The 70,731-nt window shown below is 44.7% G+C and overlaps 1 protein-coding gene across 2 annotated transcripts; it reads left to right on the top strand.

Annotated features, from left to right (window-relative positions):
- Positions 1-22,877: 22,877 nt before the first annotated feature.
- Positions 22,878-66,921, top strand: POC1A (POC1 centriolar protein A). 2 transcript variants are annotated; one of them, XM_030956945.1, is made up of 11 exons: positions 22,878-22,958; positions 24,134-24,218; positions 24,889-25,060; positions 25,941-26,120; positions 27,209-27,316; positions 28,572-28,687; positions 32,928-33,061; positions 41,254-41,322; positions 41,904-41,999; positions 54,777-54,914; positions 66,657-66,921. In XM_030956945.1, the coding sequence occupies exons 1-11, from the start codon at positions 22,941-22,943 to the stop codon at positions 66,753-66,755; spliced, it is 1,215 nt and encodes a 404-aa protein (XP_030812805.1). In that variant the 5' UTR covers positions 22,878-22,940; the 3' UTR covers positions 66,756-66,921. The 2 variants fall into 2 exon arrangements, with proteins under 2 accessions (XP_030812805.1, XP_030812804.1); XM_030956944.1 differs by having other exon boundaries at positions 54,774-54,914.
- Positions 66,922-70,731: the final 3,810 nt, after the last annotated feature.

The following is a 70,731-nucleotide window of genomic DNA, read 5'->3' as shown; positions in this document are numbered from 1 at the left end:
TGGAAGAGGTAGAGAGGAGGCTGCTGCTTATCACAGCAAACAGCTCTGCTGTTCTTTGTGGGGTGTGATGGGGGCAAGCTCTGAGTTCACTTGTGAGCCTTTGAGGCCATGGATTGCTCTGTGGGAGCTGTGCTCTCTGTACTTCTGTCTTGGAAAAGTGCTAATCTTTCCTGTGTTTATTTCAGCTTCGTTCCCAAAACTGCCTGCCTCCTCCACAGTAAAAACTCTGTCAGGATTATTTACCATGAAGAACACTGTGATTTTGAGCAAGTAATTGAAATTTAAAGCTCTAATTACAAGAGCAAATAAACTAGAGATCCTTCCTAAGCCCATATTTTAATTAGAAGAAGTGATTTCAGTGCATCCTTCCCAAAGTCCTGGCACTGTCTCTTGGGTTTGATAGCCAGTGACCCAGTTTTCATGAGATGATCTCACTGTAGTACAGTCCCTCACCCAGCTGCACTTGGATCAGGGAGAACAGTGCATGTCTATAGTGATGGTGCATATACTGTGAATTTGATTGCTCTGCTTTTCAAAGTTTCCTTGTGTAAAAATACTGTTTTATGTTGGCAGCTTTTCTCCTTTCTACTTGTCCTGGTTTAATTGTGTCTGTTCCCTGGCGTGCTGTCAGTTGTTCATGTTGGGAAATACAATGCCTTTGGGGGTGGTGGTGAGCACAAGTGACACCTTAATAAGGGTCCCCTGAGACATGGCTTTAGTACTAAGCTGCCCCCCTCTCCCAACAGTTGTCAGTGTAGAGCTTATTAGTCATCCATCTCTCCTCTGAAACACTATTTTTAATGCTTCTGCTCTGTGCTGAGTCCTCAAAAGCTCTGTTAGGTGTTGCTGTTTTTGCTGACAGTGGCTGCTTTTTAATTGCTCAGGTAGCAAAAGCAGGGCTGGAAAACTCAATCAACATTATCCTGTCTTATCTCCCTGTCACCAGTGGATTTAAACAGATCAAGATATTTGTATGGATCATGTGTAGAGCCAAAACACAACCAGCTGTAGAGGCCAGGGCAGGTGACATTTACCTAGACTGCTCTCCCAGTGCCAGCCATCCATGGCCTTGCCCTCAGTCAGTCTCTGCTCCCTGTTGGCAGATGTACTCTCCACTGTCATGGGCAGGACCATCTCTTTCTGCCAAGTGAACAGCCTGGCTTTGCCAGCATGTGACCTCTCCTAGTGTCAGCTGCAGTGTCAGGCCCTTTTCTCCACTGGCCTTGAGGCCCCTTTGCAGCACCCAGGGCTGTGACTGCCTCTGTGCAAGCTGAGGCAGCCCAAGCAGAGCAGCTGGTATCTCTTAGCTTCTCCCAGAGGAGTTGTGGGAAGAAGTGACTTGGGATAGCACACCCCACCCAGCACAGGGATGTGCAGATGAGAAGAGCAGGGCTGCAGGTGAAGCACAGCCCAGGGATCCAGAGTTCAACTGTCCATCAGGATTTGGTACATCTCCTCTGCTGGAGCCTCATGTCTGCCTGCCCTGGTCTGTTTTCAATCTCATCACTCTCCTGTGTCATGGATTATGTCAGTGTGGTTTGGGCAGGGGCTTGTGAACAGGCTCTGGGTTGCTGTCACTTCCTTGGGGGACATGGCGGGAGCCTGATGTGTCTGCTGGCTAAAAGCTTGGCAGGCAGCAGGCTTGGCAAAGCAGCTGCTGCTTGGCTTGGGTCTGGCATAACCCCTGGCCTGCTTTTTTGCTTAATGAGCCACCTTATTTGTCATGTTCCTCATGGCAGATGGGGAATCTTCAGGATTAATTAAGGATCATAACTGTGACCTAGTTACCAGACTTGCACTATTGTCACTGGAGCTCTCTGAGGCATCAGGCTGTTTGAGAGAGCTTCTTACCCTTTCCTTCTCTGGTTACTCGCTCTGTGTGTCCTTCTGGGACTGACTCTGAGCCCCAGGCAGGATCACATTACATTCATTTCTCTAATAGATCCCTGTTTTACCCGTGGGTAGGTAATTCTCTGCATCCTGCTTGCAGTGCCTCAGTTGGTGTGGGAATTGGATATGCTGACATAGACCTTTCACAGGGCTGTCTCCTGTTTGGGAGCAGGAGAGGGATTGGCTGCAAGATGAGGGAGGATGGTGCTAGACACAACGTCCTGAGACAGTCCAGTTCCATGCTGCCATACCTTAAACCATATGGATACTGAAAGGTTATCCCAGGGCCTCTCTTGGCTCAAATCTTTCTCATTTCTAGCTTTTGCTTTGTTCTGGCAAACCCTTAGGGATGCTCCCCTTATGAGGAAGCAGCAATGATGACTAGAGCTTGAGAAGTAAACTGAGTTCAAGCTCTTCTAACCCTGCTTTTCACCTGCCAGATTTTCAGGTAGAGCACTGTTCCAGCTGGTAATGTCTCAGCCCTGTGTTCCTGTGCTCTGCAGACCTGCTACAACCCAATCCCTCCTTCTGCTGGGGAGGGGTTTGCACCACAGGGATCCTCTTGTTCTCTCCCCCCTGTTGCTGCTGGTTTGGTGGGAGCTTGCCTTGCCCACAGGACTGAGTCCCACACAGCCAGGCCATTGCATGAGCTCCCAGCCTCGTGCACAGGGACTGCACGTGGCCTCTGTACTGCTCATGTGAGGGAGGTTTGTGTTCCTGAAGCTCCCCTCAGTTCCCCATGGAGCTTTAACCAGCCTGATGTTCTGCTCAGGGTCTGTCCATAGCCCCAGTGGATCGCAGCAGTTCCTGCTGGTTTTGCACGGAGGAGCATGAAGGAAGCTGTGGAGTGGGACCCCAGGGAAGCAGCACTTTGTCCTCAGGAGCCCACCTGGAGGGGGAGCTGCCTGGCTTTTCTCCTCTGCCTCAAAAACATCTCTCGTGTTCCAGTGACCTGCTTATTATGTAGGTCAGCATCAACAGGAAAAGATAAACAATTTCAAAAGTAGGAGAAATCCAGCATGAATCCTGCACACAGCAGTTCCTTCCAGAAAAGCAAGGAAAATTTTCCTGGGGAAGGTGGCAGGCAGCATGGCCTGTTCTTCCACCCACCCAGGGCAGAGCAGTTGGAGAAGGAAAGCTCTGAGCCTGTAGGGATGTGTGATACCCTGAAAGCAAGCACAGGGTGCCATGTGATGGGGAAACAGTGCATTAAGTTAGGCAATAGGAACTTGACTTGGGTGGGTTGTTTGTCCTTTATTGACTTCCTTGGGCTTGGTTTTGGTAAAGAGGAGGCAGTTTCTGCTGGTCTGCTTGGTCATGTGTCTGCACAGCACACACTGGCGCCATGTTGCTGGAAGAGCATGTCCCTGCTGGGACACAGCTGTCCTGCCAGGGTGAAAAGGGGACACAGAACAAGCAAATGCCTTTGGATGCCAAAAGTAAAACTGGGATCTCAACCAAAATTCATCTCAGTGTTGTGCTGGTGCCATTACCCTGGGGCTGCTCCACTATGCTTGTAGCAGAGCTGACACCTTGTGATACCCACCAGGGAAAGAGAAAGTCCTTAGCATGAACTCCTGACTGTAACCTAAGCAAGGGACAAGTTACTCTGTGCACAAGAGGTTTAGTGAAGTCCAGCTCCACTTGTACTTGCCTCTGATGCAGTAAATCTTAGTATCCCTCACTATGCTCACTTCTCTCCCAAATCACCTACTGAGTATCAGCTTGGTGGGAGACACCCTGTGCCCTGGCTAATTCTCACTTGGGAAAGTGTGTGTGTGTGTTCTTGCTGGCCAGCCAGCAGGCAGGTGAGAGCTGCAGCTTTTTCTTGGTGAGAGCAGGAATGCAGCTCCCCTCTCTCCCTGCTCACTATGGAATTTCTCTTTCCCTTCAAACATGCAGAAACACCATGTTTTTGAGACAGCTGGGTTTGACAGGAGAAGCTAAAACACTCAAAGGCTTCACTCATAATCAAGGTGAGGCAACACAATCTCGTAATTGTACAATGAGATTTCAGTATGCTGCATTTTTGCTGATGAAAAGGTGTGTGGGGAGGTGGGTTGTGCAGTGAGCAGACGGCTCTGCCGGCATTTGCCTTGCTGTTTGCTGGGTCCCCTCCCCATTCACACAGCCTAAAACTGAGTGTTTGAGGCCTCTCCAGCTGCAGGAGGCTCCTGGCACCACCTCTTGTGCTTGAAGGTGCACTGACTTTTTCCCAGATCACAGGTTCTTGCAGAGCTGTTCACTCTGTTTCAGATACAGCCTCCTGCAGCCTTTGCTCCTTGCTTTATACCAGCATCTGCTGTGCTGGCTTGATAAAGATTATCTGTCTGTGACTGGACTGTCCTTCCTCTTCAGTGGCTTGGTGGTTTCTATTTAATATTTGAAGAGCTCTCTGCAGATCCCAGCTCTCCCATTGTCTCACCCAAGGGTAGGCAGTCCTTGCCCCATCACACCATGGTAGTCTGGAGAAGTCAATGCAGGAAGCCACACAGCAGTGACATTTTAAAGAGAATGATGTTTTTTCACCTGCAGTAACAGGACCTCTCCCATGCTTTGTGCACTCACAGGGAGCAGAGCATTAAGGCAGCAGGCATGTGTCTTAGCTGGAGGCACTGCCAGTGTACTGCACACAGCTTGGAAGTCTCAGTCAAGATGTAGGATTAGGGTACATTCCTAGCACAAGATTTTCTGACTTAGCAGGGGATTGGTGCCCTGAGGCTGGGATTGTCACACTGGCTTGGTGGGTCCTTGCACAATGAGGCTGCTGTGTGTTGGAGACAGCAGAGTGCTGGAGCTGTCATGTACTTGTGGTGAGAGTGTTGGGGATGGCTTGTAATCTGTGCTTGGAGGAAGGATTTGATTAGAAACTGTCTCATAAATGTGTGGTTATTGAATGAGTTGCGCCTTTAATATGCATGAGCCATCTCCACATACGTGACAAGTGCATCTGTCCTGGGCTGGCAGCTGCTCTGAAGGAAAGCAGATGAGCTTTCCTCATCACAAGCCTTTTCTCATCAAGCTTTTTCTAAATTGCTCCCTGCATGGAGCAATTCTACAACAATATTAAACACAGCAGCAGGGGTGACTCAAGCAGATCTTGTCAAAGCTGCCCTATTTTTTCTCTTTTTGGTTTTATTATAAATTGAATTCACTGTGCCACAGGGAACAGTGCTGTTCTCAGCATGATTGGTAGCAACAAATAGCCACCCAGGAAAAATATGTATTGTGTGGTAACTGGGAAGAACCTCCTGTTCCCAACATCTCCAGCCTATCTGGGGCTTGTTGCCATGAAATTGTGGAGCTTAACTAAAGGATGATTGGGCTGTGAGAAAATCCTTTTAGCCACTGGTTAGCTGAGCTTACTTGTGTGTGTCTCATTGTCTTCAGAAGTTGATGAGACCATAAATTTAGCAAGATGGAGTGTCCAGCTCAGTTCTTAAATGGAAAACAAGGCAACCTGGTGTTGGAATCAACAGTGATGCTTTTGTGAAGGAAACTTGGGTGTTACTGCCCAGATGTAAGCCAGTCCTGAGGTGCTGGAGGCCAGGTATGCAGGAAGTCTGTGGTTCTTGCACCTCTTTGGGAAGTGTCTGGTGTTGGTCTGGATAAGAGATGAGGTGAGGTGGCCTTTGGACTTGGCATGGAGGCCTTGACAGCACTCTGCCTGGCCTGGGGCTCTGCATAGCTTTCTGTTGCGAGAGCACATCTCCCATTTGCTCAACTTTGCTTTGCTAATATCAAGATAAGTCTTGGTATTGTTCAATGTAGGTTTTTGCCCAAACCATGAACAGCAGTTGAACAGTTACTGTAGCCTCAGATGTTATAAACTCTGTGGGCAGTGGGTGAGCTGTACTGGAATATGGAGGGTCTTGAAGCAAACACCAGCCTGAGTCTTGGATAATTACTTGGGCTGCTAGCAAGTAGTTGTCCCACCAGTTACTTGTCTTGGAAGCTTCAGTTGTCCTGTGGATGAAACAACTACTAATTTGAACTAATGTTAAAGTGAAGGGTGCTTGAATAAATAAACCACTGTGGCTGTTTGTGTAGCACTGAGCTCTCTGCAGCCTGGGGTTTTTCTTTCCTGCACATCCCCAACTTTCCAATGCTCAGATCTTGGCCTCCACCTCTGGGGTGGTGCAGTGGCCCCAGCACAGACCTGGCCTGCCCAGGGCAGGAATGAGTGAGGAGCACAGCTGGGCCCTGCTGGGCAAGAGAGGGAGGACTTGGAGATGACTGTGCACCTCTGGATGCAGGTTGAGTGAGGTAAGGAGGCAAGATGAGGCAGCTGTAACCTCAGTGCAATGGTCTCAGCATGCCTCTGCTCTTTCTGGAGCCTGCTCTGTCTGTCCCTGCACAGCCTTGCCCAGACACTGCTGGGTAAAGCAGGCAGGACATCCTCCCTAGGAGGTGATTTAATTGTACCCAGACAAAGCCTCAAGGATCACAGCCTCCAGTAAGCCTCTGCCATCTCTGGTTGCTCAGCCCAGTGGAGTGGGACCGTGCAGGGAACTGGTTTCACAGCTCCCTTGTGCTGGGTGAGATTGTGCTGTGGGGGCAAGAGAACAGCCCAGTGTCCCAGCATGAATGAGCCATCCATTCACAGCCAGCCTCTCCAGCAGTACCAGGCAGTCCTGCACGGAGATGGGCTGCAGGGATAAAGGACTGACTCTCCTCTTGTGACAGGAGGGTTTATGCCAGGCAGTTGTGGCTGGCTGCTGTTGGTGGTAGGAGAAGGAGACTTGGACTGAAGAGCTTCCCTGTGCTCTGGGTGTTCAGGCTGAAGATCCAGTCTCTAGATCATGGCTGTCCAAGTGCTTTGGTTTGGAGGTTCAGGCTACATCTCTAAGAATTGAGGAGACAAGCCTACAAAAAAGAATCTTCTGATTTGGTGCCTTTTCAGATTTGGTTTTGCAATTCTCTTGTGCTTTAAAGGATTTTTGCCAGGCTAGGATATGATTTGCTCTTGGCTTCCTTTTCCATTTGTTTCAAGCTGAGTTCTGTGAGGGCACAGTGTTGTACTGGGGTTGTGCTGACTGCCTGCCAGCGCCTTTGAACGTGGCGGCCATGCTGCAGTTCAGTGAAAAGCTCAAAGAACAGTAAAGCTTTTAAAGGTTCCTAAGAGAGCTCTGACACCACAAAGCCAGTTGATAGAGACCTTGCCATCCACTGACTAAGAAACAGGCTGTAGCAGACTTGAACTGTGGCAGCCACGAGGAAAAAAACCAAACCAGAAACCAATTATCCAAATACTAAATCCATGAGGGACCTGGTTTTCTTAGGTCTGCTCTGATGGAGCTCTTTGCATGGCAGAGGAAACAAAATCGCTCACCAAGTGGAAACTAAATGAGTGGAAAATAATTTCTGGATTGCTTGCAGCTATTTGCCAGTAGTGTAAGGCGGGAAAAGGTTAAACATTAATTTCTATTTATCTTTTCTGTACTTTTTTTCACTTGCCCAGTGCTAATTCAGTGTAGCAGTCTGGAGGGTGGATGGCACACGCAGTGCTGGGGAAAGAGGTGCTTTTGGGTGAGGATATAGTGGGAATGTTCACCTTTGGGGGATATCCTGCCAGGCCAGGGCTGCTGTTGCCAGTTAGGCCAAATGTCACTGAGCTGTTGGGGCGAGGGTTTGGCCTTGGCAGCCAGGGTTGCTGTGCTGTGGAGTTGCCCTGCTGCAGCCAGGCCCATTCTGTGCTGTGTGCCTGGACAGAGGAGAACGTGAGGACTCAGCCGGTGCTATAACCCCTGCCCTGCGTTTCTCCAAGCCTGTCACTTGTGAGTCACTATTTGTTTATTTACAAAGAGCACGCAAATGATATCAATACAGAGTCAGGCTGTTACAGACACTGCTGTTTGGACATCAGGCTGTGTTTGCAGAGCACAGGCAGAGCAGTTGCACAATCAGTGTAAGTAGTCAACCATTCCTAAGAAAACCACTCAGATATCTCAGGTTTTCTACCTGATCAATTGCTTGAGCCCAATGATCTGACTCTCTGCTTGCTTTTACGATGTAGAGGGTTTGATTTTCCTGCTGCAAAGGTGTTTTACCACGTGTGGGCTTTGTGTCATCCTTCCACCTCCCCTACTGCATAAAAGCATTAGGTCAAAAGCTGTAAGAGCACCACATCCATACAGGTGCATTTCACTTGGGAAGGACAGGGGTTGCATAAAAGATATCTTCAACTTAATTTAATGTGGTTTCTCATGATTTTATTTTTTAGTGCTAAAGCTTCCTCTCCACAGTGTAAGCCCAGAACCCCATTGTGAATGCTGGTTTCACCAGCACAGCAGAGACCACAGCTCAGCTCAGGGGCAGAGTTTTGTGCCACACTGAACAAGGTATAAGAGGTTATGGTGGGGTTGGCACCAGGAACCTTTACCTCATAATTATGACATCTGGAGGTGATATGAGGGTACCTCTTTATAGTAGCAAGGAAATGTTTCTACAACTGTGCAAGAAACATATATTCAGCAGTAACAGTAAAATGATGGTTTTGCTGTAAGACCAAGGCAGGCCCCTCCAGATATGTGGCAGAAAATCTGCTCCAGCAGAATCCTCAGCTAAAATAACAGGCCACAGGTAGGTGCTAGTTGTTTGGCCTAGCTTAAGAGAGCTGGGAATCTCTGTTTATAATTAGACTAAATAAGCCCTCATGGAAAATTGTCATCCTCCTCTTCTTTGGGTCATTTTTATCCATGACACCCACGATTGCAACACCAGTGTGATTAATTCCATGCAAGCGATTTATCTAAGATGTCTTTTCATGCGAAGTTAGACCATTTGCTTGCACAGTGTTGTAATACTTTACAAACAAGAAGCAGAGCAACCCTGTGTCTGCCCTCCTCGGGGATGGTGGTCTGTCTTTTCGGGCTCACAAGAGACAGAAGGAGGAACTGAACATTCTGAGAAGACACTTTGAGAAACCCCACACTGCCAAATGAGGCTTTGTTTTGCACAAACAACACTGAGACTTGAATACTTCAGTCTTGGCTGACTGTATGAGTCAAGTGAGTCAGAGCAAATGTCCATCCAGCTAGCAGCAGACTCTAAAGGAAGATGCTGGTGTGCACTGTGCTCCTGGCAATCCCCTGAGCCAGAGGATATGAACCAGGAATTTAAAAAAAAATTGTTAATCATTAAAAGAATAAAATTTCTGGTGAACTCTGCCTTGATGAACTTTTATGAACTTCACAGAATCACTAGGTTGGAAGAGATCTTCAAGACAAACGTGCTTAGTTTCAAGCTGAAACTTGGCAATGAGTTAAACGTTCTGTGTCATTCAGAAATAATCTTCCTTAAAAGAAAATAATATATTTGTGTTCAATGTCAGCTGCACTTTTCTGCCCTCTGAACTCTAGGATAGCATTATCACACTGTCATGAAACTTGCTGGTCTTTAAACTCTCAGTCTGAAAGCCATACGATTTTGCTTTGGCTGAATATCCTGTAATGTCAACAGCCTGCATTTCTGACATCTTTTGTCATGGTGTAAGTATTTATGGCAACCATGTTGTGCTAGAGAGATTTTTCCCTGAAGGTCAGGACAGCTGCAGATGAAATAGCTGATGCCTTCCTCTGCTGGTCCTTTACTGTACCTCTGCAATTTCTAATAAATGTTTGCTAATTAGAATAATTACCTTTGGGGTAATTTGACAGAACTAAATACTGCTTACTCTAACTGTTCAATAAGTTGATTTAGCAAGGGAAGTACTTTCCCTTTGCCTTAGGACCTTTTTGGTGCACCTAGGTTTGCACCACTAGGTTTGGACCACTCTGCTTAAGTAGGAAAACAAAACTGGATGTTCTTAGCATGAACCTCCTGAAACTGGACACCATCTCTCTTCAGGTTCACACAAAATACTGAAAATACTTCAGGTTAACACAAATTACTAAAATAATAAAAATAACAGGAATTAGAAACAACAGGTCTAGCACCTCAGCTCTAATTATAATAGTGTTCAGCCAGTGCCTGCATTTGGCAGAGGTACTTGCTTCTGTGATCAAATCAGCCAGCTTGAACAAGGGCTTGGCCATTCTCCAGCTTTAGTGTGGCACTTTCCTGGGCAGGCAATGCCTGTCTCATGCTGTTCTCTGGGGAAGTCCCTCACACAGAACAAGTTTCAGTAGATCACTTCCTCAATCTGCTCCTCAGCTTCTGCTTGGCACAGGCTAGAAGTTGCCCGGAGCTTGACAAGTGGGCAGTGGCCATAGAGCCCTTGAACTGGAGCCAGCATGAACACAGCTATGGCAGAGCTGTGGGGTCTGCTCCCAGCAGCTGAATTCTGGTCCTTCTGTGCAGTGGTTGTTATTCAAGGGGCCAAGAAAACCCTGAGGATCAGCTGAGTGTGATATTCCCCCTGTTCTCCTCCTGGCTGCTTGGAGCATCCTGAAGCCCAGCAGGTGTTTTCTGTTCAGCTGTGGTAGCAGGCTGTACTAGATAAATATCTACATACTCAGCAGGCTCAGGAGGGTTTGTGGGTGTCTCTGTTTAGGCTGGTCTGGACTTTGTCATGTTTTGCTGCCCTTCCCAGATGCTTTCTTCTGCACTTAATAAAGTGAGGTATGGCGTCACTTTTGGTTTTGTCTTTGGAAGAGTAAACAAAACAGAGACCAAAAGCCAGCTACTTAAAATATATCCCTCTGCTGTAACTGGGGAAAATCTCTCCTTCAGATACAGGCATCCACTGTTTGCATTGCTCATCCTCCTGGCAGGGGTTACAGCTTTGTCTGCCTCACTTGGTTCAAGCCTAACCTTGCTGATCTTTCTATTTTTGAAATGCCTGAAATTCTATTGCTTCCTGTCACGGATTCGGGCTCCAGCTGTTTCCCACATCTCCAGGAAATGATGAAAAAAGAACTCATCAGTGGGTCAAGGTATGGTGCTAGACAAGAATGTGCTTGGTTTTGCCAGGGCTTGGTTTATCTGTCAGACACATTGCAGGCCTGGCATTGAGCTGAAAAGCAGGGGCAGAGGAATGTGCCTGGTCTCCAAGAGGGAGTAAGCCCGACCAAGAAATGCAGAGCTGGGTGACTTGCAGTGGGAAATAAATTCTTCTGAGAAGGCCTGAGGTGTTGCAGGAGACTCCTACACTTACAGGCTTTTCCTATACCTCAGGATATAACTCAAAGCAGCACACCCCAAACTCACTGCAGCTGTAGCACCTCCCTTTTTTTGACTTGTCCATCTTCCTGTGAGAACCAGCATCTTTCTTCACCTTTCTGCTTTCACAGGAAAAACACAACAACTTACTTCCTGAAGGCTGAGCTGGGAGAGGTGGTGCTGTGATCACTGGATGCTGGCTCTTCACCCCAGAGGGTTTGCCCTACTGCCAACAGCTGCATGTTGCTATTCCTTGTCTTCTGTGAATGCTTGGTGAGCTTTGCCCTTGGAGTAAGCCTAAATTGCTGAGGATTTTCTGGAGATAAAGCTGAAGTCAAAAGCTGAATATGGACCCCTTATAAGGGTCAGAACCTGTTAGGAGCTGGCTTGTTGAATCTGTTTTGAATGGAGGATTCACATTCATTTGCAAAAGACTGGAACTAGACAGTGAAATATCCTCTGACCCTCCAATTTTCCAGTCCTTAGTACAGTATTAAAACTCTGTTCCAGCAGTTTGAGGGATTCACAGCTAGATATAAACTGTTCTATAGAGGAAATATAATAATATTTATACTTCTCCCTTGTGCTGCTGGTGACTCTCCCTCTGTTGACAAGCTCTTCATTCATTGGCACGACCATGACAAGCCTGCTTTTAGCACTGTTTCCAAACTTAGCCAATGTTTAGAACAGATTGTCAGAGAACAGCAACCTGGCAGTGCTAACAAGGTGAGCTCAGGGGTTGTTCTGGGCTCTCAGCCGTCTGCTGGGTCTCTGTCACCTCAGAAATAGCCTCTCCTCTCACAGAGATCACAGAATGCTGCAGCCAAACTGCCTCACACTGGGCTGCAAGAGAGACAAGCAGCAGCTCAGAACTGGGTACCAAGACAGGTTGTTTGTATTGATCCTGCTGGCATGAAGAGTGTTTACTCCACACAAAGGCTTGCTGCAATGTGTTTCAACACAGAAAACCCTTTCCCCTTGCTTGGTAGAACTTTTCCTAGCCAATTAAAAGGCTGGTTTGTTACCAAGGAGCTTTGTAAGGTGTTTCTGCAGTGAATCACAAAAGGTGCAGACTGTCAGGGTGTTTCTGAAGGTGTCAGAGGGGTGTAGCTGGACAGGTTTCCAAACAGGGCACTGGGATGTCCCAGGCTGCAGCTGTCCCTGCTGCTCTTTGGGGAACCACTCCTGGGTGCAGCTGAACATGGCCCAGGCCTCTCCTTGCCCACAGCCCCTCAGGACAGCCCTGTGGACTTGCTCAGGTAAAAACCCAGGGCTAGTTATCACTTAATAGAACCATGTTGTAACATCTGAGCCAGCCCAAGCTTGAGGTTTCAAACTCCCCTGTCTTCTTCAATACCCAGGTCTGGATTTTGGCCAAGACTAAAGTCTACTAGTTCTTATGTATTTTTGTTTTTCAGGCTTGAACTGGTTACAACTAACTCTCCTCCTCTGCACTTTCTAGCTTCTATGATTCTGTTACAGCCCAGCTTTAAGATGGACCATCCCAATGTGCTGGAAGGCTACAAGCCAAGAGTGAGCCACAAAAAAAGAACCCCAGCTACATTGTGCCTGGATGAGGAGCTGGAGGAAGGCTGCCCCTCAAGAAGCTGCCAAGATCTTTGGCCTGTCCAGGGAACCACTGCTGGCATGGAGAAGGAGGTGTTCACAGCAGCTCCTGCACAGGACACACAGGTGTCTGCTCACAGAAAGCCAAGGTAACACAGCTAATCCCTAACACATGTCCCTGCATATGCAGACCCTGTACACCTTGACAAGCAGCTGCTCCCCCACTCCCCAGCTGTGCTGGAGAATGTCTGGAATGCCTCATCTCTGTCACCACCACCCAGCAACCAGGCCCTGGCTGGCCTCCACCTTTGGCATCAGGGCTGGGCTTTCCCACATTCCCCCTGTGCAGTCTGGTGCAGTCCCTTGGGCTGGCCTCTCTCCTGATATCCACAAGGGCATTTCTGCAGGTGTCAGAGGGGCCCAGCCAGAAAGCTCCCCAAACAGGGCCCTGGGATGCCCAGGGCTGCAGCCATCCCAGCTCCAGCTGCAGCCACCCCTGGGGATCCATTCCTGGCGCAGCCAGACACGGCCCAAGCCTCTCCTTGCCCACAGCCCCTCAGGACAGCTCTGTGGGCACTGCTGGGCTCTGGACTCCCACCAGACAGAGAAGCAACAAGTTCCCTTCAGCAGTTTCTGCTTGGGCTGCTCCCCCTGCCAGGGCACCACTGAGATCAGTGGTGAGATCAGTGGCAACCATCACTGAGATGTCACCTGCAATGTCCCCACAGCACAGGCACCACAGTGACATGCCAGAACATTTATTGGAACCCACAGTTAGCCATGGCCAGTTGGCTTTTGCCCACTGACTGGGAGAACGAGGTATGGCTGTGCAGGGCGATGGCCAATGAGGGAAGCTTCAGGCCACCTGTGAGAATAGGAAAGTGAGCTGATTCCCCCAGAAACAGCACCCCTTTCTGCTCCAGATGCACCGGGGCAGTGGGCTGACATGGCTGCTCCTGGCCTTCCAGGACAGGGGGGAATTGTGCCCTGTGACACTGCCACACAAGCGATGGAGGACGAGCAGGACATCTGGAATGGCAGTGACACACACAAGACCAAACGAGCTCCTGGTGTTTCCAGTGAGAGCACAGGCAAAGACAATCGATTCTTGCCCCTCTGCTTTCCAGAGAAGCTTTGGAAAATGCTGGAAAGTGACCAGTTTCGGTCCATTTGGTGGAGTGAGGGTGGAAAATGTGTGGCCATCAACAAAGATCTCTTTGAAGAGGAGGTGCTGGGCAGGGCAGTTTGCCAGCGGGTTTTTAACACGCAGCACATCAGGAGTGTTATTCGCCAGCTGAACCTCTATGGATTCACCAAAGTGCAGCGGGATTTCCAAAGATCTGCCTCTCTGCCTGAATTCCTATCAGAGGAAGCAGCAGCTTCTGCTCACAGCCAGGTACAGCAGCAGCTCTGCACAGCTACTAATGCTTGTGATAATCTGGGGGGGGAGAGGGACCTTCACAGCAAATAAGGCCTTGCCATAGAAGAGGTGGGGATGGGAGTGAGTGGTCTGGTTTTCATTCCTTTCTCAGCCTGTGCTCAGGCAGATTTGAGAGAGTCTTTCTGACTAGTAGAAATGCAGATAAGATACATTTCAGTGAGAGCTACTAAGTTTGAACCTGTTTAAGAGACAGACAGACTCAGTGTAATCTGATTTCTCTGAATGTTTGTGCTCTGTGTCTTGCTGTATTAAATCTGAAACCTCCCTGTGGCACCTGCCCAATGCCGAGCAGATGCATCCAAGGATCATGGGATTACCTGCCTACTCACATCTGCACTGAAGCTGCTGAGAAATAGTCATATTTAGCTTTTGAAAGCAGCTGTTTTGCTTTGGCCCCCAGGAGGGCAAAACCTCAGTTGTGATGGCTGAACACAATGGTCACATAATGCTTTAGCCTGAGCTTTAAGTTCCATATTTAAGTTCAAAGTCCTTTTCCTTAGCCATGCTCCTCTTTTGCAATTCTGAGTCCTACTTCTTGTAGCTTGGGTTTTTCCAGTCTTGGAATAGTAGCATCTAACTCTTCTCCTTGTTTTAGATCCTCTACTACTATAACCCCAGCTTCAACAGAGCTCATCCCTGGCTGCTGGGAATGTGCAAAAGGAGAGCTGCCCTCAAACAGAGAGCCCCATGCGCAGCAGGGTTGGATGAAAGGCCCCTCCAAAAGCCCAGATGGTCAGTGTGGAGGGACATGCAGGTGTCACCTGAAGCCCATCCATCTCCACTGGCAGCTGCTCCCATGCTTCTAGAGCCTCCTGGAGCACTGAATGGATATAAAGTCTGATAGCCACAACCTAATAGAGTTGATAATAAACTGTTTGAACAGTAAACTTTTCTGGTTGTCCTGTCCTAGTTGAACAGTGGAAAACTCTCTTATATGGTTATGTGTCTTTAATGTCCCATTTGTCCTTTAGTGGCCTTGGCCAGACAGATGTCCCAGCACAAATGTGGCCATGTCATGCTAGCACAAAGAGGTGCAGCAAAGGCTGAGTTCCTGTTGGCACTGGACAGAACGGAAGCCAGGAGCTTCTTTCTCTCTCTGAGGGTAAGATGTTGGAAGGGTAAATGATCTGTGCAAGGAAGCAATTGGTTTGGGTGGTGGGCAGTGAGCCCACCACTAACTAGCTCTGCCTGCTTCAACTGGTTTGGAAATACAAAGAACCACTGTCCCCTCACACAGCTCAGTTCACAGCAGGAATGTCCAGCTTTAGTAATTATAATCTGTTCAGAGGGGAAAGTGCTGCAGGGGAGATGCTCAGGTGGGTGCAATAGAGTTTATGCTCGTTGGAACAAAGGCTGCTCTGACATTCTGCAAACAGGTGCATCCTTCCCTTCAGCAAGTAAAGGCAGATATTTGGGGTTGTTCTGTGGTCTGCTCTGGTCACATTTACCTGCCATTCCTCCCTGCAATGTACAGGAATGGTGTGTGGGAAGGAGAGAAGCCAGCTCTGGGTCTTCAGGAGGTGCAAGGTTCCTGAGAGTGTAGAGTTTTAGAAGAAGGACTGGGCAGTTCTGTGCTTGCCTGTGGTGACCAAACTGTCCTGTCAGCAGGAGCTTCTCTAGAAAGGTTGATGTCACCCTGCCCACTCTGCTCTCAGCATGGCTGAGTCTTCATCCTTTTAGTTTTTCCCACTTTCCACAGACACTTGATACTCTTCAGCAGGGTCTGACTGATACCCTCCTCTAATCTGCAGAGTGGGGACCCAGATTTGTGAAATTCTGGGACAAAGAACTGTTAGATAAGATTAGAAGCTTAAAAGTCAAGGCCAAATGTGATCCAGCCCAGTGATCAGTGTTGTTTGGAAAGCAGCCCCATGGGGATGGGTGAATTCTGGAACATGCTTCCATGGCACTGGCAATACCAACCTGCTTTGTAGGTGGGTGGTGCTGGACATGCAGTGTTACCTGCCCTGGCCAGGCCAGCCCCAGGGTCTGTGTGGCAATGAACCCTGCTGGGTGTGGGTACTGGACACGTGCCCCATGAATGAGGAATTCCATGTCCCAAAGGTTTCAGCTTCACTCCTGTGAACTCAGCTAGCGTTTTCCTAGCAGTTTTTGTGCACTTTGGGCTCTGGGTTGATGCAATTGTGAGTTCAGCAAAGCCTGAACTCTGCTCACCCATGCAGACACCAGCAGAGAAAGTTCAGGGACTGAAAGCAGCTGCCTGCCCTCAGTCAGCAAGATCAGCACAGCTGAGCCACCTGTGCTGGAGACATTTTAAAGCCAGGTTTGATCTACATTCCTGTAACAGATTTTAAGATCTTATTGTGGCTTAAGACACCAGAACCAATGCAAGTGGTCAGAGACAACTTTGTAGATGCCAAGAGGCTGTTGATGGTATTCTGGCTGGATCCAGCTTGAGGTTTTCTCACTCCTGAATCCTTCTCCTCTCTCTTTAGGCTAGTTCTGGAAACTGCAGGCATGTACGAGCTCCCTTTATTTGCTCTCTCTCAGATGGCTTCAGAACTGTGTAGCTCCACAGAGGGAGCAGCAGTGTATTCCTCTGGTGCTTCTGCATGGATCCCCTTGCCACCCGTCCCCTCAGCTGTTCGGATGAGCAGTGAGTAGTACAAATCCACTGCAAAGACTAGGCAGCAAATAAAACAGGGTATTGCAATTAACAGGGTGCTTTCTGACTCTCTGCCTAGCAGGCACTTCAAATCTGAAGCAGAAATATTTTCTCTTAAGTGTCCTGAGCAACTGCAGAGTGCAGGTTTTGCAGACCCTCTGTGTGCTGAGGGGAGGGCTCCCCCAGCCCTGTCAGCTGTTTCCTGCTCTTGCTGTAATCAGCTCCTGTCACTTTCCTCCCTCTTTTCAAGGCACTGATAACAAGCACCTGGGGCCGCCAGGTGACCTTTGTCTGAGCTTCCTCTTTAAACTCCCCTGGCTTTTGCTTCATTGCCTGGTTGTTAGGCAGCAGTAAAGATCTGTTCTGATAGCAGTAGAGGCTGCTCCCCTTCCCTTTCTCTTCCTTATGGAGCATCAAAACTCTCTGAATTTGCTTGAACAGATTTGCATTTAGGTCAGGACTTACTTGAGTAAAAGGTTGGTATTTTATTTCCTCCTGTCTTTCTCTTAATTCTGTAAGGAAGGGTAATAAGCACAAAGGCAGGTGGGAAAAAGAAATGTGGGCTATAAATAAGCAGGTTTGGCACACAGGGGAGGACAAAGTCATTAGTAAGAGAAAAAATAACTGATGTGGCAGCAAGCTACATCTTCAGCTGATGTAAAGCAGCCCCTCCCCATGGAAGCAATGGGACGTGTCACTGTTATGAGCTGAGCTTCTTGGTGGGTCTGCTCCCTTCTGCAGTCTGACCTGTCTGTAGCTGCCCCCTTCTACAGCAGCAACAAAAGAGGTTGGACAACAACTCTCTGTGCTATGAATCTTCATTTACATTCTTTGGCTCCTTGTAGCTGTGTGCTTGGGCTGCCCAAGTCCCTGCTGTGCTCTCTGGATGCAAAGTGCCGATACCAAGGTGGCTGTCACACCCCAGATGGTCATTTCAACCTACGCCGTTGTATTGCAGGGCTGGTTGCTCAATGCCACTGCTTCCATCTCCAGGATGGATTGGGATGGGACACAAAACAGCAGTGAAGGAGCCATGCTGGGATCATGGGGATCATGGGGACAGGATGACCTTGTGAGAGTGCTGCTAGCAACTGGAGACCTGGGTGTAGGTGCTGGTTTCATTCTAGTGTGTGCACATTGCATTCACCAACTCCATGTCTTTTGGAGCTTCCTTTGCAGATGGCAAAGTACTTCTTCCCATCACCGATCTCGTTGAGAACCTCAGCTTTTTCAGAAAATGTCTCATGGTGGCTTTCTGAAGCTTTGCATGCTGTCCTTTGGAATATTCTTAGAACTGCAAAGGTACAAGTAGAGACTGGTATGCTCAGTAGTTTAAGTATTAACAGGACACGTGAGAACTGGGGTTTGCCATATAGAATTGGTAAACATTAAGTTTAGTTGCTAAACTTAGACCCACACATTCTAGAGAGAAATCCAGGTTTTTATGGATTGGGCTTGAAGTCAAAGGTTAACTGTAATTTCATACAAGAACAACTCGCCTGAATTCTGGGTGTGCCTGATGCTCTGCAATAGCTTTTGCAGCATGCAGAAATCACAGCTTTGACAGGGCTGCCAGCGCAAGACTCTGTCGATGTCACAGAGGGGGCAGATCCTGGGGCTTCTGATCTCTTTCTGATTCACTGTGACGAAAATAAGCCCAGGGAAGGACTTGCTGAGAATTACTAGATAATGCCTAAAGGTGCCAAGCTGGGAAGTGGCATTTAAAAGAGGCACGCTCAGACTGCGAGTTACGGTATTCTTCCCAAAGAAGCTGCCTAGATGGGCCTGATTTATCTCTAATGAGGCCGTGCTGCATTTCATCCCCTTTTCCTGCTGGCTTTTCCCTTTATCCAGGCGAGGCTGCTGCGGCCCCCGCCTGCCCTCCGGTGGCCACCTGAGGGGCGGCAGGAGTTCCTGCGGGGACACCGGGGTGACAGCGCTCGGCCTGAGGGGCGGCAGGAGTCCCTGCGGGGACACCGGGGTGACAGCGCTCGGCCTGAGGGGCGGCAGGAGTCCCGGGGACACCGGGGTGACAGCCCGGCCTGAGGGGCGGCAGGAGTTCCTGCGGGGACACCGGGGTGACAGCGCTCGGCCTGAGGGGCGGCAGGAGTTCCTGCGGGGACACCGGGGTGACAGCGCTCGGCCTGAGGGGCGGCAGGAGTTCCTGCGGGGACACCGGGGTGACAGCGCTCGGCCTGAGGGGCGGCAGGAGTTCCTGCGGGGACACCGGGGTGACAGCGCTCGGCCTGAGCGCCCCCCTGCCCTGGCTGCCTCCAGAGACACCGTTTCTGAGGGACTGGGAAAACCCCATCCTGCCCAAACCTGGGGCAGATAATGCCACAAGGATGTCTGAATGGCTGAACTGGGCTATTCAAGACTATCAACTTCACTGCTGGACCCAATGTGTGCTTGTTGCTCCTTTTCCCCTCTTGACAAGAATTTTCTTTAATTTTCAATGAATTAATGAATTTTCTTTAATTCTCTCTCTTTTGACATTTGCTCTGAACTCCCACAGGTGAGAGTGTCCTGCCAATGATCTGCTGTCACCACTGGCTGGTGGTGTTACACAGTGGCACCCCAGGGCTGAGGTAAGCAAAGTAACCATCCATGGCCACCATGGATGCTGCTTGTGTATTATCTAGAAGGCAGCTTGGGGTGTTTTTTTGAGTGGTGTAATCCTTCAATTAAAGCAGATGTTCCCATTTCCTGCTTTTATAAGTGGGAGTGCAATTACAACATGTTTCCGGTTTTCAATTTCTCTAAAATGGATTCTTCCAGACCTCAGGCATCTTTAGCATCATGTATATCTTCTTTTTTTATTTCAGTACAGAGAAAGAAAAGCTAATACTGAAATGTCAAAGAATTTAATGAGGAACAGGTCAGGCCATGCTAGAAACCACTTCAGACTTCCAGATCCAAAATCCATGGCTGTGTGGGCAGAAGGGCCATGTCTGAGGGAGGAATGCATCTCTTGAGATGCAGTACCTCAAAGTGCAGGGGGGAATGCAGAGCTTTTTAGGCACACAGACACCCCTGAACCAGCAGACTGTCTGCTGCAGGAAGGCACTGCATCAGGGAGAAGGAGGGATGGATTCCCTGAGAAGACCCATTCATGGAATTGTGTTCATGGCTCTGCATTTATGAACAAAGCACAAGTGATTCAGATAAAGTAAACCAGAACAACTCCTGACCTGAGGGCTTAGGCTTTGTTTCCCCAGCCTGATTGCTGGGTCATTCATGGATGGAATGGAAACTACTGCTTTGGGGTCTCGTGCCAGAAATAAAGCATGTCCCCTGGTCCATCTCTCCCAGCTAGTTTTAAACCCACTAGATAAAAAGTGCAATCCTATTCAAGAAGTTTGCAAAGACAATGGGTTGACATCAATGAATCCCTGCTGCTTTGGGGTAGGAGATGTCAAGAAAATGATCCTCCATGCTATCACTGCTCTTTCTGCGTTGCAGGGATCCAGGGAGCCACATTTCTGCAGGTGTCAGAGGGGCCCAGGCAGAAAGCTCCCCAAATAGGGCCCTGGGATGCTCAAGGCTGTAGTGGGATAGGATATAAGAAAATAAAGATAGTGTAGAAAGTAATCTTACCCCTAAGGAGTTGCAGCTGGGCCAATTATCAAAGATTAGGAACAACTGTAAGCAGTGAGAAAAGTGCTATAAAAGAGTGGGGTGGGCTGGGTGAGAAGGGAACTGGAGTCAGTTGGCTGCTTTGTGAAGAAGAAAGAGTCAGAGCTCTGAGGAGATGCCCATGAGAAACACCAAGAAGGTGTGAAACTTTTGTGATAAGGAGACAACAGTATGGAACCCCTGTGATAAGATGACAACACAAGGCTGCAGCTATCCCAGCTGGTGAGGACCCACTCCTGGTGCAGCCAGACACAGCCCAGGCCTCTCCTTGCCCACAGCCCCTCAGGACAGCTCTGTGGGCACTGCTGGGCTCTGGACTCCCAGCACTGGTGGCTGTGGGACAGAGAAGCAACAAGAGCGATCAGCCTTTACAGTTCCCTTCAGCAGTTTCCGCTCGGGCCGCTCCCCTGCCAGGGCAGCACTGCCAGCCATCACTGAGATGTCACCTGCAATGTCGCCAGAGCACAGGCACCACAGTGATACGCCAGAACATTCCATTGGAACCTGCTGTCTGTTGGTGCCAGTTGTTCTTTGCCTGCCAGCTGGTGGGGCACAGCCAAGCTGTCCAGGGTGATGGCCGTGGAGCGAGAATTCTCGTCCCTGCGCTTTCCACAGAAGCTTTGGGAAATGCTGGAAAGTAGCAAGTTTCAGTCAATTTGGTGGACTGAAGGTGGAAAATGTGTGGCCATCAACAAAGATCTCTTTGAAGTGGAGGTGCTGGGCAGGGAAGGACAGCAGGTCTTCCACACACAGAAAATTAAAAGTTTCATGCGACAGCTGAATGCGTATGGATTCACCAAAATGCAGCGGAATTTCCAAAGATCTGCCTCCCTGCCTGAATTCCTGGCAGAGGAAGCAGCAGCTTCTGCTCACAGCCAGGTACAGCAGCAGCTCTGCACAGCTACTAATGGTTGTGATAATCTGGGGGGGGGGAGAGGGACCTTCACAGCAAATAAGGCCTCCTCGTAGAGAGGGCCATTTGCTGGTTGAAAAAAAGTCACTTTTCATAAGGGGGCTCATGAAAATGAGGGAGAGGGACTTTTAATGCAGGCAGAGAGTGACAGGACAAGGAACAGCAGCTGTGTAGTGAAAGAGGCCAGGTTTATATTAGCTCTTAGGAAGAAATCCTTCCCTGTGAGTGTGGTGAGGCCCTGGCACAGGTTGCCCAGAGAGCTTGTGGATGCCCCCTCCCTTGAGGTATTCAAGGCCAGGCTGGATGGGGCTCTAAGAACCTGAGGTAGTGAGCGGCATCCCTGCCAAAGGCAGCGGGGTTGGGACCTGATGACATTTAAGATCCCTTCCTACCCAAGACAGTGTGTGATTCTGTGATGGAAGGGATGGGGATGGGAGTGAGTTGTCTGGTTTTCATTTCCTTCTCAGGCATGTTTGAGTGAGGCTTTCTGACTAGTAGAAATATAGATAAGATACGTTTTGGTGAGATCTACTGAGTTTGAACCCATTAAAGGCACAGACAGGCTCAGCATAACCTGATTTCTCTGAATGTCTTTGCTCCGTGTCTTGCTGTATTAAATCTGAAACCTTCCTGTGGCACTTGCCCAATGCCAAGCATCAAAGGACCAACAAGATTACCTGCCTGCTCACATCTGCACTGAAGCTGCTGAGAAATAGTGGTATTCTCAAAAATACTTGTTCTGCTTTTGAAAATCCTACACTGCTCTGCTCTCAGGAGGCAAAACCCCAGCGGTGGTGATGCCTGAACACAGTCATCACAAGCTTTAGCCTGAGCTTTAGGTTCTACACGGCCCTTGAGGGTACATGATCCTCTGCTGCAATTTGGAGTAACTGGGGAGATGGTGGCAACTAACTCTTCTCCTTTGCCTGTTTTAGATCCTCTACTACTATAACCCCAGCTTCAACAGAGCGCATCCCTGGCTGTCAGAAACGTGCAAGAGGAGAGGTGTCCTTAAAGGAAGGGGCCTATATGCAGAAGAGATGGAGGAAAGGCCCCTTTAGAAGCTCAGATAGTCAGCCCAAGCTTCATGGAGAGGCAGATCTGGGCTCCACACAGGCGCCTGCTAGAGAGCAGTCAGCGCCCAGTCCGTAGTGGCTAATTAATACTGCTGCTCCTAGATAGAGATGAATAGAGTTGGAAGAAATTTGTGTTGGTATTAAACCACTGGAAGAATAAACCCTTTTCGGTTGTCCTGTGCTCTTTGCACAACCCCGGGGTGAGTTCCTATTTGGAACACTCACAGAGCAAGCAGAAGCAACTGATCTCCCAGGAGCTGAACCACTTCTTGGAAGTGACCAGCCCGGCTTCTTAGCCCTAGAGAACACGGCTTTGTGGTGCTCCCCTGGCTGCGATCCGGACACCGCCTCACCAGGCTCGGGAGCCATTCGGCCGCAGGGCAGCAGTGACACAAAGGAGTGGGGTGGTGGGCACTGAACGGGAGCGGCACCAAGCCTGCCAGGATAACGGCTGTAACAGCGCCGGAGGGGGCTTTCCCAACGCCCCTCAACGTCCTGAGCCCCCTGACGGGGCCGGCCCCGCTCATAGCAGCCCGCTCACACACACGGCCCTGAGGGGCTCCCGAGCTCCCGCCCCGGGCCCGCCACGGCGCCCTCAGGCCGGGCCCGCCCCCGCCCGCCCCTCGCTGGGCGGGGCCGTTGCTACGGGGCGCGCGCGGCGCGGGAACCGAACGGCGGCCGCGGGGCGTCATGGCCGCCCTGTGCGAGGTGAGCGCCGGCTGGGCCGGGACGGAGCAGGACGGGACAGCGCAGCCCGTGTGGGGCTGCTGAGGCGGGACCGGGGCATCCCAGCGGGCTGTGGGGACTGCTGCCGATCGAGGGGCGGCGGTGGCAGCCCTTGGGCCGTTGTGTCTCAGCCGGCAGGGATATGACTGCCCGGAAGAGTGAAAGGGGAAGGCCGGGCTGGTGCCGTGTCTGGTGCTGTGGGGGCTCTGAGGCCGCGGTGGCGGTGGGAGGCAGTGCTGGGTTCAGCGCTGCTGTGGGGTGGCATCATGCAGGTGAGGCTGGGGAGAGAGGGGCTCGGGGAGCTTAATGCTCGGGTAGCCCTGGGTGCGGGGTGCTTTGCAGCCGGGGTTGGTCTGTGTTTATGGAGAGCGGCCCCTCCGGGCTGTTGGAGGGGTTCTGGGTCTCCGGGGGCCGGGGCTGAGGGGGGAGCGCTGCCCTGCTCTGGGGCTGCGTGCTGGGCTGGGCTGGGCTCTGGTCAAACCCCAGTGTGGGGATTGCCAGGGAGGCAGTGGCAATGTGTGTGAGAGTAGAGATTGAAGGCTGATCAACCTGTTCTGAACAATTTTGAAGTGTTAAAACCTCTTGTAATAGTTCTCTCGGGTCTTTGTTTTTTTGCCTGACCTTCGGCTTTTGTTGGCCTTTTCAGCAAGGTGCTGTGGGAAGGGTTAGGTGTTAGTCTGTTTTGCTGCAATTCTCATTTGTCCTGCCTGTTTCAACAGGTGTGTTAAATCTTGTGAGTTTGCCTCTTCTGTGCAAATAGTGGCCTCTTGGCTACACCTGAGCTGAGATGAGCAGCTGTCAAAGCAAAGCTGAGCTTGGCTGCTTGCTCAGGTGATCATGGACATGGCTTATCTGTTCTACAGTCAGCTTTAGAGTCTCTGTGCCAGCAGCATGTTGTAAAAGTGCATGAGGGATTTGTGCAGTCACTCAAGAGCCAAGCTAATAACAGCTTGGATAATTTGCTGCTTTTAAAATTTATGGTATATGTGAAATTTGTGTTTTGTGTTGTGCAGTTGCCTGCACAATGGTTCTTGCCTCTACCTCTGTTTTTTGTGGGGTGAATATGTGGCTTGGTTCACTTCTTCTAGAAATAAAATTATTTTATTGTACAAAGATTGTTCTTAAATCTGTAGTGTCTGAACATTCTTGTCTTCTAGGAAGATCCATCCCTGGAGAGGCACTTCAAAGGCCACAGAGATGCTGTCACTAGTGTGGACTTCAGTTGTGCTAAGAAACAATTGGGTAAATTGTCTGTTTTGATGGCCAGAGGATAAAGAAAGAGCTGTTCTGCTTTGGTTAGATGGGGGGAGCAGTGGCGGTAACTGAGCTCTGCAACAGCAAAAGGTCCTGCTCTTGCTTCCTGCTAACAGCAAGTTGAGCACTGCTCCACTCACCTTGCCAAGCTTGTGTTTTTAGTATGTTGTGAAGAACTGCTGAGCTGACTTTGGTCAATGTTTTGCCACAAGGGAGAGGTGTTGGAGGGAGGTGTAGCCAGGATGCTTTTAAGACACCAACTCAGTGGTCTTCTCTGCTTAATCTGAAGTGACATTTAACCTGCTGCAGCTGATGCCTCTGCCCATAAGAAAGTGAAGAGATAACCTTCATTTCCTGAGTGTATGGAAGATTTGCACCCTGTGGCTGTTGCATGGCTGGTGGACTCTTGGAATTAAATTGTCAGTCCAAAGTAATGCATGGCTGGCCTTGTTTTGTTTGAATTACTAATGAAATTATATGCATGACAATAATTAAATACACAGCTTGCAATAGACTGGTGAAGCTTCAAGGGCAATGTATGGAGACTGCTGGAAGCTACAACGGAGAGCTGAGTGTAAAATGTAGTTTTAGTGTAATTGGGAGGAGAGCTAATGCAAGTTTGGTTTTGTGTGGTTTTGTTTTTCCTTTTTTATTTCAGCAAGTGGCTCAATGGATTCGTGCCTGATGATTTGGAGTATGAAGCCTCAGATGAGAGCTTATCGCTTCTTGGGTCACAAAGATGCAGTTTTGTGTGTCCAGTTCTCACCTTCTGGTCACCTTGTGGCTTCAGGCTCTAGAGACAAAACAGTCCGTTTGTGGATCCCTAGTGTGTGAGTACCTATTCACTTCTGCCTCTCTTTGTGTTTACCTATGGCTTGGAATTTCTCCTTACTGCTTTGTAGCAGTTCTCTGGCTATGGGACAGGGATCTGTTTGAGGGAAAGAAGAACCACTGGGTCTTGGTCTTCTCTTCAGCCTATGGATATGGAGCTCCTGGTGGTACAGTACATGCTGGAGACAGATTTTGGACTTAGAGTTCCATAAACCTGTTGTATCTCTAAATATGTCTTGTGCTTATTTGCCAGAAAAATGTATCTTGCATTTATTTGGAAATGATGTGTAAAGAAAAACGAACACATTTGAATTGTCTTGCCTGGCTGAGTTAATGGCAGATTGCTCACAGCTGTACAGCATCAAGTGTGCTGAATTCTTGTGTGATGTGGCACTGGGATGGCCAGCTGGGCATGGGCCATTACAGGAGTAGTTGTGACGTCGTTGCCTGCTTGGCTCTTGTTTGAATGAGCTGTGAAAACACCTCCCTCTTTGCCTGCCTTGCAGCAAAGGACCTGGCAAGAGTACAGAACCAAAGTGTCTTCGTTTACATTGATCTTTTTGTGTTTAAATGGTTGCACAAATTAGCTGTAGCATTTTTTCCCCTTTATAGGAAACATGGATTGTTTCCTGTTGGATTGGCCCCCAGTATGGACCTGGAACAACTGGTTTTAGCTATGTATTCTGTACTGCTCATGAAGCATGAGCAAGTTTGGGGTTGATCAACGTTTTTATCCTAACGTGGTCACACGCAGTTCCCATAGAAATGGTGGTTACTAGCACGGTTCAGCATGCAGCAGCTCTGTGTTTTCAGGTACAGAAAACAAATGCATTTGCTGCCCTGTTGTGCAGTTTTAAAGAACTCTTCCCTTTTGTCTAGCAAAGGAGAATCGACTGTGTTCAAGGCTCACACAGGAACCGTGAGAAGTGTTCATTTCTCCAGCGATGGCCAGTCCTTAGTTACAGCTTCTGATGACAAAACCATCAAAGTGTGGACGGTTCACAGGCAGAAGTTTCTGTTCTCACTGAGTCAACACATCAACTGGGTTCGCTGTGCCAGGTGAGTACGGCCTTCTGACAGACAGAGATGGAGATTTATCCCTCAAAGCAGAGGCTCAGTGTCATGGTCTGGTGCAACACATTTCTCTTCAGGGTGATTCAGGTGTGTCTAGTGACTGAAAACATTGCTGACCTGCAGAGACATCCTTTGATTAATAGTCTGCACTCACTTTGTGTTTCTCCAGTAATCTCTGTCAAGCAGAGACTTTCCTGCTTTGTGATTTGTTTTGTTTTTATCTGGTAAGGAGAATTCTGTGTCTTGAAGTTGCTAATAGGAAAAAAGGAGAGGTTTCTGCTGTTATTTCAGTTTAGTTTCTTTAGACTTGTCATGCCCCTTGTTAAAATGATCACTAGTGCTACCTCTAAAATATTTTAAATGCTGCCATGATAAGAACATTATTTCCTGATAATGGTTTCAGATTTGGTTTCTAGGAGTTATTTATGCATATGTGTATCTAGGCTAAAGCCATGGTTCCTCTGTAGGTGAAGAGTTCTGGAATGTGGTGGTGGCAGTGGCTGGTAGCACTATAGATGCCCACAGAAGAGCAGAAAGGATGTTTTTCCAGTATGTCTGATGATCTAGAGTTAGGGACTCAAGTCCTGATTCTGTAATGTGTATTCCTGTGAAGAGAGATCTGGATCTGTCATGTATATGATATTTTGAGATGGGAACTTTTAATATATTCTCCTAAGGCACTGGAATGGTGAAGGCTCTGCTGCAGCTGTTTTCTTGTGTGCGGCTGTGTTGCTCTGAACTCTTGTGGCAAAGGCAGGAATTGTTTTGAATCAGGGCAGAGAAACAACTTGAGGTACACTTAAAACAAGTAAGGCACAAGATCTTAAGTCAGACTCAGGACTTTTCTGAGGGTTATTTTATGTGCTCGTGGAGTTAGGGATGGTTTGAGTACTTAGGGCTTGCTTTCTTTTCCCTCAACTTAGTGATTGGATTTTCAGTCTCACTGATCCCTCTGTGACTTTTTGAAAAGCTTGGTGTGTTTACCAAGCTGTCAAAACACCTGGCCAAATTCAGTCGACCCTGTACTCCTTTCATTGGAAGGCTTTTGTTAATTGCTGTCGCTCTTGCCTTAGATTCTCTCCTGATGGACGATTGATAGTGTCATCCAGTGATGATAAAACTGTCAAGCTGTGGGACAAAACCAGCAGAGAATGCATCCACTCCTTCTGTGAACATGGAGGGTAAGTTCCTGGTGCTCATGTCTGAAGTGGGCAATTTACACCTGGCTTGTGAGGTTCAGAGGTCCCTGTCCTGGCAATTATAAAACTGCTTAAAAAACCATTAGCACCTCTTACAAAATTTGCCAGTGTGAGGGCCCAGTCCAGAATTGCCCTGGCCCCTTTGACTGCTCGAGGTTAGAACTGTGAGGGTTATATTTCAGTAACTGTCCAGCACATCAAGCCTCAGTTTCTTTGTGCTTATTTACTTTTGGAGATGCTTTAATTCCTTATTTCTTCTTTTATTTTGCTCTGAGTTGACATAAATTAAAAGTGCAAAAGTACTGATGGAACGGCACTTGGATGCTTTGATTCATCTTCAAGTTTTTAAATAATGAGGTTATTCAAAACCCCCACTTTCCAAATTTAACAGCTATTTTTCTGCATGCAATGTAGCAAAAGATAATTTACCCAGAAACATAAAACAAATCCTCAGAGAACTGAGACTGGAATCTCCCTAATTCATTGCTGCACTGAATTTCTAGTGCAATATTTTGTTCTTTCGAGGTAATATACAATGATAATAAGACAAATTCAGACGTTATTTTTTTCATTGCTCTTAAGTATGTGTCTTGTCCAAACAACCTATTGAAATAGCTCAAATTTTTTCAGTACTTACTAAAGAATAGCCAAAAGATAATTAATTTTTTCCAATCTCTTTGGTGAGGAGTTATCTTTGCCTGAAGGGTCTGAAGCTTTTATTGTACTTATGTTTTCAAACTAAAAATTGATTGTATTCAGGGCCAGAAAGAAATTTGGCCTCATTCTTGCTACTTTCCAAGGGGCAACATACGATTTCAGGCACAAATTCACTAAGTTCCATCTTAAATTTAATTTACAGAAGAAAAATCTCTGTTCAGTCTTGTACACATCACTCTGGATATAATGTTAATTTAGTAGAAGACATATATTATGCAAACATTAAATGAAGACTTGAAAATGTTGTTGTGACAGTTGGATCCATCAGATTTCAGGAGGTTTGTGTCTACAGCTCCTACACCTGTAATGTGAACTACTGAAGATGTGCTTAGGTAGGAGCTTGCAGTCTGGCTGGGGTTCGAAGCAAGGTCTTAAGAGAAATTCAGCAAGATCAATTTTCAGGTTATCTCCTCCTTTCCTTAACGTTCAGTGAGTCATGATGTAGCTTCCCTTGTTGAAGAGGCATTTTTGACGTGCAGCAGGAGTTGCAGGTAAGCAGCTGGGTTTGGTGCTGTTGCAGGTTTGTGAACCACGTGGATTTCCATCCCAGCGGTAACTGCATTGCCGCGGGCGGTACGGACAGCACCGTGAAGCTCTGGGATGTCAGGATGAACAGACTGCTGCAACACTACCAAGGCAAGTTAACAGCTTACAAAAGCTGAACCTTTCCATGTATTGATGCCAATTGCTCTGAAGTCCAGTGATTGTTTCTCCATCAGCTGCTGCTTTTCCAAAAAGGCGCTGGGTTAGGCCTGCCAGCAGGAGCCTTTCTTCACCAGATGTCATGCTTTGCTTTGTGTTTAGCTCCAGAGCTAATCCTGAAGCTGTCCCATGTTGCAGGTGGGCATGGGTCTTACCTGTGATGCCATTTGGCTCCTGTTCACTGTTACTGAGAAGGTGGTGTGCAATAAAAAGGATGTGGCCTTTGCCTCTGAATAAGCCTATAGGAGGAGTCAGAATTGTATTCCAGCAATTCTAAATGTTAGGCTCTTTTATGAGAAAATTAGGAAAAGTTAACAAATAAGGGAAATCAAAATCAATCAATTGCAATTCTATACTATGATCCATGTTTATGGTTCCTTTTCCAAACTTTGTTTTTCAGCTTCCATAATTAGCTTTGATGATGCCAAATGGCATCTCTTCCCATTACATGTTCTTGTCCCACTGATTAGTGCTGTTCTGTGGTAGATCTGGATAGGAAAAGGGTGCTTTCCCTTCCCTGCCAGCTTCTGTGAGATTGATTGACCTATTCTGTGCATTAGTTTCTTCATCCAAAATGTGGCTTTTCTTTGCTAATAACAGTTTTTAAGCCTGCTGTGATATTTTAAAATGAATACATTCTCCAGCACTGTTTTCACTGTTGATAGGTGTTGATAGCTTATTAAACTTAATTTTGCTAACTTTTCCTGAGGAACTGCTTCTGGCATGCTCATAAAGCAGATCAGAGACATGGGGCTGGAGCTTGATGTGTTCTTTCTGCCCTCAACATAAGCTTTTGTGCATTCCTGCTGTGACAGTCTCCCAAGTTCAGTCATTCTTCTGGATCACAGTCACTCCCAGCTCTCTGATAGTTAACAAAATCTAATAGAAATCAAACTTCTTGGTGACTGTTGTTCCAATTCATCAGTATTGAGCGTGCAATTTGTGTAATAAGTATTGTTAAATTGTGGCCCATATCAAAACTTGGAAATGCCTTCCTGGAGTCTTGTTGCTAAAATCAGTAGTGTTTTTAAATACTCGGGCAGTGTCAGGTTGTCCTTTAACCTGCTTTATCAGCTTTTCAATGGTGGCAAGATCTGCAGTGCATGTTTCCAGCCACAGTATAACTTGGCTCAAAAGTTGTCTCTTCCTGGTTTCCACTTACTGCTATTAAATTGTCCAAATCTGATGTGGTTTAGGCTTGGCTGCCAGGTTTATTTTTGTCTTGGAATGACATATTTCCCTGGTATCCCACCCTTTCTGAATGGCATTTTAGTGTGACACCCTTGCTATTGAAGTGATCATTTTCCTGGGGTGAGTGTTATTTTTAACAGCTACTGTGTAAATCCTAACTGTGTATTAAACCTTTAACTAAAAATAGTAATAATAGCTGAAGAAACCTTAAATTGCAATGATGGTTTTTTGCAATCACTTCATACACCTGTGGCCACAAACTGATGTGTTTGTAACATGTTCTGGAGATGTTTGTAAGTCCTGCCCTTCTGAGGGTTTATACATACCTCCTTTTGGCTAAATTGATTTAGTTTTGTGGCTCCCCTAGTCCTGTCCCACTAGATGGCATCTGTGCCCTCAGAATGTGCTGATGCTGCCTGATTCCCAGGGACTCCATTTTAAACATGGAGTTGCATGGAGGAGTTAATAGATGAGTAGCCCTGCCTCGGGCTCTTGCGTGTGAAGGTTGGGCTGGTTTCCAGCACTGATTAGTCTTTTAGCAGTGTTGCTCTTGTTGCCAGCACTTGTTCCAACTGTGACATTTGTAAATGAAAGTTGGAAGTAGAGAGCAAGCTGCAAAACCTTTTGTATGGTGTGTTTTTCTTTGAGCCAAGCAAAGTATGCTCTGGTCACGTTCTTACTGTACAGGAGAACACACAGATGCTTTATTTGGTTCTCTGCTTGGCACTGACTCTTTTGTACTGCCCTTACAAAAATGGCCAGTGTTTATTGCCTGACATTTTTTCCATGTCCAAAGCTGTGTGTGGGACACCTCTGTAGCAGGTCTATGGAAACAGCTCTAACCTGGTTTTTATTCCTGTTTAAAAAGAATAATTGGTACTTCAGTCCAGTTTGGATGGGGCTGATGGTGGTTATCTGTTCAGTAGAGACTGTGACTGTTTCATATTCATCCTAATTTATCTTCCCCCTGGTGATAGTAAGGGTCACATTACAAAAGACAAGTGTTGTGGGGCTTGGGACAGTTTTGTGCAGGCTGGAGGACTCACTTTTAGATGTTAACCCCCAGTGTAAGTCCCCTAAGAGGCTCTTGCTTTGCTGGGCTTGGCTGGCAGAAGGGTGGGCTTGTAGCAAGGAGTCACTGGGAGTTGCCACCTGGTGCTGCACTGGATTTCTTGTTCACAACATGAAATCAAGTGAGCTGGCAGGATGTGTTGGCACTTTTTTGGAAAGGTGTTATGAATGGTCTTGTGGGAGGTATGAGCTGCTTTGACAGCAGAGATGAACTTTTCTCTGAGTTTACAAGAGCCAGCATCTCCTTGGGCACAGAAGCTGTGACTGCTTATGCAGCCACAGTCTGTGTGACTTTTCCATTATGGGAAAGATTTCTTGTGAAGCTGGAAATATTTAGTTTCTGAAACTTGGAAATGTGATACATTACTAACCTTGTCTATTTCTGATGTGATTCCTTTCAGGACTTTCCTTAGTTGACAAGATAGACTTGCATTTATCTGAATATAGACACTAAGGGCGTGAGGAATACTACAAATCACTCAGAATAAGATTTTCAAAGGAGAAAGATATTTATCACTCTTTCATAAGAAAAATCTCCACACAGACCTTTTTGTCCTTCAATAGGTAGCATGATACAGGGTTGGGGGTAGAGGAAGATCTAGCTGTGTGACAAGAGACAGTATTCGCCAATAAGAATTACAGTTTAGAAGTTACCTGTGTTAAGGGTTTTTTGTTTTGTAACAGTCTGGATCAAGAGGAGTTGTTTTCAGAACTTAGCTGAGGTATTTAGTGTTCCTGAGAATTTCAAAAGTAGAGACATTTTGTTTTACAGTTGAGCAAAGTTATTTCAGCTATCTGCTTCAAATCCACGTATACAAAAAATAATATTTGCTTCTAATGTACTTAAAATGGTATTTTAAGGGGTTTCTTAATATGCAGTGTGGATTTGAAATGCACAGTAGACTCTCAACAGAATATAAATTTAGTTGGGTGTGATGTATCAGAAGTAGTAGATTTGAGATACCAGAACATTTGGAGGGCATATAGTATAATTAGGAATAATTGGATGGTTAAATCCCTCCTCAGGCATATTAATATTCTGGAATGTCACATACGCTCGGGAAGCTGGGCATATGTGAGGTACTGTGTGTTCTCATAAATAAATATGTTCAATAGCCTGTTCTGTAAAAGTTTGGGGAGGGAAAAAAGTCATATATTAAATGTTTAATGTTACATTGAACTTCAGTGAAGTTTGACTTTTTTCCTAGAACATTTTCTTTAGCTTTTTTTCAGAATAAATCTTGGGCTTCATCTTCATGCAGGGAAAATGGCTTTATTGCAAGTTCACACTTTTGATAGTTTGTCTATTTGTATTTGTTTTAAATTTTTGGCGAGACAGATAGGATGTCTGAGGAAATAATGCTTTTACTGGACCATTTTCAAGTTGCTCTTATTTCCTAGTTTTTCTTAACCCCAGTCTTGGCTAGAGTCAGGTAGTAAACCAAAAGAAGTTGTGCAGTATCAACTCGTGTGTCTTCCATTGTAATTTCAGTCTTCTCAGTGTCCTGAGATGCAGATTTTAATCTAGAATGACTTGAGAGTGAGACCAGCAGCTCCACAGCAGTAAAGTACATCAATGTCCAGCACTCTCACACAATCCTGTAGTTCACTTGCACATACAGTACATTTTGGGGCTATACTGGAAGCTTTTGTAGCATTAAATCTCCCAGAATAATTGGCAAAGCTTTCTTTTTCCTTTCAGTAAAGTAGTGCCTATTTTTACAAGAATTGAGTTACTGTTATTGTTCTCCAGTGCTTTGAAGAGCTTTTGTGGAATGTTTCCCCCATGATAATTTTCCTGTTAAATTTTATAGCAGAAAATTGCAATGTGCTTGTGCTTTATTTTGTTCTTTTGCCTTGGGCTTATGTAAATTGGTCTTGGTGACTGTTATACTTTTTTTTCCATCCTTAGTGCACAGCTCTGTGGTCAACAGCCTTTCCTTTCATCCCTCTGGAAACTATCTGGTTACTGCTTCCAGTGATTCAACTCTTAAGATTCTGGACTTGTTAGAAGGAAGACTTCTCTATACTTTGCATGGTCACCAGGTGAGGCAAAGCCTTTTTACAGTAATGTATAGACTCACAATAAACTGAGCAAATGCATGCTTGAGACTTTCATTCTTCATGACCAGAAATTGTTTGAAAGCTTCCTTGTGGAAAATCATGATTATAATGCTAATAATCTTTGAGATCATCACTGTTTTGAAGGGAAGTAGGTAAGGCAGGAATAGAGACAATGAGAAAGCAAGACTAAAAGTGAGCTCCAATATTGAGGATTCAAGTCTGAGGCAGAAGGAACTCAGAGCAGCACCCTTGACTCTGACTGACCCTGTCAACCTCTAGTGCAGCTCTGTCTCCCTCCCTCTAGAGAGCTGCAAATAACACTTGGCCCCCTGACACAGGTGTTCTGAAGATAAATGCTGTTCACCTGGCAGGAGACTCAAGAACAGTAGCAGTAAAATAGAGGATATCTATTTTGGGATTTGATTTGGGAACATCTTGTTAATGGACTGAATAATACAATTGAAGGTGATAAATGGTGCTGGTTGGTTAAGTTTAACTGATTGGCCTATTAGTATTATGCTGCTGGATGTGTTGCTTGTAAGGTTAATTTTATGAATGCTTGGAGCTCTCTTTCTAAATCTTAAATGAAAACAAATAGAGTAATTTCCTTGTCCATGCAGAGTGGGGTATGAAAAAGCAGGACTGCCTTAAGGCATCCCTTTCCAAAGGGACAAAGAGAACAGAAATTCTTAACCCACTTGTGTCTCTTTTAAAGTGGGGGCTGAGTTTTAAGCATAAAAACTGTCAGGGGAAAACCACAGTCTGAAGCTTTTTGGAGATGATGGGGATTGTTGTGGGCACTAATGGTATCTGTGTAAGCTGTAAATCTGATAAATCTGTCTTTTTGTGGCTTTGTGTAGTGACTGCCTTGTTTGATGTCTAAAAAGATCAAGTTTCTTCTGTAACTTCTCTTTTGCTGTATATTAATAATTTTTTTTTAATATTAATGGGAAAAAATAGGAAAACCTTATGCTTAAATCCTTCATGAAGTAGAGCTTTGATTAAAATTGACCAAAGGGTTCAACTGTTAAAAGAATGGGGAGGAGATAACAAATGCTGGTTATCCTAACATGTCAGCCTTGGCTGTATAAAACTGTTCTTGGAAGACTGGACTAAGTGGTTACTCCTATCAGATAGGGGCTGCAAAGCTTCTGTTGCTTTAATCTTGTTTTCATATTTGTCTGTTGTGTTAATCTGCCAAGAGAGTTCTTGGGAAGAAGCTTCCTGGAAAAGGGTAAGTGTTAGAAGCATGGGAAATCTTTACACTTCCCTCCTTCCCTCAGGAGGGGATGTGCCTGGTTATGGTTCAGCAGCAGGCTGAACCTGCTTTCCATTTTTCTCCCATTTGAGCTGCTAGCTGTGCCTCACTGACTGCAGTAGGACACCAAAAAAAAAGAGTTTAGCATTGAATGAGAGTCCAAAACTGATTATGGTGATGGAGATCTTAAGAATGAGCAATAGAAAGTCCCTTTAGGCTAATGTTGTACTTAACTCAAGGCTTTAAAAGAACAGTTTGTGGATCATCTATTCAAAAGTAGAATTAAAGCTCCCTGTTCTTCCTCCCTGCTGCTTCAGATCAGTAAAACAGTATCTGCCTCTTTCTCCTGAGCATCTAACTGGCATTGGAAAAACTTTGCCTTTGGCACAGATGAAGAGTAGCTGCTCTTGTGGCATTTACAGCTCCTTCAGTTTGGAAACAAGTGCAAGTATTGAAGTGGCTGGTAGAGCTTTCTGGTTGCCTTTAAGGGTATTGCACTGAGAAATCTGTGCAACCAGTCCTGGCACAGTCCTGCCTGGCATTCCCTGTCTGGTGTGTGCTGTATTGTTGTGGGGTGGTTCTTTTACTGCCTGATTGAACTGATACCTTGCTTTTCCACCAAAAGCATATGGCAACCTGTGCTTCATTCCCATTTAGCCACTGTCAGTGGCTACAGGCTGTCACCAGGGGTGGATTCCTGCACTGGCTGCTTCTCCAGCTAGTTCTGCTCATAGATAAATCCACATTACTTAATAATGAGGGACTTTTTTGTCTCCTGTTATTACTGTGACTTGTGCCAGTATCCCCAAGTGGCTAAAAACAAGGTGGTGTGGACTTTTTGAGCATTAAATTAATTTGCCTTTTTAAGTGAGTGCTGCAGGTTAGTCACCAGATGGACAGCCTGTTCTGAAGATGTTCTTGAGTTTTGACTTTTTGAGGTTGAACGTTCTGGTTGATGCTTTGTTCCTGCTTTGACAGCTGGCTGCTGTTACATTGTTCTGGGAAGGCTGCATGCAAGTGGACACTTAAAGGAAAAAAACCCTGAGGTCCTTTAGACATACTTTGACGCAACTGCTGGAGTGCCAGAAATTTGTTAGCAGCTGATTAACTGTAGTTTACATGGGGAAGTTGGCCAAGTTTACATTGCTGTCTTTAATTGAAATGTAGCTGGCCCCTTGTAGCAGAATGATCATTAGAGACAGAAGTTTGCAGTTTGGAACTGACATCTTGCAGCTGCAAAATATCATTCTGTATTGTGCTGCATATTTTGGTTCTGGAGTGCTTCAAGCTGTGAAGTGCCCTTATCTAATTCCATACAGATGAGACACTGGCTTGGTATGTAAATCCACCTCTAGTACTGAATCATTGTTGAAGAACAGAATGTTTTGAGGCTTCTAAGCCCCCCCCAGAGAGTTGCTAGAGGAGAGCAGGTATGTACATGCTACTTGTCTGCCCTTTGGAGTGGTTTAATTAGAGCATTTCCAGACTGACTTCCTTAGTGGAATGGAAGTTCTCAGTAAATATTTAGAAAACATCTCATGGTGATGTTCATAAATAGGAAGATAGAAAATGCAAAGTTACAATTCTTCAAGCAACCTTGACTTGAACTATGAAGTAGCTACATTTTACCTGCCTGGGCAACATCACTGACTAATGAGTGAGGTCTCCTGAGCAGGTGCACAGGAAACAAATGTGCTCCTTTACTGTCAGCTGCCAGCCCTGCCTAGGTGGCATTAAACATCTCTGCAGGCCTGTCCTCTTTGAAGAGTGTGGGGACATCTCTGGGCTACACGGAAGTCAAACAAAAAAGAAAGAAATGGGTGTTGCAAACAACAAGCAATTGAGTTTAGGCTAGCATTTCTGAGTCTTGAAAGGAAATATGAGTTCTCTGTCCTTGCCTTGTGTTTTTATAGACTGAAACTTTCAGGAGTAAAAGCTGCTAAAGATTCAGCTGTAAGATGCCAGTCTAAACTTGCCCTGTGTTAGTTGTAGCTCTTACTCCCTGGTGAAGGAGGATGAAAACATGTCACTCTTGCTCAGGAATTTTTCAAAGCCCAGTGTACTGAGAATCCTTGGGGCTTCTTGTCAGAGGTATTCCACCTGAAAACATCTTTGTTGTCATTGCCACCTCTGTTCCCTGTGCTTTTCTCCTGGATTCCCTTCTCTTCTTCCTTTCCCATGTGACTTGCCCTCTCCTCCCATGCATGAAGCAGCTGAAGCACTGTCAACAGTGGCAGTGACTGCTCTGTTTGTTCTTAGTTCTTTTATGCCTAGAACTGATGATGCCAGGGCTGAGATCCCAGAGTGTGGTTGCTGCTGGATTTGCTTCTCAGGCCTTGTCTCCTCTCATGTCTCCTGTTTCTCTTTGTACTAGTTAGTCTGTTCCTGGAGTGTTTGGCTGAATGTACTGGCTCCCACTTTTACATCTCCTTTTGTGGCAGTGGAGGAGGAAACTCTCCTTTAATTCAACTATTTGCATCCTCTAGACATGCCTTATTCCAACTCTTAGCATTTTCCTTGCTCTCTTACCTTCTCTACTATGCATTGGTTTCTTGCAGGATTGAAACAAAAAAAGTAAACATCTGCTACCATCCTTGACCCCACTTGTCTCTCTAGCTTCCTTCCACACTGCCTCTCCTGTCATAGTGCAGACAGTGCATCATTAGACTACTCTTCTCTGGTTTATCCCTGGACCCTCTCCAACCTGGCTCTTGTTTTTTCTGTGAAACTGAAATGTTAGCTCTGTTCCTAAGCTGAAGCCTGAAAGTCTGGCCTCTCTTGACTTGCCTGTTGGTGTTGGCCCTGTTGTTGTTCAAGTGTTGTGCCTTCTGTGCCCAGCAGCTCTGGGAGAAGAAAAGGGTGTTCAAGAGGGATTTCTCTGTGATTGTCCACTTGTTATTTATGGATGGTACACATTCATCTGCTGCCTGAGTGCAGGTGTGACTCTGGGCTCCAGTCATATTTCTCCAGACTAACCTCTTGGCCTTTCTCTTAAGTATTTCCTTCAGAGACATCTATTTTTAGCTCTACCCTTGAAAGCTTTGTGTTCAGGGATGCTATTCCTGTTGTCTTATGTCACCCCTGTGTCAGTTGTTACTGATGCTATTAGCATCCTGCCAGTCACTTGTTGGTGTAATCTGTGTCCTGGCTTCAGATCCCGTCCCTCTTGGTGATTAATGCATTCAAGTCATTCAGAATAGTCTCACCATCTATTTTGAAGGCCAAACGTAATGTTTTATGTAAGCTGATCAACCTGGGAAATGCTAGGGCAATAAAGGCCTTGCAGTCTCCAACCTCCTTTGTAGGAAGTAGGAAAATAGGCAGAAGGTGTAATCTCTATCTCTGCACATAAATTATGTAACTTGCTGGGCCTCACCTTTCTCACCTGTGCAAGCAGCTAGAAATGGGCTGTCACCTGGTATTTCAGCTGCCATGCCATGCATATCTGACCTTGTCTGAGTTGTGTTCACTGGGAATGCTGTGACAAACAATGAGGCTTGATGCTGTTATTATTCCTTCTCTATGGTTCCTTTTTCTTTATGGTTGCTTTGCTCCATCCAGTGTTTGAGCTATTTGTCCTTTTCAAGGCTCTCTGGTACTTGCCTCTACTTTGCCTGGTACTCTTTCATTAGAGGAGATGAGTTGAATGTCAAGTAGTGGCCATGTTCTTCTCACTCAATGATTTCAGTGGGTGACTTGTTGCTTTCTTCTGTATTTTCTTCAAAATTCCTGCATTTCTTCCAGTATTGCTAAGCTGTCGCAGACATCTTTTCGTGAAAAATCCTTTCCTTAGGATTTTTTCCTCGTGAGAAGCTGAGAGGCTTCAGGAACAAAATGCAAACAATGATTGTCTGCTGCTGTGGAATGCACCAGGTGGATCTGTGATTGGTCTCATGTGGTTGTTTGTAATTAATGGCCAATCACAGTCCAGCTGGCTTGGACACAGAGCCACAAACCTTTGTTATCATTCTTTCTGAATCTGTTCTTAACTTAGCTAGCCTTCTGATGAGAACTTTTTCTTCTGTTCTTTTAGTATAGTTTTAGTGTAATATATATCATAAAATAATAAATCAAACCTTCTGAAACACGGAGTCAGATCCTCATCTCTTCCCTCATCCTGGGACCCCTGTGAACACCGTCACACTAAACTGCTGTTAAAATTTCAAACTCTACTGGACATGCAAAAAAGCTTGACAGTCCTGACATTGACCTGCTGAGGATTAAACAGAAATGTTCCTTACCACTGACTTGGTGTATGTCATTGCCCAGCCCTTTCTTCTTGCAGCTTGCTGTCTAGTCTGAGGCAAGAAGCTGCTGGAGTTTGGGGGTTGGTGCTAGCAGCTTGTGTGGAGCTCCTTGGGCCATGGGGGTTCAGACTGGAAATTCTGAACCTCCAGGAAACACTAATAGAGGGCCATTTGATTTTGCTACAGAAAGTAAGATCCTTCTCCAGATCCAGTAGAAGAAGGTTGCTGCATCCCACAAGTTCTAGTTATGTGGGAAATAAGCTTAAAATTCTCTCTACAACTTCTGAGAAGAATATGTAACTGCTACTTTTTGATACTTTTAATGCAAGCAGTAAGTTAAAAAAAAGGGGGAAAAAAGGTTTGAGTTCTTCATTCTCCAGTCTCATGTCTGTTACCCAGATCTTCATCAGAAATCTGTTGGATTTCTGCTGTGCTTTCCTGGGACAAATGGAAGTTAGGCTGTGTCTAATAACTGCCAAGTGTAGCTTTTTATTTTTGTTTGGTGTGTCAATATTAAATTGCAAGGGCATTTGGCAAACTGTTGCTATAGCAAACCTGTTGTATCTTGGAAGAGTTCTGGGAGTGTATGGAGCAGGAATACTTTTTCACTTAACTTATGTCAACAAATCTGTAGAGGATGTTGCGTCTGTAGACGTGTTTGTTCCCTTTCTTTCAATTTATAAAGGCACATTCAGTCTTTGATATAATTTTCTATTTTGGGAAGAATATGTTCTGTTGAACTTTTTTTCCCTTCAGAATGCCATGACTTTGGAGTCAGTTCATTGCCTGTTTTGATGTGATTTGTGTTGTACTAGATTTTGTCTAAATACACTGAAATATTTAGACTGATAAAAATATTTTTTGGGAACACTGCTCCTTTCCAGTGTTCCTCACTTATGCTTGTTCCTGAACACTTTGTCTTAAATTTTTTTCTGCCCTCCTGACTGGTTTATTATCCAAGAGCAGCTTCTGTATGCTCAGCCTCTGTTATCTTGGAGCAATATTCACCACTGCAGTTTTCTGGCTCTGGGGTTGTTTCTGCCCTTTCTTACTGCTTGTCTTTTGCTTTTGCATTTTTTTTTTAGAGCCTCCATTCCTGACACATGATTAGAGAGCTGAACACTGGGGTAGGTGGGTGGGAATAAAGGCAGAGGCACAGTTTGTGTCAGCTGGTTGATGGCAGTGTCTTTGGTGTGAAATACCTACCCTAGTTACTGCTGTGTCAGGTGAGTGAGCTTAGTCACTGCAGGGACTGCGCCTGCGCTTTGGAGCTGCTGCTACTGGAGCATTCCTGGCAAGTCCTCTCTAGTGAGATGTTGCTATGGGGGGGCCTCAAAACATTTTGAAATCACTATGTCTTAAATGATAATATGGAAACACCTGTATGTGTTTTAAGGAAGCTAAAACTGTTCACACCGCGATTGAGCACAGCAAGGCTCTGGTTTTGCTGCCATAACCTTGTGCCAGCACATTTGGATGCCCACAGGACTGTAGGGCACGGGTTGCAGTGAGAACTGGGTGCTTATCTCACATGCAGTCTTTGGGTATTTGTCTATCTTCAGGATTTATTATGTTGAATTCTCTTTTACAAAGAAGGCAAAGAAAGGGTGTGAGGTTTTCATGCGGTGTCCATTGGAAAGATGTGGACTCAGAGTTGTGTCTCCTTCCAACATGGTCAGGAGAAGCTTCTTAATTGCCTTCTGAGATACATGATCTTACTTGAAAACTGCTTCTGTCAGGAGGCGGATGATTGCGTAGTGGAGGTTTCTGGTGGTTGTTGTGGCTTTTCTGGTTGTTTTTGGTGTTTGCTCCAACTCTCCCCAGCCAGTCAGCTCCATAAGCAGCCTCTGGAAGTTGTCATTCTGACCTCTGCCCCTGCTGCTGAACATTCTGCAGAGGAATGTGTTCAGCATCTGACATAAAACTGCAGGATCTGGGTTCTCAGCTGTTTACTCTGAGCAGAACAGTTTGTCTGTTGTGCCTGGGCTCGAACACACGTAGCAATTCCTCAGCTCTGTTTGACTGCAGCTCAGAGCTCCTGCCTCAGCCTGCCATGTGCATCCTACTGTGTGCTTGCTGGAAGGTGGAAAACACATTGAAATAGGTGTGTGGTGTGGAAGGTGGGCTGTAGCACTCAGAAGCGTTTAAAGTCTCTCAGAACTGAGTGTTTTAAGCATGAGGCTTCTTCAAAATGCAGGTCCTGTGCAGAGGTGATCCTGGCTGCATTAACTCTGGCATCTCTCCTATCAGACTACTAAGAGAAAAATCAGTTTAAGCCAGCCTACTATACAAAAAACTCACAGTTTCAACACTTTTAATAAATGAAGAGGAGTTTTAGAAATTGCTAATTCTAAAGCGAAGAGAGAATGTTTGAGGGGAACAAGAAAAAGCCTGGTGCTGTAAAAATTGGTTTATTCCTGTCTCTGCCATGGATATTGAAAAGTGGGTGTCTTTAGCTGGGGTCAAAAGTGTGGGAAATGATAAGTGCCAGCATGCTGAGCATCTTAATTATGGCCCATTTACCTGACAGGTAAGAGCCTTTCAGATTTTGCCCTTAGATTGCTGCTGTCAAATGATAAATACCTTGTAAAGCTGTAATGAATGGAACATTGTAACAATTCATTTTCTGTTCTCTTTTTTTAAAACCTGTCTGTTAAATGTGTTTGCAGGGACCAGCTACCTGTGTAGCATTTTCAAGAGATGGAGACTTATTTGCCTCTGGAGGTTCTGATGAACAGGTACCCGATTAATTCTTGAGTCATAATCCAGATTCACATTTCCTTAAAAGTTGCTGCTTTTTGTTCTCTGTTGAACAATGGGGAAAGCAAAAGTGTAACCTTTATCCCGTATGTCTGGAACATGCTGAAGCAACTTGCTGTTTTTATGAACAAAAATCTGGAGGTCAAACCCAATGCTGGTATTGGTACTAACTCTCCTTTTCCTCTGGGTCTCATGATAAATGAGTGGCTGACTTGGGCTGTGGCTGATAAATGTTATAATGCTGAGCATGGTATTTTAAAATATTTGTGGTTTTAGTGGTGTATTCTTCATGTTGCTTTGAAGTTCTCTTGGTCCTTCTAGTTTAATGATGTTCTTCACCCAAAGAATGCTGAAAGAGGTCACTTATCCATTGAGAACTCACTTAAACTGTCTGTATTTAGTAGCATATTTACAAACAACATTCTTAATTTAATCAATGGCAAAGCTCTTCTAGGGAAACTCCTTGTGGATTTGCTGATTCTTCTCTGAAGGGTTGAAAAAAATGACCTATAAGCAAACTTAGATGGGAAATTTTAATGGAGTTAACTTTCTTCTGCAGGTGATGGTGTGGAAGACCAACTTTGATGCTGATTATGGTGATGTAGTGAAACCCCAGAAATACAGCAGCAGTGTGGATGGGACCCTTGGCACTGGGGTAGGTCAGCCACCAGTAATTGTGGAGAGTTCCTTTCCAGTACACTTGGTGCAGCCTTGGAGTGTGTGACTCAGGTGGTTGAACCATGGAATCATCTTTCTGTGCTGTTTATTTGAGCTGCAAGACACCTGTTTTTTAACTAACCTTGTATTGTTTGTTTTTGTTTAACTGTACTTACTTCATAGGGCAATTATATGTAATGATCTTAAAAGGAAGATGAACTTAGTACATGTATAGATGTGTTTTTTAGTAACAGCCACTGTTTAGGAATGTGTGGTTCATAATGACATGAATGATAGTTCACCAAAAAAGTAGATGTAAGCAACAACTGAAGTTGGCTTTGCTAGCTGACATGAATCCTTCAGGCTGGTGTCAGTCCTGAAAATAGAATTCACGATATCTTTTCACTGACAGTCAGCAAAGACAAAAAAAAATTGCCTTGAGTAGGTGTCACACATGACAAATAGGTGACATATTGTACTGGAGCTTCTTTCCTGAATACCTGGAGACATTAGTTCATATCTGCTCCCTGAATCATGTGTTTAGACCTCTGAGTTCTGACTGTACCTGAGGATATATCCAGCAGCTGAGCAATTCAGTGATGCGTAGATCTGAGTGGAACTTAGATCAGCGCATCAGATCTGGCTGTTACAAAAGTGACCCTTGAAAGCTGCTGCCCGTAAAAGCTGTGATTTTTGCACATGGTGGTGATTCATTTAAAGGTCCTTATTTTGTCTTGTCAATCTTTGGATATTTTTGATACATTTGGGTATACTTACAGGATTCTGCTGTGTGTTATTACCATGGCTGGTTGTAGTTAATCTTGTTCAGCAGGAGCTGTAAGCTGAAAGGCTTTTTGTGACCAAGGGGTCTGTGCATAAGCGGCATTGCCCCAGCTGAAGGGCAAACTTCAAGGCAATATCTGTTGCTCTGTGGCAGGGTCTTTGACCATATCAATTTAGATCTTTACTGAGGTACTAAAGTTATCTCTCAAGCACAATAGTGTTTTTTATTTAATATGGCTTCAGTCCATTGCTGGAGATACTGGAATAGCCACAGTATTTTGGGATGAACAAGATTGGAGTTGGCAACTCTAAGCCTGATGCCCTGCTATGTGGCGTGCTGTGTAAAGAAAGCAACCAAAACCTGAGGTTGGTTAATGTAGGTTAGTGGGAGAGATGGGAGGAAACAGTCACACAAGGAAGATGGTGAAAGTGCTTATTGGTCCTTGGCTGGTTTTGGCTAAATCTGACAGCTTCCTTTTCCTCCCCTTCTGTTCTAACTCTAAAGTTATGCAGGCTGTGAAACTATCAGTCCAATGACCTCTTTGTTTATTAGCCTATTGAACTGCTCTAGCTTTGAACTCTATCTGCTTTAATTTAAAATACGGCACAGTGTAATACTGGGCTGAAATACAGCATAGATACATCCTTTCTGGGAGAAAAATAACACTTTTGGTTTGTAGCATGCTTAATGGCTTAAGAAATGTAGACAAGGTATCAGCTAATAGGAAATGATGGTAAATTTGGCCTCTCCTGTGCTGCTGTTATTGCCAGAGCATCTTATCCAGTAATCTTTTAAAGAAAGGAAGAAAATCCCTGAGCTCTTCTAAAACAGTTTTTCATTATAAAACCTCTTAAGATGTCCATTGAAGGGAGCTGCTGAACAAATCCCTTGAACAATGCCTAACCACCTTGAACATCTGTCCCTCCAACACAAATGTTCCCCTGTGGAAGAGGGTTTACCTGGCCAAACATCAAGTAGATGCTGCTGGAACCAGCTGTTTGTGTGCCACTGACAGCAAATCTGTGTCATGTGCTGGTGGCTGACAGGGCTTGCTCTAGTGGTGCTCTGAGCCTGCAGGAAGCAAGACACTCTGTATTCTGAAGTGTCATGTGTTGGCTTGGCCCAGGTGCTGTGGATTTGCAGAGGCAAAAGTGAATCCATGCTCAATCATGCAGCAGAAAGATATTTTGATTTAGGGTCCTAAATTGCTTCAAAGGAGTTTTCTTAAACTGCTATCCAAATGCAAGCTTTGGCTTGGGCATGCAGCATGGGAGGTGCAAAATGTAGCTAGTACTATATCCTTGGATTGAGGCAGTTAAAATTGCTAAAGTTAGGAGGGGAAGAATAAATAATGTCCTCTGAGACATTTGAATACCCTAGGTAAAGATTAAATTTAGAATTGATCTGAAATGTTCTTTGCTGTTAAAAAGAAGCTGATATCTGAAAATGGCTTCATTCTCTATTTTAAGTATAACCTGAACATGAAGATCTTGGCTCCATAGTAACTTATACACTCATGTCAGTCTCCTCTTTTAAGTGAATGTCATGTCTTGTATCTTTTAGAAATAGATTGTGCTGGGCTCTTTAAGAGTACTGCCACTCCTACAACTCACTGCAAGGCTTGAATTTCACTGTATTTTAATTTCTTTCTTGTATTGAGCCAAATGCTCGCTTTTTAATATGAATTGCTTATTTTGGTGGGTTTTGGGTAGGTGAGATAGTTATTTTCTCTCAAATTCAGACTTGAAGCTGCCACCTGCAAATCCTGATTTCATGCCAAGGTCACCTTTTCCTTCAATGAAAAGTGAACCTACTCCTTCTTTCTCTACTGCTGTGTTAGTGTGCCAGGATTCTGCCTATTGAATAATCCTGAGATTTTGCAGATATTTCAGGATGTAATTACATTTAAAATAGGCATATGGGTTATTATTTAGTTTTATAATAAATACATGAACACTGTTCTTGACACATCTTGAATCTGTTTTCACCCTTAAGTCCATGAGAATCTTTTTCCAAGGAACGCTTATACTGCTGTGTAGCTGTATAATTTTTTGGTGAAGCATTGTGAAGGCACAGAGAGTAATGAAAACAGTGGCTGTGTAAAACCGGTATCTGGTTTCTCACGGAGAGGCTGACTAACATGCAGGAAAGAATAACTGAATACAGACATCAAAACTAGTTTGTCATCAAGTTGAATAGGAAGGAAAAACAATCCTAAATAAGCTGTGGGATAAGAGTCATGAAATATTGTCAAGGTTGGTGAGCTTAAAACCAAACTTGCTCCAAACCAATTTTCACTTCCCTAGGCAGAGGGAGACTGGAGCCTTTAGAAGATTCTGGTTTCTCAGGCAGTTGGTTTAAGTTCAGGATGCATCAGGATATTGGATTTATTTGTAACAATGGACAGAAACTTCAAAGTTGCTCTGCCCACCTGCTTGTGTTTTCTGTAAATATGGAGGCTTGGGAGATTCAGCTTGCTTTGGATGTAGAACTGATCTGTGCAAGGACTAATGCAAATGAAAGAGAAGGACACATGGGCAGAATTGCAGTCATGGCTGGTGTGAAAGCAGAGATGTGAAAGTGTGATAAACAATTGAAGCTGTCAGAAGTGAATTCTAAGTATGTTAGCATAGATGTGAGACTGTAAATGTTAGATCAGAAGTAGTGGCTCTGCAATAAATGCTTGCTCTTAAATTATAAGCTAACAATTGTTGCTTTAAAGTGTTGCATAATAACCTTGAAACCCAAGGTTCAGGGCAAGCACTCCTGGTGTGTGCAGTGGGAAGCTGATGGGAAGAAAGGAACTCTTGCAGTCCTGTGCCTTGATCCTCTGAGTGTGCTTGCTTTGATCTAGAATCTGTTGGGTAAATTCATGCTTTATGCTACAACACTGAGTGGTGAGGACCTAAAAGAAAGTAAGAATGAGAGAATGGATTTTGCAGGTGATTTTAGAAATACGAGCTTTTATACTTGTCTGGGGTCAGTAACTAAGCATTTAGGTCTGTCTGGGTGAAAGTTGTGTAGGATCAGATCAGAGGATGTGTTCACTGTTCTGATAAGTTATGAAAACATTCAACATATGATTTATTTTTTTCCAGAGAGGGCCGATAATGTGCTTTATGTTGGAGGTTTGGTGGTGGACTTTTGTTTTTTTTACAGGTACGAGGAAGTCTTTGCATGTGTAGCTGCAGCTGATGTGAGTGTGCAAGAACACTTGTTTCATTAAGGGACAGATTTGCTGTTGTTACTAATTCCAGGAAGGCTGTATATGGTCAAGTGTCACAGCAAATGCTGAATGGTTGATGTCACATGGACAGTTAGACAGTGCTTGGGTATTTATCTGAGCTTGTTTATCTAAACCCTGAAAATGGTGAATAAAAGCATTGTAGTATAAGCTAAGTAGGTAGACAGTTTTTTTATGAAATATTATGGAAAATAGGAAATATGCATTGATGTATATATTTTTTGCTCAGATTTAAACATAAACCTTCTGGCATGTTGTAACTCTGCAAAATGTTACTTTGCAAAGGAGGAGGCTTATGAGGAGATTTTAGCCTCAACATCCATATATAACTTTCTAATGAAAAACACCTTAAAACTTGCTTGTGCTGAGGTACCTCAGACAGACTCAAAAAGAGGTAATCCCTTGGTAGGGGAATTTGGGAGACATGGCTAGAAGTAGGAACTGTCCTCTGACATTTTCTTGCCAAAAAACTGTCCTGTTGACACTCTCTTCTGAAATTCAGGAACACAAATGTTTTAAATATCCTTAGCTCTTACGGAGGTAAATGGCACTTAGTTGTGAAGATACCAAATTTCTAGGCATAGCTGACCTTCACAAAGGAAAGCTTGGTAAGAACAGCATTTCAGCAGAAAGGACTTAGAAGCAAGCAGCCTGTGACTCTTCAAATGTGTCTTTCAGGTAAGACAGACATTTAGGCTCTTTTGGTGCTGCTGGGTTCAGAGCTTTCTCCAGGCCTTGGACTGTGCTTATTTCTTCAATAGTAAATTATCCCAAATGGTCCTGTTGGGTAGGATTGGAGGCAAATTCCAGAAAATGTGATCTGATTATAAAGTTGTCTGAAGTCCATCACTGAATGTCCAGAGCTGACTCCACCTCTCTCCTTTGCTGCTTGGGTTTGTTTGGTGACCTCGGGTGCCTCCAGTGCTCAGCCCATGGTCTCATGCTGACTGCAGCAGTTCATCCTGTCAGCTTGTCCTTTTGTAAACAAATTCCTTCTGAATTACTCACAGGCCAGATGTGCCTCTTTTTTTGACCTTTTGGCTTCCAGATTGGTAACTGTATCTAATTTTGGCATTTGTTAATACTTATGAATCCTGTTGTACCTTTTCTTTTTTACTTCCTGTGAAATTCCTTCCTGGGAATCAGTTTCATTGCATAGAGCTGTAGCTCGTTGCAATGGGATGTGAATGTGGGTTTTTGTTTGCACCTTCTCCACCCCCTTCTGTTTATGTAATTTTAAGCATTATAAGGAAGGGATCCTGTGTTTAAGAGCAGAGATCCAATCTTCAGTCTATGGCAAAGATGTGGTCTGCAAAATGATGATTTTTTCCCCATCTGCTATCACCTGACTTTTCTGAGGATTCCCACTCCAGGAACTTCGGTCTGGTGCACAATTGCCTTCCTCCTGGAATAGGCAGGTAGATTGTTTACTTAAAAGAAACTGTGTGATGAGTATTCAAGATATTTCCACTGTTCTCTATCCTACCTGGCTGTCCAAGCAGAAACTTTGTAGGGATGAACAGGAGCCTTGCTGTGATTGATCACAGGAGCTCTTCCTTACATCCTTCTCGAGCAGGGTGGTTGCAGGTGGTTACCCATAGCTGCCTCTCCTCTTGTTAAAGGAAACCCACTTATCTAAATCTGTTTGGAGATGTGACCTTGTAATTGGTTTGTGAGGGAACAGATCTTAAACAGGAACAGAGAAAAAGAGATTGAGAGCGGCCCTGAAGAGAAAGACTTGAGGATGTTGCTTGACAAGAAGCTTGACTTGACCCAGCAATGTGCACTTGCAGCCCAGAAAGCCAGATGTGCCTTGGGCTGCATCCAAAGCCCTGTGGGCAGCAGGCTGAGGGAGCTAATCCTGCCCCTCTGCTGTGCTCAGGTGAGACCCCACCTGCAGGCCCCAAAGTGACAAAAATGTGTAGCTGTTGGGGTGGGTCCAGAGGAGGCCATGGGGATGATCAGAGGCCTGGAGTACCTCTGCTGTGGAGATAGGCTGAGGCAGTTGGGGTTGTTTAGCCTGGAGAAGACTCCAGGGAGACCTTAGAGCCCCTTCTGGTACCTGAGGGGGGACTACAAGAAGAGCTGGAGAGGGTCTTTGGCAAGGGCATGGAGTGACAGGAGTGTCTTGGTGAAGAATTGAGAGAGTAAAAGGCAGCACCCTCAGCTTGGCTTTGCAAAGGGCCTGAATGACTGCAGCAACCTGCAGCAGCTTTGCCTGGTAGTGGATGGAGCAGCTGTGCTGCTACAACTGTTTTCCCTTGTGCTCTGGTTTGACAAGATTTCTTCCAGAAATAAGAGGATCAGCTTTTAATTTCTGTCATCTTACAGTGAATAGATTTGTTCTTAGACTCTGGAACAATAAGGCAAGTCCTGACAAGTCATTATTGGTCAGAATAAAAATTGCCTTTTAAGTTCAGCATCTCGGGCTAATTAATGTAAATTCTCCCACTTAGGTTGCTGCTGTATGAGGTTTGTTTTAATGCTTGAGTCATAATTCAAAGAAGTGAGATGGAGGCAAGATTTTAAAGTTTTTTTCCAAGCTGCAGTTCTGTGCTGGCTTGGAGATGGATGAAGTTAGCTTAAGCTTTAAAAGTTTCTAAGATCTCAAACTTTTCTGCTAAAATTCAAACTTCAAGAATTAATAAGAACAAGTGCATGTGTTGTAGTGTGTCTGTGCCTGCATTACATATACATGGCATGCATTTTTATACATGTATATAAGTAACAGAATAGATATGCACATCATTTGTATGTTATACAGTGTGTATATACCTAATTCAGAGGAAAAAGAAAAATTATTCTGATGAAGGGAATGAGCTGGAAGCTGTTGTTCCCCTTTCAGCAGATCACTTGCCTTGGAGGCTGGTGCTTTTGGTGTAAAAGAACCTGTAGCTGGACAACCCAAGGCTGAGAATAAACACTTTTTTTCAATGTTTGGCTGCCTTTACTTGGGAGTTTTTTTCCAAAAATCAGGACCAGAAAGAAGCAGTTCAATTCTTGGTGACATTTCTTACAAGTGTTTTTCATTCTTATATTTTTGTTCCTATCGTGGCTTGTTTCCACACAGAACCGTTCAAAATTTGAAATTTTTGTTGTTGTTATTCTCCAGGAGCAGTGTTAGACAGTTTAGCATCACCTATGCAACAAAGCTTAATTATTCCATACTGAATTCTGGAGGACCTCTTCCTATTTCCTAAAGAAACTCTAGGATTGATGGGAGGGGAAAATTGATTAAGGGAGATCAAATGCAGGAAACATAAATCTAAAATGTTGACGTCCAGCCTCAGCTTTTCCTTTTCCAGAAATGCAGGCTTGCTTCATTTTTTTTAACAATTGACAGTCATTAAGTTTTATCTGTGATTGAGCTTTCAGTGTCTGGCATTACTATTTCTCATTTCACTTTTCACATGAATACTATTTGTGCTTTTGGAAATGCAATATGTGCCAAGCTCCCATTTGTCTTCGATGTTACCTTGAAGCTGATGGTACTACTGTCTGTCCTGATTTAAAAGTGACACTTACAGACTATAGGTGTAAGTAAACTGGACCAATAGACGCTGAACCACAGAGCAAGGTCACTGAAATGTGGGATCAGCTTTTCCCTTCTGGTGAGGACCTGTTCTTGGCTGGAGATGGCCAGACAGCGTCACTTGCAGAGATAGGATGCTGATATTTCTACAAGCAAATCCAAATTTTGGTCCAAGTGCAGCCTTTTCTGTATGGACAGGCTGTTTTGTATATTTTTGAGTCCCTCAGCTGGGCACTGGCTCTTCCCCTGTTTCTGTCCTTCCGGGCATTCTGGTCAGCAGAGCTGGATGCTCTGATGCTGTTTCACTTAAAATACACAAGCCTGCTTCATCCGCCTCCTCCTGCCAGTGCCTCACTTAGGCTTTGGCACAGGAGTGCATGGGCATTTAAATGGCTTTGAGATGTCCCTATTAACTCTTATTTCTTCCTGAGTTTATCAGGAACTTAATATTTATTTGCCTATGGTGAAATATAGCTGTTACAGTAGAGGTGCCAAATTTTAGTGGTTTTTTAGTAACAGCAGTAGGGAGGAGGGTTCTGCGTAAATAATTGCATCAAACCCAAGGCAGTGTTTGTCTGAAGCAAAAATAAAAGTAGGTAATGTTCTTTTCACCTGCCTTCTCTTTCCTCTCTCTCCCTCCCAGATTCCCTACATTATTGCAGCTTGAATTCTGGCATAAGAGTTGAGCATAGATGAATGGTGATAAAAATTGTTTCACAAAGCTAATTTAATTTGTGTCCTAAATTGAGTTGTGACCCTATGCTGGTCTGGACAGTAGATGGGGAGTAATACAAATCTTGAAGAATGTGGTTGCTCCAGAATTTTCAGTGCTGCCTTGAAGAGGGGATACCTTTCCAGGCTAGACAAATGTGCCTGTGCTCAGTCAATGGTACTTTGTGTGCAGCAGGGAGGACTGAGGTACTTCTCAGCTTTTCATGAGCCCTTCTGTCTAGCACGGTGTGCTCCATCTGACCTTCCTGTGGAGCTTACCTTGAAGCTGATGTGCTTCCACTGGATGTCACTGTTGCTCTTTGGGAACACATTTAAAGTATTTTACCTGTAGTGAAAATGACTCCTCAAAATAGACTTTTAAAGGTATTTCTCTTTGCTTTGGATTAGTAGAATTGGGGTTCAGATGAACTGCATACAGCACCTTTGAGGATTTTCTGCTGCTCTGTTTTTAGGGGAAATTTTTCAGCTAAGATAATGAATTTGATTGCTCTAGGGAATTTTAATACATTGAAGGTCTGTGTTGAATTGAACACATTGGGTGTGTGTGTTGTTTAAGGGGTGTGCTGTCTTTCTAGATACTTGAAAATTAATTCTTGGCAACAACATACTGTCTTAAAAAAACCCCACCAAAACACAAAACCCTCAAAAGAGTAAATACACTGTGTTAAGTAATTGAAAGGGACTTACAGGTAGAGCTGAACTTACCCCCTTCACACCACTCAATTCTTCCCATCCAGTGGAGAGAGGTGAGGAAAAGAAAGAAGAAATATTTCCTCTGGACTGAATTATAAGAATCCTGCATTTTATTAGTAGGTGTAAAACTGAAGTGGGTGATCATTGTATCAATATGTCTTCTGAGGATCACCATTTAAGGAGCAAAATGGCATTTTTTAGTTATCTCCTGCAGTTTGCTACAGATGCTCATGTGTTGTTTAGTTCATACCTGCCCCCCACCCCCTGATCAGCACTGTAATTGCTGGCCAGGATGCTGTTTAGCCAGAACAATTTTCATAAGAGGCTCACTAAGAGACCTCTGGAATGAAGGCTGATTAATTTTCCCCTTCCCCCAAGTAGTTGCCTTGTGCTGTCTTTAAGTGGTTGCTATAAATAAATCACTTCTGTTTTCCCTTTGTCACTGAGATCTGTATTGTATTCTGAAACTGCTCATCTCTTCTTCCTTTAATGTTCAGCTGCTCCTTGCTCTGCTCCCAGGGTGTAATACACAGATGTTGTAATAAGGTATTTAATGGCAGAGACATTTGTTTGGTTGTGCCAAATAAATTGTACACTTGAACTCTGACTGAAATGAATTAAACCTCTGCAGCAGTGCCATTGTTTCTGGTGCCTGTGCCCAGCATTCAGCTGCAACTTCAGCCACAGGTGAGTCAGATGAGAGCACAGGAGTCACTGCCTGTAATCATGATGGTCATTTGTACTGAGACTGACACAATTTTTCATTTTTGCAATGTTTTTCTAAACCTGTTAGAATTTAAGTTCCTGATGGCTGGCTCAGATTATATAAATTGTCTTTAGAAGAACTCCTGGAGTCTCTCTAAGGCTGTATGTTTCTAAGGGTTTTCCTATTCATTCTGGTGAACAGCAGCTGATTTAGTCTGCTTTTACAAAATTTGAAAATGTTTCAGTCTGGAGGCAACTTGGTTCTTCCTCAGGTAGGTGCACACTTCCCAGAACTGAGTGGTCGAAGACCTTGGTCAGCTGGAAGCCTCCTTTTTGGAAGTGGCTGCTGTGACCCAGTGGGTGTTTGCTGGCTGGCTGTGTCCCTGCTTTAGACACAGGCACTAACTCAGAACCTCATTGCTGAAGGCTGCAGCTGTGGGGTTTCTTGATGGGCAGTATGGAGCCTGTGGTGGTTGAAATGGGACAGTATGCCATGTTGTCATGTTTCTGTTTTTAAATGTAGATATATTTCTGTTCTTGGGGCTGTTGCCTTCAGGAGCCCCCATGGCCTTTTGGAGGTGGCTTTTTGTGGGTGTGGTATGTAGCTTGTGAGGTGAGCAGCAGAACATGGCATCTGACACTGGCTTCAATTTGACATGATGAGGGACCACCTGACCCCTAAAGCATCAGTGTGGGAACATCTCTGCGGTATTGCCTTTGCCAGACTCTTACACTTTGTGAACTGTAACAAAGAGAATATAGACTCAGAGTTCAACCCCAAAGCTTTTTATGAAAAGCTGTCTGACATATGTTATAAAGATAGATGGAGAAAATCTGTTGCTACAGTCATTTTTCTGCTCTGTGAGTCAGCTTGTTCTAATGGGTTTTGAAGAGGATAGCTCATCATCATTTGGGGTTTTTAAGTGCAGGTTGTATGCAGCGTTAGCTCACTAAAATTTTCTGCTATGCCATGATTGACTGGCCTGAAGTTACATCATCAGCATAAGCTAGTCGGCCTTAAAATAGAAAGAAAATGTTTTTTTAATGCTAGTTACCTATTGAAAAGCAGTGGTTTGTGGGTTTTGTTTGTTTTCACTTTTAAATTTAAGCAGCAAATAGCAGGTTTTTACGACTGGATTGATCTCATCTCTGCAAGAACATATTTTAGTTGATTAAATCAATGCATCAGTGAGCAATGTGTGGCTCTTTGGCTTCCTGCAGCACAGGAGTAGCTGGAGTGTGGCTCCCATGCTGTGTGACCTGGAGTGTGGGCTGTGTTGGCCAGGGGCCTGTAGACAATCTAAATTATTCAAACAGGTGGGAGGAAGGAAATTAGCAGAGGCTGGTGTGGCTGGTACCACCTGATACCCAGCTGCAGCCCTGGCCTGTGGTGGAGCACAGTGATCCCTGTGGAGCAGCTGTCACTGAAACCTTCCCCTTCTTTCCTGCTCCTTATGCAGAACTGGCCATGGGAGGCTTAGGAGTAGGAGGATGGTTTGGTGGGCAGGGTCTGGAGGAATGGTCAGCTCCTACTTGCAGTTGGTGGCCAGCAGCAAGGCTTTCTCCTGTCAAAGCTGCTGCAGCCTCTTATTTCTTCTTCTCTTGCTCACCCCTCCAGTCTCCACCTTCCCTAGGTACTCACATTTCTGCTCCTTGTACTACTTACTGCATATTTTGCCTGTGTTGTTGAGCTAGATCTCAGCCTTGGGAGCCTTTATGTGGCCTCAATCACAGCACAAGGGTTTTTATGTATATTTTTTAAATATATAATTTTTTTTGTATGCATGTATATATCTTCATGATCTACTGAACAGTTTGGTGGTTAAAGTTATGTGAGCTGGTCTTGTTGCAGTTTATTTGCAAATCTGCACACATCTGGCATCAAATACAGAAAGGAGCAGGTAAATCAGTACTGTGCTGGTGAGAAATGCATGCCTGCTGTTGCATAGGAGAGAAGATACAGAGGCAAATGTTCATTTCTACTTAGCAAAAGTACATGTGGAAGAACTTTTGGAGACTGTTTTTCAATCTGTCAGAATTCCTTGCTTTGTTGATTTGTAAATTTTGTGAGTAATAAGTGCATGGGATGGAGCTGCAGCAGACATTGGGCTATGGAGAAGTGTTTTGAGAGCTGTGGTCTTGGCTTTCAATTCAAATTTTGTCCATTAGTGTAAATTGAGAAACTGAAGTCTGCAGTTGCTTAACCAGTTGGCTACCTCCTTTAGTTAAACTTCTTTGTACTGCTTCTACTGGCAATATTGCAGATAAACAATGCAAATAGTGCTTGTTCTACAAGAAAGATACCATTTTGAAAGAACAGGAAAGAAGAATAGGTTTTTTAGTAGAGATCTATTTGTGTTTTTCAAACTTAATTTATTCTGAATGAAATATTCAAGCTTGCATAACTAAAACAGTTGAAACTTCAAAGTAAACTTGTTCTTAATCTCGTTGAGGAGGAAAACCAGTTCAAGATATAAACAAAATTAAAATTACTTCATCAAAACATTTCCAATGCATATTGGGACATCTTGCTTCTGCTGAACTTAACTATGGTACAGTGTCTTTGCCTTCTTTCAACTGCCAAACATGGAGAGAGGCTTTAACTTCACTGTTGGAGTGAAATAATCAGACTCCTCTGGGGTAGCTTACTTAATTCCTGTCATTGGGATGTAGTGCTTCCCTAAGCAGCTCCAGTAAGTCTTCACTTACCTGTAGTCTGTGCCTGTGTGCCACAAGAGCACACCAAAGTTCTTTGCACAAGAAAACTTGAACCTTGAGGATTGCTTCCAGATTTTTATCTAAGGTTTGCCTTTCCTGGTGGGAGTTTAAAAACAAACAAAAGCACACACAATTCCCCCAGAAAACAACAAAACCACCCTCCACCTGGAGCAGGCAGACAAGTCAGCAGAAGCTTTTCCTTTTCCAGCTGTGGCAAGAACAAATCCTTTCCTCCTTTGCCTGTTTTTAATAGCCTAGACTGTCCCAGCATAAACTGTCCTTTACTGTTTACCCTCCATGGAGCAGCAATCCCTGTGCAGTTATTTGCATTGCAATAGCAGGTCATGTCTGTTTGTTCTTCTAGCAGTCAGAAATGGATGGTGGCATTCATCATAAGAAAACAAAAACTCAGGATTCTGTTAGGACCCATGAGCAGCAAGAGGAGGAGACCAGTCTTGCAAATACCCTGGAGCATATTATGGGACAGCTGGATGTTCTGACTCAGGTATGGTTTGCTTTTTAATTTGTTATTGATAAAGGTACTTGTGACTGGAAGAATTGGGAATGTTTTGCAATAGGTTCATAGAATAATAATATGGCTAGTTCAAAACCTCTGCTTTTTAGTAGTATTTTGATAAGTCTTTCATCATCTGCTTCTCAGCTTCTCTCTATCAGTTCCCTCACACTGACTTCCACCTTAGGCCCTGTTCTTCCCCAGTTTCTTTGTGCTGCAGCGTGGTAGAGGCAGCTGGAGCAGCTCTGATAGACTGTGCTGTTAGCCAGGGTTTATCTAAGGTGATGCCTAAAGGAGTGGTTGGCAGAACAACTCTGTTTTGGTGAATAATCTGTGTCTCTCTTCCCTCCTCCGTTATAGCCCAGCCCATAGGTGAACTCTGTTCAGATCCTGCTCCTTTTCCCCACCCTGCAGTCACCTACACAGTCCAATCTCTGCAGAATCCTCCTCCCATCAACAAGTCTGGGCCCTTCTGTGCCTCCTTGCTGGAACATGTTTTTCACCCACAGCTACAAACAACTAATCCCTTGCTAAAACATTAACAAACAGTTCTTTCTTGGAGTCAATAAGCAATGTTTGAAGAGAACCAGCCATGAATGGTGATCATCACAGAATGTGTTTACTTAATAAGAATTTGGGGATAGAAGTGTTTTTGATTACCTAAACTGCTCATTGTGGAGAAATACTGTTTCTGGTGGGCTGGACCTGAATTTCATTGTGTTTTTTTGAGGTATGTGAGAAGCAGGGAAGAAAGTATGGAATGGCAAACATCTCCTGTAGCTGAGACTATGGTGGTAGGATGGAAAAATCTGTTGGGAGGGTTTTTCTGTGAGTTTAAATACTGTTTCTGAGGAAGAACAAGTTGGTCTTAAACTCTTGGTGTTGAACATACTGATTAGTAGTCTGAGTTAGCTCTCTGCTCTTGAGAGAGTTAACTTGTCAAAGTACTTGTCAAAGAGTGTAAGATGATGGGTTGGAGGGCCCATCAGGAGATTGAAGGCTGTTTCAGGGATTTAAAACATGCCACAACTACAAGCAGCCTAAAATAGTGTAGGATGAAACCCAAAAGGTATTTAAGTTCACTTGGCAGAAATGCAAAAAAGCACTTTTGCTGTGATCTTTAAAACACTGAACACTGGAGGAGGGGAGGGAAATCTTGTGTGACACTGGGCCCTCAAAGTTATAAGTAAAAAGCAACCCAATGTATACACAAAATATTTTAATACTGTTTTTATGTCTCCCTAGTAAGCTTGGAATGTGATTGTTATCTTTCATTACATTAATCACATCCACATTTCTGATGATGGATGTGTAATGGCTCCTTTTCAACTTCATAGGTGTTTAGAGGAGGCAAATATTGCAGTAAACAGTACGTGTGGGATTTAACCTAAATATAAGCAATGCAAATATCTCTGTCGAAGATATTGTGTAACTGTAGAAAATTCTAAATGTTGTTTTAAACCTAGCAGAAAGAGAAATTGAGATCAGTGGGGGAGGAATAAATTAGTAAGTTATAGGATAAAATTGGAAATAGCCCTGAAATAGTAAAAAACCAAAAAGCTACCTTGAGTAACTGTGTTCTTCAACCTTTTACCTTTTTTGTAGCATTTTTACCATCTTTGAAGCACTTAATTTCCCATTGGTTCTACTCTGTGTTTGTTGTATTTAACACCATTTTAATGCATTTGTACAGGTAGATGTTCCTGACATGCTGCTCTCATGCCAAGGTTTTGATATGTAGCAGTGACACAAACTGACACCAAAGAAACTTTAGCAAATGAGCCTGGAAGAATTCCTCATTCCTGGACTAAGGCAGAAAAAAGGCAGCTCAGAGAGGAGGGATGTGGGCAGTAGCAAGGCAGATGTGGAGGGCACTGGCTTGCATGTCTGAACTTTGGCTTTTCCAACTTGGGCTGGTAGGAGAAGGGAGTGCAGCTCCAGCAGAGCCACTGTTACCCCTCTTTGATGCAGTTGGATGTGCTCTGGTTGGAGCTGTGGTGTGCAGAGATCCAAGGGAACTGGAAGCAGTTCTGGTGGTGTGGGGCTGGTTGTCTTTCCAAGGCATTTCTGCCAAAGCACAAATGGGTGCTGCTCCCTGCAGGCACCAGATTCAAACCAACGTGTGTGTGTCAGCTTTGGGCCTGCTGGCTTCTTGTGAAAGGAGGACACCACTGCTTCTTCAAAGCAACAGAAAGCTTTCATAAACAACACTTAACAAGTGTCACTATTTCCTCTTCTTGGAGAGGGGCTGAAGATGCTCCTAGTGCTCTGTTAAAATCATAATTCCTGAGTATTGTGTGTTTCAGGAGAACTCTGAGGGCATAAGCAGGGCCATCCAGTTGAAGGGAAAGAGCATGATTTCCAGAAATTATAATAGCCATCCATGGGCTTCTCAGGAATTTAATCTGTTAGCTCCATGGGAGCTTGGATTAATTTCTGATGTGGTACCTTGAGTTCCTGTCTTCATTGTTGTTGTAGATGGAAAGTACTGGTGGGGGAAGGTTAAAGTTGTGATAAACTACTTGGGGAAATTATGCAGATCTAAGCCCAATTTATTTTCCTAATTTTTTTTCTGTAGCTATCATTTCAAGGTTTAAACCTGGTATCATGTAGAAGTGGGAAGGAGAGAAAATAGTTCCAATTTCTGCTGAAAGAGGTGATAGTAAGACATCAGCTGTGGGCTGTCATCCCTTGCCAGCACATAGCTGTGTTGTGAGCTGCACACTTGAAGCTGCATCACCAATTATTAGTACCTTCCCTCTGCTGGCAGTAGATTTCCAGATGAAATGAGGTGTCATGTGCTTTGATTGAGTGAGATTGTTTTTGTTCAATTCAGAGGTCTCTTCCAGCCAGTCACCAATCACTGAGGCTGTGGAGGTGTTGTGCCCTGCACAGGAGGATACACTGAAGCAGACTTGCTCTTTCAGCTGGGCACTTCAGTTCTTATCAGAGAGAGATGCATCAAAAGAATCCAGTGGCTGTTGTGTATCACAACTAGCAGTAACCATGAGAGTGAATAGAAGCTTTGCTAAGCTTCATTCTGATGTTGTGGATATGATTCTTTAAAGTTTTGGCAACTTTCTTGCAACTGGTCTTTAATTCAATGAAACCTTTTTTTCCTCCTCCACCCCAAAGCTCCGTCAGGATCTCTTTCATTTTACTTGTAAGAAATTGGGCTAATGTGACCTGACAGGGTCTTCATATTTTTTCCCTAAGGCGTTTGTGTTTGGCCTTACGTGGCTCTTTTTCAGGAGAGTGGCATATGCTTAATAATTCTGCTGCCTTGAAGAGTGAAGTTGAGACCTGGACATAAGCCAGTTGTTCCCAGTAGTTTTGGATTACTTAGATGCCCTGGTTCCCCTCTGTAGGAAAGCAAAGGAATGAAGAGGATGAGAATAATAAATATATGATACTGATGCTTTGCTCCTCCTTTTCCTACAGCTTATTCTCTTGTCAGTGTCTCAGTGTTTAAAAATCCTCTACTGGCATTTCAGAGATGTGCAAAAGATGGAAATGCAAACTGTTCATCAATTTATTTATTTTTATTGAGGACTGGATCTCAGTATCTCAGTGCCTATATGAAGAGTTGGGGTGAATATTTAAGTTTAAGGGGAGAATAAGGTGATTTTCTCTCTTGGATAACCTGGCACAGAAATGTGTATTTTGGCTGAAACAAAAATGTAGCAGATATCAAAGATTTGCTTGGTTCAGGTGCATTTCCTGCATTTACAGCTGAGCTGCCCTTCTGAAAAGATCATCTGTGAGTAACTGTCTTGGCTGCATTTGCAGTGATCATCTACAAACAGTTTAATGTACTCTTGTCCTCACTCCAAACACCTCCAGCTGCTGTGTTTGCTCTGTTCATCTGTGGGCAGCAGGCACTGAAGCAAAAGCTGCTGGTTTTATGTGGGAAGGAAGATGTCTTCTCCAAAAGAGGAGTTCAGAACCAGGTTAGCATAAAAATTCACAAATAGCTGCGATAATCCACCCACAGGAAATGGCTTTATATGCTTCCCCAAACTAATCTTGCATTGAAGCTGGGAGAAAACAACACAGTGAAATGAAGAAGACTTGATAAATCTGTAAAATAATCCAAAGCCTGAATTGAAGGACAATCTAGCTCATGTGAGATTAAAGGATTATTTCACTCCAGAAAAGATTGCAGGCGGAGAAAGAATTTTTCTAAATTTTTTTTTTTTGCATAAAAAAAGACTTGGACACAAGTAAGTTGCTTTTTAATTAAAGCTGGAAATGTTTGTGTGTCCAGTGCTTAGTAATGAAAGTGAGTAAAATCAAATTTTTACTCCTTTTTTGAGGTGCAATCTCAAGTCTGTGTTGGTGAGGGAATGAATGTGGTCTCTTTTGAGAGGCACTGAATGTAAATTAGTAAAATATATGCTTTATGACTTCAAGTAGTTTCAAGGCAAGAAGAAATATTTGACAGTGGTGGAGGGATCATGTCCCAAGTGCTTCTACCTTTGCTGTGCACAAATATCTTGGTTTCTGTGGTGCTCTCAAGACCTGAACACCAGTGGACCCAATATACAGGAAAAAACTGCAAGTAATTTTTACTCCAAGAGAAATAGTTTGAAATCTGAAGCACTAATAAAAAAGTTCTTATCTGAAAATCTGTGGAGTGTCAGATGAGCTTGTTTTTTATATCTGAATTTAAAAGACGTAGAGGCTATTTCTTATGAATCAGACCCATCTCTTAGAGATTCAGTAGCTTTGATCTCTCACTCAAAACAAATTAAGTACCCTGGTTATTGCCAGTCCTCTGTGTCATTCAGCAGAGCAATGTTTCTTTTCCCCCTGAAATTTACTTCCAAAATATGCTTTTTATAAAATCTTGATGCAAATACATTTTTCTTCTTTCTAAGATTGCTTAAATTAAATGTTCTCTGAGGGATGTTGCTGTGTTAGCAGGACACCCTCTGAAGGCTGGCTCTTCAGAAGTGCTGATCCTCTCTCCCTGGATGTTCACAGGACCTTCACCTTCCATTTTCCTTCAATGGGAAGGAATATTAAACACCTCCCACAATTTGCTTTCACAAGCAGACTTTGAAGATTAATATAAGTTGTTATTCAGTTATTGGATACCAGCAGCTGAGTTCATTTAGGTGAGTGATTTGCATCCTCTCAGAGGCTGGGGACGGATATGGGAAGGCTTTGAAGTCTTTGTGGTTGGGGAAGACCTCTGGTCATTCAGGGTTCTAACCTCTGTACTGTGCAGTTGCTGTCATGGTGCATGTTTGGACATTTTGTTGTAGCTCATTCTGACTGGCTGTGTTTTTTTGTGAAACTGGGAATTTCCTGACTCCTTTTGCTGTGCTGGCCCAGCCCCAGAGGTCTGGAAGCTCTGCAGCAAGGAAGCTGCACTGAAGCCATCAGCCATTCCCTTGTAGAAACGTGCAGGATGTGAGGCAAGTGCCATCAGTTTAGCTTTGGCTGATCAGCTGTCAAGACTAAAGCAACAGCAACATGTGATGAAACATTTCTACTCAGAGGGCTGTAAATGGAAAGACTCAGTTGCAAGGGGCTTGTGTGCCTTGTGTCTCCACCCTGTGTGGATGAAACTGGCAGAGCCTGTGGTTCGTTTTTGTAGCTAGGATTGATTTAATACAAAAGACAAACTTTTCTGTACCCCAGGGTCCCTTTGGTCACTGTGATAGTGGTACTGATCATGCTGCTTGCACTGGCAAATACTGGATGGTACTGGAATTTTTGTGTATGCTTGTGTGGTTTTCCTCCTGTAAAAAGCACAGTGAGCGCTGCAAGTGATCACTTGTTGCTGTACTGAATACCACTGGAGGAGATTTGTGCATTGCACCAAAGTTGGTCCTATAATTTAGTGAAAGGGTTGGTAAACTGTAATTCAGGTAATTCTGCAGAAAGTGAGGTGTGCTGGGAGGTGGAAGGAGAGGTGGCAGCTGAGAATGATAGAATGGTTTGTTTGGAAGGGACCTTAAAGTTCATCTAGTTCCAACCCTGCTGCCAGGTCAGGTTGCTCCCAGCCCCATCCAGCCTGGCCTTGAACACTGCCAGGGATGGGGCAGCCACAGCTTCCCTGGCCAGCCTGGGCCTCACCACCCTCATTTTAATTCTAAGGGGAGGGTAGCTGAGCACTGGCTTTGAGTTTTCTTAGTAACCATTTCCTTCTTGTAGTGCTTCAGGCAGCTAAACAGAAAAAATTCTTTACTTTTCAAGTGTCCTCAGTAATGGATGTCTGAATGGTGGATGAAGAGAGCTGGTGGGGTTATGAACTCTCATGCCCTGCACTAGAGAGCAGACAGGGAGGTTGTTTAGCAGCACAACTGGAGCAGATCCTGATCTGGCCAGGCTAGTGCTGGCATTTGTCCTTCTGCAGGCATTGTCATGTATTCCTAATGCAGGTGACTCTACAGTGAACCTTGGATGGATGTGCAAAACCTGCACTGAGGGCTCTGTGGGACTTCTGACTCAAATCTGTGCAGCAGCACTGACCAAGATGTTCCTGTCCAGCCACATTGGAGCTAAGTGTGTTCTAGGGATAATAATAAAAGTTTGTAGAATTGAAGCAAGTAACAAAGTAAACGTAGGAAAATTCATGGTGTTGAACTAGAGAATGGGATAGTGCTGACTCTTCACTCACTAATTCAGCCTGGTGTTAAACAGTCTATGCAAATAGGCTTTGTGAGAGTTCACATTAGAGTTTGCCTTCAAAGCCATTCAGATGGTGAGGGGCTACAGACCTGATTTTAAATGTTTGGGGTAGCACATCTTGTTTTAGTCTGAGCACATGAGGAGCTGCCATTTCTGTTAGAAATAACCCACATTTTATTTTAAACCAAAACCCGCTCTGAGGTTAAGGCTTTGACCACTGGAGTAAGGCTGGTCCTTGCAGGCATTTGTTTGCTACATAAAGTGTTAATTCTGTGGAAGCTTCATGCCTTGTTCTGCTGTGAGATGAGACTTACCTCCTCACTCAGTCTGAACTGCCAGCTCTTCTGAGAATGCTTCAGAGGTGCAGAAGGTGTAGCTGACTTGGGTGCCATCTCAAAGCTGTTAAATTCCAATTTGCACATGAGAGCAGCCCAGCTCTCTTTAGGTGTGCTTGGTAAGAGCAGGGATCTGCTCTGGGGGTCCAAGTGCAGCTGCTGAGGTGAGGGGCACTGGCTGCATGTTGGGGCAAAGCCCAGCATGGGATGGGAGGAGGAGGAGCTGTTCTTGCCAGACAGGTTCGTGCTTGGACTCTCTGCATAAGTTCTCCCATGAGCCTTTCAATCTTGCAGCTGCAGTTTGGAGTTGTAAACTGTGATTAGTGGTGGGAGTTAAGGTTTTTTTTCTCCTGTAAAAGGTAGGTAGGGCTACCCCAGTGCAAACCCTTCCCATGTAGTTTGTTTCACTCATTGCATTAGTTTAGAGAAAGGGCTCCCAAGCTTAATTTACCTCACTGCCCCTTGGATACTAAGGCAGCATTTTTATGATGCAGGTCACATGTTTGGGAGTAAAGTGGGCTCTGAAATTGCTAATTTTAGGGAAAATCACCTGAAGTTGCAGCAGGGCATCTTTGAGAACACACTGCACTGGCCATGCTTGTTACAGAGGGCAGAGCTCTCTAACCTGCAACTCCAGGTCAAGTATGACAAATCCTATTCTGTAAATCTATGGGCAATCTGTAGTTTTCAATGGACCTTTTAAAAACCATCAATGCCTACGTTCTGCCTTGTACCCACGCAGTGGAGTGGAGAAAGTGTGGGTGCAGAAACTTACAAACTTCTGCATTTGTTGTGTGCTTATTGTGGGTGATTTTTTTCTTTATAAATTGAAAAGAAAAAGCTGTCTTCATAAATTAACATGTCAGATAGGGAAGAAAAATCTGAAGAGGCAGAAGTAATGTTTTTTCTTTGAGCTGTTTGATATGTTAGTGCTCTGCAAAATGTTTTAGCATATGCTTAGAAAAAACAGTGGAGCAAACTTTTAAGGATCTTTTTAAGTAAAGCTAGAAAACTACTTCTGCTTCCTTTGAGATCAATGGAGAGAGGGATTTTCTGCTATGGAGAAACAGGAATAGAAGTGCAAGTGTCCTATTTTTCCTGCACAGAGCCAAGAACACATCTGTGGTGCAGCCACTGTGCAGGATCATATCCCTTGTAGGTTCAGCCAAGCTGCTGTTACTTTTCTGAGGAGCTGCTGTGTCCCTGCTTTTTTGAGGGGGGTTCCCTGATTACTGGTGATCAGTCAGGCAGTTCTGTCCCCTGTGCTATTCCATGGCTAATTCAGAGCCACTGTGGCTGCATACTGGAAAGGCCCTTTGGCCTTGCAGAGAGTGTCCCTGAGCAGGCTGAGCTGAGCATTAGTTATTCCATTAGTTATTCCTTGCCTGCCTTGCCCCCAGCTGCAGGCTGAGTCCTGCTGTAGCCCATCTGGCTGGCTGGATCTCTCCTGCCAGGGGCTCCTCTGCTGCTCCAGAGCCTTGCTGGTGACCTCTGCTCCCTGGCTCTGGACTCCTGTTCAGGTTTCCTTCGATGCTGGTGGAACTGGTTTCTTTTGGCATTCAGTTAGCACCTGGTTCCCTTTATCTGTCCAGCTCAAAAGCCCCTCCAGGGCTGCTGCAGAAGCTTCAGCCCTAAGGCCTGTGGCTTTTGAGCTGTCTCTGCTGCTTAATCAAACATGTTTAGGAGGGGCTAAGGAAAAGATACCATGAGAGCATCTTGGAACAGTGTCCCAAATCACTGTTATTTGGCTTGTAAAATAACATGGAGGAATGGCATGAGGGGCTTGTCATCAGGTAAGCAAGCATGACTACTGGGGGCCTCAGTTCAGGTGTCCTGGGGGAGGATGGGAGTGAATATTCCCCAGAATTTTTAACTAAATTGGAGGCAACTTTTTATTTATCCATAGCTTCTCATTAATGTTTCCAAAGAGAAGTTTGGTTTTTTTTCAATGTTGAGTCTCTGAAGATAAATGAAGACAAATGTTGCCAGAAATGTTGGTAGAAATGATTTAAGTTTTTTGTGAAAAATTCCTGTATTCTGTTCTGGTGCCCATAGTAATGCTCAGTATATTACTGCTATGTCAAAAATACTTCTTAAAAAATAAATAACTTGGTCTTTTTTTTCTTGTTTAAGCCTAAGCTGTTGTCCTTCTGCCAATTTGAGCCAGGACTTCAATAAATTATCCAGCATTTACTCCCTGGTGCGTAATGGAGACATGTACTGAATTCCTGACACACCAGGAAGCGCAGATCCTGCCACAGAGTGCAAACTGGGCTCTGGTGAATCCTCACTGGGTCTGGCTAACGGTGTTCTCCTCCTTGGCTTAACTGCTGGTTTGTTATCTCTGAGAGGCCATAGCAAAAGCATGCAGGAGTTGAATGGGTGCAGTTTCATTTGCCTCCTGAGAATGACTTGCTTTATAAATAGCAGCATGGAAATATTGTAAAACTTTCAGCTGCTAATAAAAAAGCTTTTCTGTGCAAGTTGCAATATAGCGCTTAGAGCAGCTGGGCAGTATTTGTGCTTTCCCTTACCTTCCTAGGATATCAGATGCCCTCTCTAATTATATTCATCATATATTCAAGTCTAAATGGACTAGAGTCATTGATTCCTACTTTGGTCTTCCTGAATTTAATTTCTGACTGCTACTTTTCCACTTTTAGTTTCCAAAAAATACTTACTGCAAGTTTCTGCTTATACTTACGTGCAATTTCCATTCCAATAAACATTTTCCTTACAGCTTTCTCACAAATTCAACACTTTGTGAAAGCTGCTTTACTTGTGTCTCATGGTACTGTGTGTAACAGCTCTTAACTCCTATTGACAGGATCATGGTGGCAGTAAATCATGGAACAGAGGAACCACGAGTGATCTGGGCATTGCTTCTGGCAGGGCAGTGTGACAGGGCCTTTAATTCAGCGATTATCTTTCTAAAGGAAATTTGATGCAATGTTTCATTCTCTCTCTTTTTATTGGAGTGTTGAGTTACTAGTTCATGTTTTAGATGGAAAAGCCAGGATCCCTACTGGTTTTCATTCTCTGTCTGGTTGCTTAAAGGACAAGATCTTTGCTGTAAACCCTCAGTAGACACTTGGCCTGCTGTGTTCTGCCCTTAGTAGCTTTGTCCTGGTCTCCAAGACAGTCACTATGCAATGGCATGGCTGGATGTGGAAAAGATTAAGTCTTCTCTCCTTTGAATAGAAGGGAGGGCTCCTGCTGGCTCTGGGGCACCTGGGTGTTACCTGCTGGCTCCACAATGTTCCTTCTGGTTCTCTGTGTACTTCAGTTCCTGTGCCTCTAAGGGATGGAAGTAGAGGAGGAAAAAACTTGAATGCAGCTGGTGCTGTAGCCTATGGAATATTTGGGCAATGCAGGGTTTATTCTTTCAGGTGAAGCTTTCTACAGCTGCAGCAGAGCTCTTCTGCCTTGTCACAGGTCAGAAATAAGAAATATATTAGAAATAAGCTTTGAACTGTGTTTAGGGAGGAGAAAAAGGACAACCTCAAGCCCTTCCTGACTTCCTTGATACAATCTTGCAAGATGGCTTTGCCTTATGCCTGCTGTTGCTTTTACTATGTCTGTTTTCTCTTCTCCCCCACGACTTGTCTCATTCCCCAAATCATTTTACAGCAGACTTTTCTTAGTCTCAAGTGGCCTTAGCCAAGCTATTTCCTCTCTTTGTGCTTTCGTTTCCCCAGCTGTAAAATGGGGATAATGAGACCTGCTTGCTTTTGTCAGGCACTTAGAGATGTGCTTACGAAATGTGCTATTAAAAGGCTTTCTATGTATAACTGCTATACAAACAGCGGTTGTCCAAGTTTATTTGAATTACTTTATTAAAGTCCAAGGTTCTGAGCATCCTTTGTTTTTAGCAGAGGATGTTGTTTATGCAGTAAAAATGCCCGAAATGTGAAGCTATCGATCGTTGCCGATAAGTTTATGGATATTAAAGCATTAAATCATCACCACCCATTATCAGCCATTCTGGTGTCTCTGGAAGCTGAAAGTGGTTGTGCATAGCTGGGGCCCTTGATTATCTTGGAGTGATCAATAAAAGGTTTTCAGCAGAAGCTTTTATTGCCACGTGGTTAAAATGTTCTTCCTGTGCATCCTGTACATGATGACTTCAGCTTGAGGAGAAAGAGAGCAATCCTTTGCAGGGTAAGTGGATTACACAAAGAAATGTAGGCATTATGTTGAGGAAGATATTGCCACTTTTGGAGTGGAGTTTTTCCCCTCCATCTCCTGCTGCATTGTCTTGGGCTGGGAAGGTTTTCTTGCCTGTCATGGTGCTTGTCCAGCAAGTTTTGAGTGTTTTAATTACAGCAGACCCATGGTGTTGAGGGAAGGGAGGAAATGGTTGGAAGCAAAGAGATAAAATCAGAGCCATAACTGAGTAAAATTGTTTCAAATTTGTATCTCGTTAGCAGAAGTGTGTCTGGTGGCTCTCCAGTGTCTGGTGCCTCATGAACCTGTCCAGGAAAGGAAATGCAGAGCCCAGTCTGAAAGCACCAGTGCTGAAATGGGTGCTTGGTGTTGTCTGCAGGAGGGCTTTGTGCCCACTGTCTGCTATTGCTCCTCTCTGAAGTCATGCAGGCCTCTGCCCTCCTGGAATACTGACGCTGGAGTTGCAGGCTAGAAATACCTCCAAATATTCCTGTGAATTTAGGATTTTATTGGGCACATTTTATTGAGAGTGCAGTGTGCAGTGTGTCTTTGTCAATAGCTCAACAGCAGCTTTTACTTTGTTTTGCAGACAGTTTCCATCCTGGAGCAGAGGCTGACACTCACTGAAGACAAGCTGAAGGAATGTCTTGAGACTCAGCAGAAGATCATTCAGAACAAAACAAACTGATTTCCTGAGATCAGACAGGAGCTGAAGGAATTGGGAGGTTTGAGGTTGTTTGTGTTCCTAACAGACTGTGTGTGACTTGCTTTAACAATTTGGAGCACAATCTCTTTTTCAATTGGAATGTATAGTTACTGTATCTGTAAATAGGTTTGTTACTTCACTAAAATAAAAGCAATATTTTATTCGTAAGTGTGGGTAACAATTGTGATCTCTTGTGCTTTCCAGAAGTCCAGCAGCCAGCATGTGGACTGAGTACTAACCAGGAAGGTCACATCTCTCCTGTCTCTGGTCCTACTAAGTTAAAGTGTGTAAGCACCTTGGAGTTGCCAGATGCCTGGCCCAGGCTGTACTAGGCCAGTTGCTGAGGCATGTGCTGCCTGAAGGTGAGAAGCAAAGTGCTCTCAGGATATTTGGGGCAGTGGTATCTGCTTTCACCTCTGCTCTAGGACCATATTGAGCTTTTACCTCTGGTCTAGAACCATATCAAGCAGGTGAGGTCCTGTGCAACTGGCACCTGGAAGAGTTTGTCTCAGCCAAGTCTCACACAACAAATCTGACACAGCAGCTGAGACTCTGGATGATATTTGTGCAGAGGTGATTAAATCTGACACGTTCAACCTGCTCCTGTGTGCAAGAGAGGAAAAATGATTGAGACTGGAACAGAGGGCCCAGTGTGTCAGATGCAGGGTGATTTCCAAGGAGATTTTGCTTCATTTTTGCTTCTTAAATTAAAGACAGGGCAAAGGGACAGGAAGGGAACTAAACAGTGGAATGTTTTCTCCGTCATGGAACTCCCCTCTTCTCATACTGGACTGCCTTTAATTTTTGGTCATTTTGCAGATGTTTTCACAATTGAGTAACTCATCACTGGCACCTTCCTCCCCTCATCGCTTCTCCAGACTGTTTTGGGCCTTGAGCAGCTGTTCAGTGTGTAGCTGTACAAGAATTTGGACTTCTGGGAGATCCTGTCTGCAACACCTCTTCTGCTAACACATACTGGTGGTCTCCTTTATTGGAATAAACCCTGACCCACATTCCTGGAGAAACTTGAGCACCGCAGGGTTACCTTCCTCACCACTGTCTGTCTGAGCTCTGCAGACAGGGAGGCTGCCTCAGTCCCTGCCCTTAGTGGTACCTTGTGCCACCGGCACCTGCCAGCCCTGCACAGCTTCCAGGATCTCCATCTCCACATGTGTTGTGGCACTCTGGATGCTTGCCTGAGGACAGGCTGGCATCCTTACTTCACATGGGGTTTAGCTGGTTTTAAGGCCAGGCTGTGTGGTTTTGGCTTTGGGATGGTTTCTGGTGTTGCGCCTGTTTTTGTTGCAGGCCGTGTTGGCTGGGACAGTACCTTGATGGTGTTAAAACTCCTCATCCCACATGAGGGGAGCTGGTTGGTTTTCCTGCCAGCCACTAGGAAGCTTCTGGTCTCCTTCCCTCCTGGTCCTTAGTACATCTCTAAGAGCCCCTTGCTGGCATGATCACAATATTTCACTCCTTCATTTGTGGGAGGCTGAGAGCTTTCTCATTTCCATGCTTGGTTGATGATGAGTTTCTCTCTGCTCTGCCACAGACTTTGTTTTCTGTTTCCAGGCTCTGAGTCTGATAAATCATTACTTTCCCTTAATGGAATCTATTCAGTGGTGATATTCTGTGCTCTTGCTCTAAGCTTTCAGTGGCTTTTTGCTGAGAGACTGACATCATTTTCATTGAAATGAGCTTGTGTGGTGATGCAGATGGGTGGGGAGGAGGGGACTCAAAGATGCTGTGGCCAATTTGCTGCTAGAAAAACAGCTGTTCCTGCCCTGATCTGCTGCCACTGAAACAATGACAAAAATCAGTTGCAAGAGCCTAAACTTTCAACTTGATCCTCAGTGTTGTGGACTGGCCTTTGAGTTTGGGGTGTGGAGAGGAAAATTGAAACATTCCTATATCAGTTTTTAAGCTCAGTTAGAGTGTGGTGCTAATAATGCCAGAGTTGTGGGTTTGGTCCCTGTATGGGCCATTCACTTAATAGTTGGATTCAATAATCCTTGTGGGTTCCTTCCAACTCAGAATATTCTGTGATTTACTTTTAAAATAGCCTTTGCATCCTTTTACTATGTAGTTTCTAATGTCTTAGGGACACAGAAGCAACTGTATATAATATTTTAGAGAGGATGGCAGTACAATTGACACATTTCATGTGTGTCCAGATGTACCCACATTTGGGCACTTTTGCTACAGATGCTTTTCCTTTTCAGATGTTCTGAGTGAATCCATTTGAAAGATGTGATTGTGCTTCTAAAGCAGGTTAAATGCTCAAGTGCTAATGACAAGTGAGATGTAGGGAGTTGTGTTTTAACCTCAGTTGGCAGCTAATCTCCACCCAGCCCCTCACTCACCCCAAGTGGGATGGGGAAGAGAATCAGAAGACCAAAGAACACTTGTGGATTGAGACAAAGACAGTTGATCAGGTAAAGCAAAATGTGGAATTCATTCAGCACTTCCAATGGACAGGCAGGTGTTCAGCCATCCCCAGGAGAGCAGGGCTCCATCACATGTAATGATGACTTGGGAGGACAAATGCCAGCACTGTGAATGCTCTCCCTTTCTCTCTCTTTCCCCAGCTTTATATGCTGACCATGATGCCACATGGTTGGAGTATCCCTTGGGTCAGCTGGGCTCAGCTGTCCTGGTTGTCCCCTCCCAACTCTGTCCCTCAGCCTCCTCTCTTGTGGTGGGGTGAGAAGCAGAAGAGGCCTTGGCTCTGTGTAAGCACTGCTGAGCAGCAACTAGAGCATCCCTGAATTATCAGCTCTGTTACCAGCACGAATCTGAAACAGCCCTATAGGAGCTACTGGGTAAAAACATAAACTCTATCCCAATCAAAAGCAGCAGATTGGGAAAATTGGCTTTTCTTCTTACCTTCTTGTTCCAGTTACCCCGGGTGGATGGGAGTGGGGAGTCAGGAGGAGAGGCAATCTTACAACTTCTATAGGATTTAGGAGGCAAGAAAAAGATTCTTGCCTGAGAGTATTATCTACCTTCTTTGTCCTAAATCTCAGCAACTTCATTTTCCCCCTTACAACCCTCCTACCTGGAATAGGATTTAAAATGTACCAGCACTTCTGAAGGCTGGCTATTGCTTGAGAGGCAGGCAAGGCTTGGAAACTACAAGACTGACATTTTAATCCTTGGGCTTAGATTGAACAACACCTTAAAAAAAAATCTTGAGGAGCCCAAATCCTGTTGCCTGTCTTGTTCTGAGGCTCCATGCTTTATCCACTAAGCACCACAGGTTTTCAGTGCTGAGGAGAGAGCAGCCTCTGGAGTGAGTTAAACCCACTTTTACACTCATGATCTTTTTTTTTAATGTAGGCACATCTGCAGTATCCCATTTGTGAAGCTGTTAACTCAGGGAGCAGTGGAGCAGCCAAGTGAGGAGCAGCCTGTGGCTTGTCCTTGGGCTGCCATGGCCCCTGCACTGCTCAAGGACAAATCCTGCCTTGCAAACCTCACGTGGTGAGCTCTGTGCAGGAGGAGCCCACGAAGAGTTAAGGATTTTGTTTTGGATCTCCAAGGCGCGGTGGAAGCCAAGTTCTTAAAAAAGTAGTTTAATTTGTTGCCATTACATTTGCCAGACATATGACCTCACTAAACTTTCAGCAAGGGTTCTTTGTGCTGAGATTGGCCCCTGGGGAGCCCGGTGCTGCTGCAAATGGCTTTTTGGCTGCTGTGAGCATGGAGCATGTTAAACGTAACCATGATCTGTGAAAAAGTAAGAATCCTCAAGCACTGCCCACTTTCCTTCCTGTCTGGGAGCTGGAGTTGGACAGATACAACAGCAGAGCTTTACTGAATAGGCAGAAACAGCAGAGCACTGTGGTTCTGACTCTCCTGGCCAGGAAATGCAATGGCCAGGAGCATCCTCTGCCCACAGGCTCGTCACTGGACATGGGTCCTGCCAGCTAACCAGGAAATAAAATCCAACTATGAC

The sequence above is a fragment of the Camarhynchus parvulus genome, chromosome 12 (assembly GCF_901933205.1).
Source record: "Camarhynchus parvulus chromosome 12, STF_HiC, whole genome shotgun sequence".
Taxonomy (NCBI): domain Eukaryota; kingdom Metazoa; phylum Chordata; class Aves; order Passeriformes; family Thraupidae; genus Camarhynchus; species Camarhynchus parvulus.
The sequence above is the reverse complement of the archived record's forward strand: the minus strand, read 5'-3'. Positions and strand labels throughout refer to the sequence as shown.

What these genes read in the sequence shown, in the direction of transcription:
- POC1A (XM_030956944.1), top strand. An exon ending in TCCTTCTGTGAACATGGAGG is followed by an intron (nt 27,317 to 28,571) that starts GTAAGTTCCTGG and finishes GTGCTGTTGCAG; the next exon opens with GTTTGTGAACCACGTGGATT. An exon ending in CTGGAGGTTCTGATGAACAG is followed by an intron (nt 41,323 to 41,903) that starts GTACCCGATTAA and finishes TTTCTTCTGCAG; the next exon opens with GTGATGGTGTGGAAGACCAA.